At 32.9% G+C, this 59,887-nt stretch overlaps 4 protein-coding genes across 9 annotated transcripts; 2 read left to right on the forward strand and 2 right to left on the reverse strand.

Annotated features, from left to right (window-relative positions):
* Window positions 1-583: 583 nt before the first annotated feature.
* LOC139513341 (coiled-coil domain-containing protein 148-like) lies at window positions 584-29,918 on the reverse strand. Of its 4 annotated transcripts, none has more exons than XM_071301739.1 (13): window positions 29,875-29,918; window positions 23,732-23,826; window positions 20,480-20,867; window positions 19,231-19,409; window positions 18,259-18,454; window positions 17,528-17,675; window positions 16,750-16,956; window positions 15,226-15,366; window positions 14,914-15,032; window positions 12,217-12,334; window positions 2,786-2,836; window positions 2,387-2,473; window positions 584-1,419 (listed from the first exon to the last, which is right to left on the reverse strand). In XM_071301739.1, exons 2-13 carry the CDS (start codon window positions 23,784-23,786, stop codon window positions 1,258-1,260), a joined length of 1,851 nt encoding a protein of 616 aa, XP_071157840.1. In that variant the 5' UTR covers window positions 23,787-23,826; window positions 29,875-29,918; the 3' UTR covers window positions 584-1,257. The 4 variants fall into 4 exon arrangements, with proteins under 4 accessions (XP_071157840.1, XP_071157838.1, XP_071157839.1 ...); XM_071301737.1 differs by lacking the exon at window positions 29,875-29,918 and adding an exon at window positions 27,948-28,102; XM_071301738.1 differs by lacking the exon at window positions 29,875-29,918 and adding an exon at window positions 28,056-28,099.
* On the forward strand, window positions 29,816-32,442 carry LOC139513343 (uncharacterized). Its single transcript, XM_071301741.1, has 4 exons — window positions 29,816-29,935; window positions 30,755-30,907; window positions 31,711-31,878; window positions 32,233-32,442. The coding sequence occupies exons 1-4, from the start codon at window positions 29,887-29,889 to the stop codon at window positions 32,418-32,420; spliced, it is 558 nt and encodes a 185-aa protein (XP_071157842.1). The 5' UTR covers window positions 29,816-29,886; the 3' UTR covers window positions 32,421-32,442.
* Window positions 32,443-33,669: 1,227 nt separating this feature from the next.
* LOC139513344 (uncharacterized) lies at window positions 33,670-38,120 on the forward strand. 2 transcript variants are annotated; one of them, XM_071301744.1, is made up of 2 exons: window positions 33,670-33,802; window positions 36,077-38,120. In XM_071301744.1, exon 2 carries the CDS (start codon window positions 36,081-36,083, stop codon window positions 38,028-38,030), a length of 1,950 nt encoding a protein of 649 aa, XP_071157845.1. In that variant the 5' UTR covers window positions 33,670-33,802; window positions 36,077-36,080; the 3' UTR covers window positions 38,031-38,120. The 2 variants fall into 2 exon arrangements, with proteins under 2 accessions (XP_071157845.1, XP_071157843.1); XM_071301742.1 differs by lacking the exon at window positions 33,670-33,802 and adding an exon at window positions 34,029-34,142.
* Window positions 38,121-49,454: 11,334 nt separating this feature from the next.
* LOC139513345 (E3 ubiquitin-protein ligase TRIM45-like) lies at window positions 49,455-56,017 on the reverse strand. 2 transcript variants are annotated; one of them, XM_071301745.1, is made up of 6 exons: window positions 55,894-56,017; window positions 52,829-54,107; window positions 52,328-52,486; window positions 52,100-52,138; window positions 51,683-51,797; window positions 49,455-51,332 (listed from the first exon to the last, which is right to left on the reverse strand). In XM_071301745.1, the coding sequence occupies exons 2-6, from the start codon at window positions 54,096-54,098 to the stop codon at window positions 50,840-50,842; spliced, it is 2,076 nt and encodes a 691-aa protein (XP_071157846.1). In that variant the 5' UTR covers window positions 54,099-54,107; window positions 55,894-56,017; the 3' UTR covers window positions 49,455-50,839. The 2 variants fall into 2 exon arrangements, with proteins under 2 accessions (XP_071157846.1, XP_071157847.1); XM_071301746.1 differs by lacking the exon at window positions 55,894-56,017 and adding an exon at window positions 54,380-54,579.
* Between the last annotated feature and the right edge of the window lie 3,870 nt (window positions 56,018-59,887).

Below are 59,887 nucleotides of genomic sequence, written 5' to 3' on the forward strand. Positions count from 1 at the left end.
CTTTAGAAAAAAAATCCAAATTACAATTATGCACTAACTTGTTGTTGGAAAACGGAGCTATAAATAATAGACTTACAAAACAATGTTTTGAACTATTTATTTATAAAATCTATTTATGATAGAAGTTTTCTTGTCAATATTAGACCTTCTTATTCGGTGACTCATACAATAGTGAGTCATTATTGTGTTTGAAAAGAATGACAAAGATATGAACTAACTGGATCTGCATGGTAAGTATTACTTTTGATGTTACAGCACTCACTTCATACTAACAACATTTCACTTGAGCAATCTGCTAAATTATTTTACCAGTTGATCAGTTAGTTGGAGAAGAAATCTAACTGCAATTTGGTAAACTGTTTGAGCCATTGCTATTGTGAGACCCCAAAGGTCACTGGATAAGCACAGTAATAAAAAACTTCCAAGCTGAGAGTACATAAAATAAAAACTCAATGTAGTGGTCAACAGGAATTAACTGCTGGACAGGTCTTAAAGTAACTAATACTTTACAACACATTACAATACTATTCTTAACCAAATATCAATTCGTTCCTTAATAGAGGCTGAGAAACAAGTGACAAAATATTACTTAAATTTAATGTATAATTTAACAGCAAATACTGTTGAAACAGATCTAAAAATCACTTACACAGCACAATTCATCAAGTATTAAATCATTTCTAGCACAGAGTTATAAGTAACAAATATGGACGGATGAAAATGAAGCATACCACTCATTCTGTTTAAAAGTTACGTAATTTTTATATATAATAATTGTCAATGTAAATTTTCAACACTATCTTTAGATTAAAAACAACATATATAATCAAATTCGAGTTTGCTCACACTCAAATTTTTTTAATAATCATAACCAAATATTGGTAATTCCAGATGAGAGTTCCTTCTAAGGAGTTATACAATGCACCAATTCATTGATTAAGTGTCATTAATGGTTCTAATGGCAAGACATTCACATACAATTCTTCTTAGAACAATTAAAAGGTAGAAATCACAAAATGTCAGTATCATGAAAAAGTATTCTTAAAAGTTGTATTTCAACAAAACTTCAAAGCAATATGTCTGAAAAGCTTTAAAGAATTGCATAGATTTATAAATACATATGTAGTTTGATCCTTTGTAACTTCATTGTTTGTGACTGTTTTGTGACATCACTGTCACCTCAAAAGAAAATTTACAGCTAAAATTTTAATTAAAAATTTGCTGATTTAATTCTAAAGATTGAAGGTAATTTTTCTTTCATGTGTTGTTCAAATTTTTTTTAAACACTGTTGATTCCATATCTCTCCTTGGTGGTTGGGGAGGTGGAACTTTAGACATAATCTGACGAGCATAATCTGTGTTATGCAATCCAGCATCCCTTAATCTGGCTTCTAACTTCATACGTGGATCCGATGTAATCTGTTAAAATACAATAAAAACATTTTAATTAGATCTGATGTAATATATTATCATACATGATCTTAGTCCATTTTCAACATTTTGGACCAGAACATAATTCATGACTAAGACATTCTTTGTTGATCTAGTATGTATTGGTGATATTTTTTTCTGTTTTCAATTTTTCTGTACCTTAATTGTTTTGGTTCTAATACAAAATATTAATAAAATCATCTTTCAACGGCAATAACTTCTATATACCTGAAATAATTTACGCATTTGTACCAAATGCATCTTTACTAGCCAAGAGCTGCAATCCACTCCCCTCCTCCCCAGGTGGAGAGAAGGGGGAGTGGATCATAACCCTTGGCTAGGTAAGACGACCAAAATGATGATTGTATCCAAAGTTATGTCCAATTGACAAGGCAGTTGAAAGTCATACGAAACAAGTGATTGGTGAAAAATAATGTTAATCTAATTCTTGAACCGATGGATGTATTTATATATATAGTCTTCTGTGCATGATTTTATCCTTCTTTATGCATATATATAACGTATTATTGTCAAAAAAATATTTCACTTGGGTGGTTTAATTTGAAAATATGGCAGCTAATTAGTTGTCGTATTTTGAAGCTGAAGTTTATGGATTGTCACCTAGGTAAACAATCAACAAAAAAGCATGGTATAAGCATGGTATAAGCATGTGTAGAGCATGTACAATAAGATATACCGTAGTTTATTTCGATGACAGAATGATGCATATTGCTATCACCGTATTTTTACAAGAAAGGTCATGCTGAGGTTATAGCATACAGGAAACATTTTGGTAGAAGTTAAGAATGACACCAGACAAGATTGGTGACGGTGGATGACAAGTGATACGAAAAGCTCACATGAGCCTTTAATAAAAAATTTTGTAAATAACCATTTTTGAAATAAGCCTAATATTTATACAAGTTATATGTAATCATTTAATATAATTATTTACCTGTTTTGATGTAAACCCTATGACATTAAATAATGGCTTCTGTATGTCGATGTCGTCTTCATTTTCTGCATACCTATTTTGCCATGCCTGCAATAGTTTTTATATATATGTTAAAATAAAAGAGACAGATAAAATAGAAAGGTCTGAGATTAATTCATCAAAGAGATATGTTTGTTGCAAATACTGTTATCAAATAATTTGTTGAGAATGATATTCACCAACACTCATGCAATGACTAGTTTTTATGTACAGCAATGTTTTGAAAACACATGAACACCAGTTAATGTCATCTTTGGAAACAAAACTACTATTTACAGTAATATTTGAGAGTATTGTAAGCTAGCTTTGGTAACATTCTACATAGAAAGTTATCTTGCTACATATGATAACTCAACTTACCTCAGTTTGTTGTAATATCCTGTGTGGATCACTTTCAGCTACAACCCGTACCTGTGAATTAATAAATAAAATAAAAGTTGACTATATGGTAGGGTAGGTATCTTTTATGTTAACTATGTTGTATAAGAAAGATTTACACTAGACCTGTTATTATTTAGGTACACTTATAGGTAACCAATTTCCAATGTCATATGTGATATCTTTACAGTCTTAAAATATAACACTCATTTTGTGCATAGGAATTTTATCCATTTTCACATTTATAGAATAGATCATTTAATTTTTGTTGCAGGAATCCAATCCTCTGGAAATCATCAAATTTATATAATTTATAATATGAATTGTGTCTATAAGAATTATAGGAAGATGTTCTAGATGTCACCGGATATATTTATCCATTTTGGTTCATTATTATGCATTTCATATTAATTGTGTTTTCCGTGTTATATGTTTTCCATTCATATCATATTCATATTTCATATCATCATGTTTCTTGACGATTGACGACAATAGTTTTGCGCTGCATATTTTGAAATAGACTATAGCTTTATACGCTATGCTTTGCTTTACGTACTCAATATTTAAATTAGTACAATAGAAAGTTAAAGCGATTCTTATTATTTAAATGATATATATTTATATTTAAATAGCATGAGTTTTGCATGAGCTCAAAGCGCGGCAATACTAACCATATATATATTAATACAATTTCACTTTTAAAGTTAGTCACTGGTCATTATTACAATCGGGGAGGCGGCAGACTAATGTCTACGCTGCAGGTACTTGTAAATTTATTTATTCTTTTAGCAATGTTTAAATTAAAGTAAAGTTATTTTAGTATTTCATATATAGAATTCAGTATGGCTTGAAAGCCGCATTTTGGTATATAAGTTAAGGTCAGAATAAAGCTCCGTTGCATGCAAATATTTCAGTATAGATATTGTTCATATTTATTGGAACATAATTGTAAACTTGGGTTACAATTTGTATACTTGCAGATTATATAATAAAGTATTTATATATTGGACGACTCATTAAATGCAGAAATGGCCCACACGCATTACAACGACAAGTTTATGGGTTTATGGTGATTTATCCCTCATCCCAAGTCGATTTTATATGGTGTTCCATTCTTCCTGCGACATTTTGGAGGTTCCACCGAGATCGTCCAACGTTTATTGTTATACAGTCAAATTCGAGAAAATGGTTCCGGAACAATTAGTACCGCTACTTCATGGTGAGACAACAACCACTTGTCAACTTTGATGTCAGCAACTGCTTTATATATTGTGAATTTACGACTGTGAAACCCTGTTGTTTGAAAGGTATATTTGAAATTCATATTTCTTATAGTGCGCATATCTACCGGGAAGCTCATACTACATCATGTAAATATGTTTGATGTTATTTATTATTAGTGAAAGTCAATTTACAAATTTCAACTGAAACATGCACGGTCAGCATACCTGTGAAGGTGAATGTGTATTGCTTTATCACGTGACAACCTAGACATAGAAGGAATTTAATCGATCAACGTTCCGCACGGATGGAGATTTTTACAACTGTTGCCGGTGAACTGTAGTAGTATTTATTTGACATTCATTTATGAAAACAAACTGTTATAAATATTTATTGATTTAAAAATTCATTGTGTTTTATTGTTTGAATATATTTTATCATCTTTACTGTATTTTACAGATTTGATTATTGTTTGTGCATGAATAGAAGCACGCACCTGATTTAACAAGTTACGCACTAATAGTTACAGCAGCGACGTAAGAAAGCGACTTGCATTGACACAGACATATGAGTAAGTTCATCATCATTACATCATTTTCATTTCATTCATGTGTATTGTCCTTGTTTTGTTTTGTTTATTTTGTGTTGTTTTTGTCGTTGGTTAAAGTTCAAGTGATGGCTGAAGCGGAGTCAAAACAAGGTTTAAAAACTGAACCTAAGATTTCAGAAGAACACGTTCAGAAAATGATTGAGTTTTTGAATCATAATACAAGCTTTAGAGTTGTAACATCAGATGAGTTTGATAAATTAAGTAGTGAGAAGCATGTATCTTTTGGACATAGTACTCCTATAAGGGGAACTACTGCTCATACTAAGCCTCCTTTGGCACCTGTTAGGTCTTCGTCTATAGCAAGAGTGGCAACTTATGCTGCAGGTTTTGGTAATAATACTACCGTTTCTTGTTCAAACTCTTCATATGCAAAACCCAAGATACCTGTATTTTCTGGGGAAGAAAAAAGTGAAGTGTCTTTTGACGTATGGAAGTTCGAAGTTAAATGTATAATACGGGAAGGTAATTATACAGATACTATATTATTGCAGTGTATAAGAGGGTCCCTAAAAGGTAAAGCTAGGGGTTTATTGTTATCACTCCCAGATGGGGCTACACCCACACAGATTATTGAAAAATTAGATGGGATATATGGAAATGTGTTCAGTAGTGAAGCATTGCTTCAAAAGTTTTACATGGAAACTCAGAAACAAGGTCAGTCTGTTGCTGATTATGGTATGAGACTTGAAGATATTGCCCAAAAAGCTGTTGAAAAAGGTCAAATTAGCTCACAGGCTAAAAACGACATGCTTAGATCAAAGCTGTGGTCAGGTCTCAGAGATCCCCTTTTGAAAAATGCTAGTCGTTATAAATACGATACTGTTGAAAAATTTGATCAGTTATTAAAAGAGATCCGATCTATTGAATTGGACTTATCAAATTATGCCTCAGGTTCTGACAATAAGATTCAACATCAACCTGCGGTTGTTGAACAGTCAGGTATGCAAGAGATGATTAAGTCCATGAAGCTCTTGAATACTAGAATGGAATCATTTGAGGGAGAGTTAAAGAAATTAAAAGAAAGTAAACCTGATGATCATACAAGTTCGTCAAATAGTCAGTTTCGTGGCCAAGGTCGCGGGAACTATCGAGGGTCTGATAGAAGGGGTAGATTTAATAATAACCGTGGCTGGCGTGGCCGTGGTTATACAGGAAACCAACAAAACCAGAATTATAATTCTCAGACGAGGGGTTTAAACGGGTAAAGGTCTCGGTTGAGGGACAAACCAGAGACTTATATAGGCCTGAGAATGTGCCTAGTCCCAAACTTGTTGATACTTGTACGCAGAGCATTCTTGCTCAACGTATGATTGGTTTAGCAAATGAATCTTTTATTTACATTAATAATACAAAGTGTAAGGCTTTGATTGATACAGGGTCCATGATATCAACAATATCTGAAGGTATGTTGAATGAGTTAACACCTCCACCTGAATTGAAAAGTTTAGATGACTTTAGCTTATCAATTAGTGTGGCAGGAGGTACCACTTTACCGTATTTAGGTTACATAGAAGCTAGTATAAAGGTTGATTTTGTAGAGCAAGATTTTATGATACCATTGTTGGTTGTCTCTCTTACTGATTATAACAAAAATGTACCTGTTATTATTGGTACAAATGTTATCAGATTGTTAGATTCATGTTCTATGGTTGGTAGACAGCAAACTAACATAGACAAGATCCCAAGAGAGTGGGATATTGCTTTTAATTCTATCAAAGATGAAGCAATAGGTCAAGTTTACTCTACGAATAAAAATCCCATCAAGATCAAACCTTTATCTGTCTTAAATGTATCTGGTTTAGCAAGGTCTAAGACACCAGAAGCATGTACAGTAGTGACTGAGAGTCTGTCAGATGACTTGTCAGATGTGTCAGTATGTCCACGGGTAGTAAACGTTAAGGGGTCAACTTGTCGGGTCCCAGTTAGAATATTTAACATGACGGCCAAAGCTATGGTCATAAAACCTAAAACACACTTGTGTTCTCTGAACGAGGTTAAGGTTGTCCGTCATGTAGATGTACACAGTGCTGAAAGCGCTGTTGATGAAGAGAAAGGGAGTTTGTCTGATCAGGAGTTATCATCCCTAGGAATTAACTTAGAGAGTTTCGATGTTCCTGAGGATACTAAACTCAGATTGAAAGGTTTAATTAGCAGGTATAGGTCTATTTTCTCCCAAGGACCCACTGACATTGGGCTCACAGATCTGATGGAGCACGAGATCCAGTTATCTGATGACAAACCCTTTAGACAACCCTACAGGCGTATTCCTCCAGCATTGTTCGATGAGGTAAGAGAACATGTACGTGAAATGCTGGAGGCGGGCTGTATAAGGGAGTCTAACAGTCCTTACGCCAGTAACGCGGTTCTCGTGCGTAAGAAGGACAGTTCTTTGCGCTTCTGTTTAGATTTTAGATCTTTAAACAAGAAGACAATTCGGGACAGTTATTCTTTGCCTCGCATTGACGAGACAATTGATTGTCTAGCTGGGGCTAAATACTTTACGCGACTGGACCTTCGATCGGCATATTGGCAAATGGGCATTAAAGAGTCAGACAAGCATAAGACCGCGTTTTCGTTAGGTCCATTGGGGTTCTATGAATTTAATAGGCTCCCCTTTGGTCTGACAAACGCAGGGGCATCGTTTCAAAGATTGATGGAAAGATGCATGGGAGAAGCTCATTTACGTGAATGCTTAGTATTTTTAGACGATATTGTGGTATTTTCACGTAACATAGATGACCATTTTGCTAGGCTTGAGTCTGTTTTTAGTCGTCTTAAACACCACGGCTTAAAACTCAAAGGTAGCAAGTGTGAATTTTTTAAGAAGGAGATTAAATATCTTGGTGTTATAGTGTCCGCCGACGGTATCAAAACCGACCCAGAGAAAGTTATAGCAGTCCAAAATTGGCCAGCTATAAAGAGCATTAAGGACCTTCGTAGGTTTATAGGTTTCACTTCCTATTACAGGAAATTCATTAGAGACTACGCTAAGATTGCAAAGCCTCTTAATGACCTATTTCTTGGACACCCTACGAACAAGAAGAACCTTGGGTCTAAACGAAAGAAGTCTAGTAAGCCTAGTCCTTGGAAATGGGGTCCCGAGGAACAGAATGCTGTTGATCTTATTATTGAAAAGTTGACAAACCCACCAGTTCTTGCATATGCAGATTTTTCATTACCTTTCATTGTAAACGTTGATGCAAGTGGTACCGGTTTAGGTGCCGTCTTGTATCAAGAACAGGAGGGTAAAGAACGGGTGATAGCTTACGCTAGTCGTAGCTTACGTGGCCCAGAGAAGTTATATCCAGCCCATAAAAGAGAATTTTTGGCGCTTAAATGGGCTGTAACTGACAAGTTTCATGATTATCTCTTTGGTAGCAAATTTACCGTTAGAACGGATAATAATCCACTTACGTACGTTCTCGGTAAAGCTAAATTAGATGCTACCGGCCATAGATGGGTTGCTTCATTGTCAAACTATGATTTCAGCATTGTGTATAGAACAGGCAAGTCAAATATTGACGCTGACGCTCTTTCTAGACTTCCGTCCGATTGTAAAGAAGTTTTTAGTGACGTAGTTCAGGCTATTTGTAAATCTATAGTATTAACTCCAGATACAAACCCTGCTATTGAAACTGTATGTTTGTCACATGATATTCAGTTTATAGACAGCGATAGCGAGATTTTAGCCGATACATCCAAATTCGCTGATATAGATTGGACGTATGAGCAGAGACAAGATTCATGCTTAAGTAGAGTTATTGATTTAGTTACAACCGGTCATAGACTCACTAAGCGTCAGATGTCTCATGAGACGGATCTTGTCCGAAGATTATTGAGAGAATGGGATAAACTTTGTCTGAAAGATAAGGTTTTATATAGGAAAAGCTACATTAATCATGAAGCTGTGTTTCAACTAGTATTACCTTCTATTTACCATGAACTAGTACTGACTGCTCTGCACGACGATGTAGGTCACCAGGGGCGCGATCGTACTTTATCACTTGTGAAATCAAGATATTTTTGGCCGGGTATTGATAGAGACGTAGAGAGAAAAGTTTCGAACTGTCAGAACTGCATACTCAGAAAGTCGAAGTGCAGGAATTCTGCATCATTGGTAAATATATGTTCTTCCTACCCTTTGGAGCTCATTTGTATAGATTTTCTAACTCTTGAGCAGTCAAAGGGAGGATATGAGAATATTTTGGTCATTACGGATCATTTTACGAGGTACGCTCAAGCTATACCTACGAAAAATCAGTCCGCTAAAACTACAGCTAAAGCATTATGGGAAAATTTTATTCAGCACTATTCTTTTCCATCTCGATTTCACAGTGATCAGGGACGAAATTTTGAGGGTAAGGTTATCCAGGAACTGTGTAGATTAGCAGGCATAAAAAAATCTCGCACTACTCCGTATCACCCGCAAGGGAATGGTCAGTGCGAGCGTTTTAACCAGACTTTATTAAACATGTTGGGTACTCTTGATGATGAAAAGAAATCCAATTGGAAAGTGTATGTTGCGCCGTTAGTACATGCCTATAATGCAACAAAACACGATACAACTGGATACAGCCCACATTATCTGATGTTTGGTTGGCACCCGCGGCTTGCCATTGATGCTTTTATAGGTAATCCAAACCAGTCTGTTACAAAAGATCACTCTGCATACGTGAGTGATTTGAAAAAACGACTGCAGTTTGCCTATAGAACAGCTGAAAAATCAGCCGAAAGGACTGGGAGACGTCATAAAACGCGATATGATTTGAAAGTCAGACAGTCAGTACTGGAGCCTGGTGATAGAGTTCTACTTAAAAATGTGGCGTTTAGAGGGAAACATAAATTAGAAAATAAGTGGGGTAAACAACCTTATGTTATAGTTTCAAAACCTGACTCTGATATTCCGGTTTATATCATCAGACAGGAACACGGTCGGGGCCGTAAAACAGTACATAGGAATATGTTACTTCCCATTACTTCCATTCCCATTTTAAACCCTCAGTGTAGTGAGAACTCCCAAGATAAGAGAAATGTAGTTTCAAAGAAAGATTGTCCGTCTGTATTAGTAGACAAAGTTTTAGACTCTGATAAAACAGTGGACGAAATCACTACGGACGACCAAGTTGTTTCAATTACTTCATCTGATATTTCTGAATCTGAGTCAGAAGAAGAGTTTTTAGTGCACGATTGCCCGAGGCGTCGAGTAGATATAGTACTGCCTCTGAACCCTTTAGCGGATGAATTTCATCCGGGCATTTTGAATCTAGATGAAGTAAGTCAGCGATCTAGTAGTCCTGACAGTAGTATTGAACAATCTGATGGTCAGAGGTCAAGTATTTTAGATGTATCTGAGTTTAGCAACCCAGTTCCCGTCAGTAGTGAATCAGAAACCAGTCCTGATAATCAAACGTCAAGCGCCTCTGATAATCATGCGCCGAGCGCTTTAGATTATGTCCAACCAGAGTCTGAAATTCAAGTGCGGCGGTCGAGTAGACAAGTGAAACCGCCAGTCCGTTTTCAAGATTATGTTAGATACTAGTATTTTAATGTTTTAACCTTTGAATATTTTTTTATTGATATTTGGAATTTAGTTTTATTTCTATTTAGTTTCATTTTTGTTTGTTTCACAGAAATGAATCAGCATACATATATTTATACGTCTAGTAGAGGAAAAGTTCTAGAAGGCAAAGTTCGTTGTAAAACGTTAGTACGTGTAGTGCCTGGAGGAAAATTGGAAACTTTGTGCAAATATGCATATGAGGATCTTAAAGATATAGACGGTCTGAAAATCGTGTATTTCATAGCTGGAATACCGGATATTTGTTCTTTAGAAAGGAATCGTAGATCAAATTATGAGGAATCATTTCTTAAAAGAACTGACAATAGTTGTTTTGAACATGCATTGAGACTAAAGAATACTATAGTAAATACAGAAACTAAATTGAAAAGTATAAATTGTAAGGTAGTTTTTGCTACTATTACAACTATGAGTTTCTGTCTTTGGAATTTACATAGATTGTCTATTGGAAAAACAAGTCATTTAAAGTATGAGAATGCATACGATAGGATGCAGCTAGAACTTAACTCCATTATACAGGATGTAAATAATTTTATTACAGAATTTAATCATACAAATCATGTTATCACTCCATTTTTTCATTCTCCTGTACATAAATGTAAGAGTGGAAAATTTAGATATTTGTATAACAGATTAGTGGATGGGGTACATCCTACATTTGATTTGGCAAGAATTTGGATTGATCGTTTGTCAACGGCAATTCAAAGCAATGAGGAAAGATTTTTTTAATTTTATTTAACTTTTTGATATTTTTTTGTTCTGTTATTTGTTTGTGAATCCTATTGGTTGTCTTGAATTTTGGTCATTGCTATATGGTATAGAGGCGTTTGCCGCATACCTATCTAGAATGCCCAAATTTCAAAAGTGTCATATTGTTGTATAAGGTTTGATATATTGGTTTCGATATAGTTTCGAGACGAAACTTTTTGTAGGAGGGGGTGTATGTCACCGGATATATTTATCCATTTTGGTTCATTATTATGCATTTCATATTAATTGTGTTTTCCGTGTTATATGTTTTCCATTCATATCATATTCATATTTCATATCATCATGTTTCTTGACGATTGACGACAATAGTTTTGCGCTGCATATTTTGAAATAGACTATAGCTTTATACGCTATGCTTTGCTTTACGTACTCAATATTTAAATTAGTACAATAGAAAGTTAAAGCGATTCTTATTATTTAAATGATATATATTTATATTTAAATAGCATGAGTTTTGCATGAGCTCAAAGCGCGGCAATACTAACCATATATATATTAATACAATTTCACTTTTAAAGTTAGTCACTGGTCATTATTACAATCGGGGAGGCGGCAGACTAATGTCTACGCTGCAGGTACTTGTAAATTTATTTATTCTTTTAGCAATGTTTAAAATGTTTCAATTAAAGTAAAGTTATTTTAGTATTTCATATATAGAATTCAGTATGGCTTGAAAGCCGCATTTTGGTATATAAGTTAAGGTCAGAATAAAGCTCCGTTGCATGCAAATATTTCAGTATAGATATTGTTCATATTTATTGGAACATAATTGTAAACTTGGGTTACAATTTGTATACTTGCAGATTATATAATAAAGTATTTATATATTGGACGACTCATTAAATGCAGAAATGGCCCACACGCATTACAACGACAAGTTTATGGGTTTATGGTGATTTATCCCTCATCCCAAGTCGATTTTATATGGTGTTCCATTCTTCCTGCGACATAGACATCACTTTGAATTAGTATTTCTATGCAGTAAAATGAAGACACTTTCAAAACAAAAGAAAATTATTTATCAAAATACAAAATAAATTATTTTTGCCTCTTCTAAGAATCAGAAAACAGTTATAACTAGTACTAGATTCTCCTTTGATGGTGTGCAATGTTGAATCTGACTATAGTAGATTTCTGTTCATTATTTGACTTATTGGTTAAGATTATAGTGATCAGTGTAGTTGTTTTGTTATCTTGTTTGTCTTTGATATATACTAATTGAGTAAAACAAACCTGCTCTCTTAAGGCCTCAAGTCTTTCTTCTTTTTCTATTTCTGCTTGCTTTTTTTCTTCTTCTAAGTATTTTCTCTCCTCAATTTTTGCATCTAATTGTTCTGCTCTATATTTAATCCTAGAAGGAATACATAGTTTACATAGTTTTGTATTAAACTATTGATGCAACTAGATGCATTTAAAACATATTTTTTTATTATAGTAATTTTTGTATAAACATAATTTTAGATTTGGAAATAATTTTGATGATAATACATTTACTGCATAAATTTTGCTATTCAATTTTAATGTACTGAGTACAAAACTATGTACAATGTATGATTATTCTAGGTAAACATGCAGTGTTGGTAAGATTATTCCAGGTAAACATGCTGTGTTGGTAAGATTATTCCAGGTAAACATGCAGTGTTGGTAAGATTATTCCAGGTAAACATGCTGTGTTGGTAAGATTATTCCAGGTAAACATGCAGTGTTGGTAAGATTATTCCAGGTAAACATGCTGTGTTGGTAAGATTATTCCAGGTAAACATGCAGTGTTGGTAAGATTATTCCAGGTAAACATGCTGTGTTGGTAAGATTATTCCAGGTAAACATGCAGTGTTGGTAAGATTATTCCAGGTAAACATGCTGTGTTGGTAAGATTATTCCAGGTAAACATGCTGTGTTGGTAAGATTATTCCAGGTAAACATGCTGTGTTGGTAAGATTATTCCAGGTAAACATGCAGTGTTGGTATGATTATTCCAGGTAAACATGCAGTGTTGGTATGATTATTCCAGGTAAACATGCTGTGTTGGTATGATTATTCCAGGTAAACATGCAGTGTTGGTAAGATTATTCCAGGTAAACATGCTGTGTTGGTAAGATTATTCCAGGTAAACATGCAGTGTTGGTAAGATTATTCCAGGTAAACATGCTGTGTTGGTAAGATTATTCCAGGTAAACATGCAGTGTTGGTAAGATTATTCCAGGTAAACATGCTGTGTTGGTAAGATTATTCCAGGTAAACATGCTGTGTTGGTAAGATTATTCCAGGTAAACATGCAGTGTTGGTAAGATTATTCCAGGTAAACATGCAGTGTTGGTAAGATTATTCCAGGTAAACATGCAGTGTTGGTAAGATTATTCCAGGTAAACATGCAGTGTTGGTAAGATTATTCCAGGTAAACATGCTGTGTTGGTAAGATTATTCCAGGTAAACATGCAGTGTTGGTAAGATTATTCCAGGTAAACATGCAGTGTTGGTAAGATTATTCCAGGTAAACATGCAGTGTTGGTATGATTATTCCAGGTAAACATGCAGTGTTGGTAAGATTATTCCAGGTAAACATGCAGTGTTGGTAAGATGGTATGATTATTCCAGGTAAACATGCTGTGTTGGTAAGATTATTCCAGGTAAACATGCAGTGTTGGTAAGATTATTCCAGGTAAACATGCAGTGTTGGTAAGATTATTCCAGGTAAACATGCTGTGTTGGTAAGATTATTCCAGGTAAACATGCAGTGTTGGTATGATTATTCCAGGTAAACATGCAGTGTTGGTAAGATTATTCCAGGTAAACATGCAGTGTTGGTAAGATTATTCCAGGTAAACATGCAGTGTTGGTATGATTATTCCAGGTAAACATGCTGTGTTGGTAAGATTATTCCAGGTAAACATGCAGTGTTGGTAAGATTATTCCAGGTAAACATGCAGTGTTGGTAAGATTATTCCAGGTAAACATGCAGTGTTGGTAAGATTATTCCAGGTAAACATGCTGTGTTGGTAAGATTATTCCAGGTAAACATGCAGTGTTGGTAAGATTATTCCATTATTCCAGGTAAACATGCAGTGTTGGTAAGATTATTCCAGGTAAACATGCAGTGTTGGTATGATTATTCCAGGTAAACATGCAGTGTTGGTAAGATTATTCCAGGTAAACATGCAGTGTTGGTAAGATTATTCCAGGTAAACATGCAGTGTTGGTAAGATTATTCCAGGTAAACATGCAGTGTTGGTAAGATTATTCCAGGTAAACATGCAGTGTTGGTAAGTGTTGTTCTCACACCCATCATCTATGCAAAGCAAAGGGTGTCATACACATGGTACAGGTCTATTATTCTGCCTTATTTTTCACTGAAATCTTCATTCAAGATTTCCATTTTTTCTTTCCACAAATAAGGTAACACAAATAAAAAAACAGGTAATGCCAGGTACGTTTGTTTACAATCCATGAGGTGAACATAAATGTTTTTCTAATGTCATGGAAAAAGTCCTTCCACACTAAAAATTGGGTTGAAAAAGTTATTTAAGGAATTTGTCTGACAAATAGGCTATTATGTTATAATCGAAATCCCTGCATTTAATTAATGTAATTGAAATCTAATAAGTCTTTCCAAATGCATTACAGTACACTTCTTTTCTTTACATTTTGTAACCAGGTATATAAATCATGTGCACAATTACATAATCAATGGTAAGGGAGACAACTTTCACAATGAAACTCTTGGATACCAAATAAGCATCTGAAGTGCAGACATAAGGTTGAAAAAATTATCTGTGGAATTACCAGAACAATCTTAATGCTGCCTTGCCACAATGTAAAGTGGAAACTGATACATTTATTTAATCAATATATTCTATGAGAAAGGATTATTAAAAAGATTACTTTTACAATAAAATAATTACTTTGATCCAGCCAAAATACACAAATCATTACCTTTCTTGATCAAATATGGCTTGTTCAGCAAGTTGTGCCTGTAACTCGTCATATCTCTTTTGATCTTTCTCTGCTTGTTTTTGTTGTTTCTTTTCAATTTCTTCATGGAACTTGGCTACCTATAAAAATATAAACATTGTTTAACATTTTTTACAGAATAGATTGTAGCTTTAATTAAAAAAATAAATAAATACATACATAATACTATAAATGAATCATTACCTAATGAAGTTCATATAAATATAATTTTATACTGCTTTTAAGAAGAAAAACTTGATTGCATTGAACAAATGAAATAATAGATTTTTATACTTGTTCTTTTTCATGAGCTCTTTTCTTTGTCTCTAATTCTGCTTCCATTTTAAGTCTTTCTCTAACGGCTTGAAGTTTTTCAGATTCCATTTTATGTTGAATTATCAAAGCTTCCATTTGCTGTTCTCTGAAATTGCGAATCTGAAAAGATAAAAATTAAAATGTATAACCTTTATACTTTTGATATTTTTGAGTAGCTGAAACTTTTAAGCTTTGCAATTTTCCAAGTTAAAATGGAAAATATCGGAGTTTTAAGATTATAAAATGATAAAATACTTCCAAAAGCCTTGTAACTTACACTTTTTCAATACATTATGATTATAGACTCCTTATGGTTATAAGAAAAGAACTGAGTTCCAATATCCCTAACATGGCATTTATTTTATCTATCCTATAAAATGAGTTAAAGTATGATCTGTTGGTTCTTTAAAAAATTTCTTCCAAGGGGCATAACTCTGATAAAAATAGTTGATCAGCACTAATTTGTAAGTAACACTGCTTATATATACCTCAGATATAAGTTTTATAAATTTCTGTCACAAATTGTACAAGTGAGAGGGATTGCAATGCATTTTTCCATACAACAAACATCTCCAAGGGGCATAACTTTAAAAAAAAAAAAAGTTAATTAGCACTGATTTTCAAAATTGTTGATAAAAATTGTGAGAGTGCATACAAGACCAGAACTGAAGGACCCACAGTATCCCCCCTCCCCCTTAAAAAAATAATTATGGTTTGATAGACCAAAAATAATCTGTTTAACACTATTTCCAAGGCAATGTCAATTACCTTAGATTATGATGTCATCCTACTCTCATTTTCCTGACAGAGAATATTAGTTACATAGTGTGCTAGTGACCTAATACGGTATACCGGTATATGGGGTCAGTAAATTCCATATGGGGTGAGAGGGAAGCCCATTTATACCGTATTAGGTCACTAGCACACTATGTAACGAATTTATCTTATCGACTATCTTTAAATAACGTGTGAAATTTAGACCTATCAAAATGAGCAAGTCCTCAATACTGTTAGCATTAAGAAACTACTTCCATTGATCCTACAAAAACAGATACCAACAATAACAACTTGTGGGGGTTAAATTTGTTATATGAATTTATTTCAATCTTAATCATCAATTTCTTCGTGTGTTGAAACCTTTACGATTTTTTTTCTCAGTACCGTTTTGTTTTTATAAAGGGACGTAACACCACTACTAACCGTGTATGAAATAAGCCCTGCCTCCCTACTACCTTATATGGAATATAAAAGAACGTAGCTCCACTACTAACCGTGTATGAGATAAGCCCCACCTCCCTACTAACCTAATATCAAATATACACGGTCTCCACGAGGGCGCTTTTAACCAATCACATTCCTAGAAATGTATAGGAAGTAAGATAATAAATTATCTCAGTTTAGTAGCTTGAGATGGAAATTATTGAGTAAAAAAATCAATGGATTTTCTATGTTATGAGCAATGTTGAACTTTAAACTTTGTACCTTTGTGTGAATTAAATTTACCTTTTCATGCAGGACTTCTCTCACTTGTCTCTGTTTACGGTTGTACTCAGCTTTAACTTCATCTAATTGAGCAGCCATCTCTGCCTCAGTGAATATTGACTCGGCTTTGTGATACAATGCTGATCTTCCTTTCTGCCAAGCCACCATTAAAGCTTTCTTTCTTTCACGAAAATATTTGTTAGAATCACACCATTCTTCATGTGACACCTGCATATAAATATTGCATCAATAAATGTTTTTCCATAGTTTTTGAGCACCATATAACAATACTTGAACATTACCTATAAGCTAGGTTTCAAAGGAATAATTCAAGTGAACAATTATGTCTATTTTAATACAAAAACTATTTCTTGCTTCCATCATTCTTAGTTTACATATACTTAATGTTGTACATTGTATTTAATAATGAATTCTGCAATACTTATTTGTGAACTCTGAAAATAACTGGACATTCCTCTAAATTCCTGTTAGTGATGAAATCTTCAAACTGTTTAAACAGTTATTTTAGTTTTATTAATCCCCATGCCTGCTCATGTAAAATGTCTTAACTTACCATTCCATTTGTCTTTCTATGGTCTTTAATAACTCACTTTTAGGTATTGATTTTGTTCATTGATGAAGGACTTACAGTGACCTATAGTTGTTAACTTCTGCATCATTTGGTCTCTGGTGGAGAGTTGTGTCATTGGCAATCATAACAAATCTTATTTATTTATATTAACTGCTAGGTGTTATCAATATTTTTATAAACAACATTAAGTATAATGTATATCATTACCAAATCAGCTCTAAGTTTCTTTGGTAGATGTCGCTGTAATCTGTCGATTATCATTTTCCGTCTATTTTTCATCTCATGTGGATACTGCTCATATATCACAGTGAATACATAGTGGTCATCATCTGACCAGCCCCCATTCCTTCCTAATCTAAAACATAATTATCATATATCTATAGTCTCTCATAATTCTTTTTAGAGTGGCTCTTGTTTAATATGTGAAGTTGTAATATTATGTATAAATGTTTAAGTGGTGAGACTCTTAATAAAATATTGTCTTGTCTTGTCTATTTCAATGAATACATAGTGGTCATCATTTGAACAGCCACCATTCCTTCCTAACCTGAAATATAATCATCACCTATCCCAGTAAATATATAGTGGTCATCATCTGACCATGCTGTCCCAATTTCTACCTAATCTAAAACATAAATTCCTCTTTAAAGGTTCCTATGACGAAAATTTAATACATGGTCTGAAATTATAAGAAAGAATACATGCATATTCTGTAGACCAGAAATTGATGAGTGATTAAAATATACTATCCAGAATAGCTGTGACAAAATAATTTTTAAAATTACCTCATTTTTAACGTAACTAGCAGATAATATTTTGGTGAACTGCCTTAGAAATATTAAACACATCTGGGTCCTCTAGTATGATTAGGTGAAATTTTGTTGTAGCTGATAATTTGAAATTCAATCAGCAGAAGTGTTTTCAATTGAAGTACTTACTTTAGAATTTTAGAATGTTCCTCTTCCAGATATTTTAACCTTTCTCTGAACTTTTCATCCATAAGAATAAACTCCTGTAAGACTGAGACTTTGAGATCAAAGTCAGAACATTCGAGATCATAAGCTTCCTCTGGAATACCACCTTCTACATGAACCTTCTGACTGTCTTCATTTGGAGTTATTGTAGCAAGAAATCCTGTAAATATAATTTTATTATACATAATTGGCAAGCAAGAACAAAAAAAAAACATCTGTTACCGTTCAAATTGAAATTATATACAAGTTTGTGATTTGCATTGCAAAAAATTGTGTATTCCTGTGCATGTATGTAATCAGTCTATATTGAAGTACAGCCACCAGTATTAGAGTTAATGACAGCATGATTTTATATCAAAAGGTTATGAAGTGTTAGCTTGCAATCTGTGTAAGTACCTTTTACCATAAAGTTTTGCTCATAACTGTTTTGTTTGTTTGATTAACATACAAATTGTATAGGTACTCATTTTTTTGCAATCTATTGTACAACTATTGAGTTACGTGCTTATCTTCTACTGATTTTTATCACATGTTCTAATTTCCTGGTATTGTAATTTTACAGTAATTTTTTTGTTAAACATTTAAAATTGTGGTTTCACTACATGTGTTACTACACAATCCAAGAAATTTGGCACCCCTGAAAGATAATGAACTTGTAATAACTATGGGACGTTCACAACAGACTTCATAGTAAACATAATTATGGTTAAATTATTTTATTTTATTTGATATCCTCATTAGGCCAAAAAACATAATATGTGTGGTTCCTTTTACATCTTTGAAATAAATAGGGTAGGTAGACAGGAATTTTATTTTATTTTACATTTTTTTTTACATAGAGTCTATGGGAGGGATACTCTGACTAAAAAAAAAGGTGGGTACCGTAATAGGAAACACACATCTTTTTTTATTTGGCCATACCATACTGAGCCTTACCCATTCCTAATTCCTGTTCAAGACAAATCTGTTGATGGTGTAACTTTTCCAGAACCATTTTTTGTTGTCCCTTTACATTATCAATGGTACACTGAATTTCATTATGTTTTTGTACTGTGTCAGGCGAGCCCATTCGTAGATCTTCCATATTTTCCTGTAACCAATACTGCAGATCTTCTCTGTAATTATATTTATTATAATAAGTAGTAAATAAGGAGTTTTACATTTACAAGTATGATTATTTATCATAAGAATATCAATCAAAAATAAGTTTCTGTAACACATACAGTTTAATATCACAAATCAGTAAAGGCTGACTAAAGTTCTTTTTCTAAGTACATAAACAATTTGTTTTTCTATTTTTTTTGTATTCCTAATTCTCAACCATTGAAGAATATCAGACCCTGAAGCTATTCACTCAGGGTGATACACGTAAGGATGTTTGGGTTGAAATAGCCTGTGAGTAATTATACTGCCACTGAGTGAGGATTGGTAAAAATATATTTAAAACATTTGAATTTTTGTTCGATTCTTTTTCAAACAGCTTCATACACAATGAGAAGATGTCTGATTACCTTAGATTCCATACTGGTTGTGTGGTGCTTGCTTTAAACTTAGCAAACTCTATATCTATTACCTTAGATTCCATACTGGTTGTGTGGTGCTTGATTATGAGAAGATGTCTGATTACCTTAGATTCCATACTGGTTGTGTGGTGCTTGCTTTAAACTTAGCAAACTCTATATCTATTACCTTAGATTCCATATACTGGTTGTGTGGTGCTTGCTTTAAACTTAGCAAACTCTATATCTATTACCTTAGATTCCATACTGGTTGTGTGGTGCTTGCTTTAAACTTAGCAAACTCTATATCTATTACCTTAGATTCCATATACTGGTTGTGTGGTGCTTGCTTTAAACTTAGCAAACTCTATATCTGTTACCTTAGATTCCATATACTGGTTGTGTGGTGCTTGCTTTAAACTTAGCAAACTCTATATCTATTTCCTTAGATTCCATACTGGTTGTGTGGTGCTTGATTATGAGAAGATGTCTGATTACCTTAGATTCCATACTGGTTGTGTGGTGCTTGCTTTAAACTTAGCAAACTCTATATCTATTACCTTAGATTCCATACTGGTTGTGTGGTGCTTGATTATGAGAAGATGTCTGATTACCTTAGATTCCATACTGGTTGTGTGGTGCTTGCTTTAAACTTAGCAAACTCTATAGAGAAGATGTCTGATTACCTTAGATTCCATACTGGTTGTGTGGTGCTTGCTTTAAACTTAGCGAACTCTATATCTAAAGATGCTTCAAAGTCTTCAAAATCTTCAAATAATGAACAACATGGGTTTCCTTGAGTCAGGTTAACTCCTCTATGAACATCAATGTCTGATTGTAGCCTTTTACGTAAATTGTTAAGTCGTATCAGTTCTTTATTCCACACAAGTTTATGTTGTTTAAGCAGAGTATTTTCCTTGGTTTGTTTAGACAATTGTTCTATTTTCTTCACCTTGAGGAGAGACTTATGAGCACTAAACTTTTTCTCTGCAGCGAGTAGTCGTAACTTGTCATAATCTACAGCTTTATATTTATTACTTCGAACTCCATTTGTAGCTTTGTTTACAAGTGTGTCTAAAAAATAACAATGTACCATCATTTAAGCATTTGAGATCAAATATTTTCTAAAAGAATTATTAAACAATAACTTTGACAATGATTTAAGTCAGAAACATTCTAATAGCAAGGCCAGTTCTGTGTCTGACATGTAGTTTTTTAAACATCCTTGTCCTTTGGTTTGTGGTGGATACTTGTCTCATCAGCCATCATATCACACATGTTCTTATACAGTCATCAAATGATTCTGAAAGAACAGTCATGTAACAGGAAAACACTATAGTATGTAACCATGAAGCCCATAAATTATATTTGTTCTATATTATTTTTACAGTTAAGATGAAGATGTTTATTATAAGGGACATTCAATATTAATAAGGAAAAACCAGTAGATCAACACTATTTTTCACTCAAAAAAGCTTTACTGCACTTAACCTAATACTGTCTTTGAAATAATAAAAACCAGATGCTCCGCAGGGTGCAGCTTTATACGACCGCAGAGGTTGAATCCTGAACGGTTGGGGCAAGTATGGACACAACATTCAAGCTGGATTCAGCTCTAAATTTGGATTGTGATTAAATAGTTGACACAGCATAGGTTTCGGACACAGAATGAATGTGGTCTAATGAACTTAAAATATTTTTTTTTGCCTTTGAGCAATTCACTATGCTGTTGAATATTAATCCTCTCAAAAAAATGTTTGAAGAAATTTTCTTTTTATTTATGAAATCTGAAATGAGAAAAATTTAACCCCCCCCCCCCACCATTTTTTTTTCACATCCCCCTTTCCCTTCTTCCAAAACTGATCTCAATTCAAATTTCTAATGGAGTTTGCAACAATAACTACTCATTTAAATACATCATAAAATATTAAAATGTAACAAAAGGTGCTTGTTATCACTGAATGGTTAAGATTGTTTTAATTTATCAGTTGGTAGAAAAGTGAATATACATTGTATATTGTATAAAACAATGATTTAAGTTGATTCAACTACTATTCTGGATAAAGAAAGATAACTCCAATCAATTGAAAATTTCTTGCTATTGCACAATATTGTGCAATTAGATATTTCTTGCTATTGCGCAATACTGTGCAATTGAAAATATTTGCTATTGCACAATACTGTGCAATTGAAGATTTCTTGCTATTGCGCAAAACTGTGCAATTGAAAATTTCTTGCTATTGCACAATACTGTGCAATTGAAGATTTCTTGCTATTGCTGAATACTGTGCAATTGAAAATTTCTTGCTATTGCACAAAACTTAATATAATAATTTTGGATCCTGATTTGAACCAACTTGAAAACTGGGTCCATAATCAAAAATCTAAGTACATGTTTAGATTCAGCATATCAAAAAAGCCCAAGAATTCAATTTTTGTTAAAATCAAACTTAGTTTAATTTTGGACCCTTTGGACTTTAATGTAGACCAATTTGAAAACGGGACTAAACATTAAGAATCTACATACACAGTTAGATTTGGCATATCAAAGAACCCCAATTATTCAATTTTTGATGAAATCAAACAAAGTTTAATTTTGGACCCCGATTTGGACCAACTTGAAAACTGGGCCAATAATAAAAAATCTAAGTACATTTTTAGATTCAGCATATCAAAGAACCCCAAGGATTCAATTTTTGTTAAAATCAAACTTAGTTTAATTTTGGACCCTTTGGACCTTAATGTAGACCAATTTGAAAACGAGACCAAAAATTAAGAATCTACATACACAGTTAGATTCGGCATATCATAGAACCCCAATTATTCAATTTTTGATGAAATCAAACAAAGTTCAATTTTGGAGCCTTTGGGCCCCTTATTCCTAATCTGTTAGGACCAAAATTCCCAAAATTCCCAAAATCAAACCCAACCTTCCTTTAGTGGTCATAAACCATGTGTTTAAATTTCATAGATTTCTATTTACTTATACTAAAGTTATGGTGCGAAAACCAAGAATAATGCTTACTTGGGCCCCTTTTTGGCCCCTAATTCCTAAACTGTTCAGACTTCAACTCCAAAAATCAATCCCAATCTTCCTTTTGTGGTCATAAACCTTGTGTTTAAATTTCATTGATTTCTATATATATATACTTATACTAAAGTTATTGTGTGAAAACCAAGAATAATGCTTATTTGGGCCCTTTTTTGGCCCCTAATGCCTAAACTGTTTGAACTAAAACTCCCAAAATCAATCCCAACCTTCCTTTTGTGGTCATAAACCTTGTGTTTAAATTTTCCTAGATTTCTATTCACTTTTACTAAAGTTAGAGTGCGAAAACCAAGAATAATGCTTACTTGGGCCCCTTTTTGGCCCCTAATTCCTAAACTGTTCAGACTTCAACTCCAAAAATCAATCCCAACCTTCCTTTTGTGGTCATAAACCTTGTGTTTAAATTTAAAAGTATTCGGACGACGACGATGATGCAGACAACGACGCCAACATGATACCAATATAAGACCAAATTTTTTAAAATTTTTGCGGTCGTATAAAAATTGAAAAAAAAATCATCCCCATTTAGCCCCAATTACAAAATTGCATGCAAAATTGGAAAAATGCTGAGAGATTTTAGGATTACAGATGACACCAAGTACATTTTGTAGGTAATGATAAACATGTTCCATATCTAATACATTCAGGAACAGAGGGTTTACTAAATTCCTAGAACAATAAATGTGGAATCAAGAATTTCCATAAAAAAGTAAGCATCCTTTACTGGATCCTGAAAAATCAATCTTTAAGTTATATGATATATATACATGTACAAAATGTATATCATATGTAATTAAAACTATACATATAATTTGTTACATGATGAGAATTGGAAAAATGATTGGTATTGTTTATTGTTGAGTGGTCTAAGAATATGATCTTGATTTACCTGTGTCATGAGAGGTATACTGCATGACAAAAGGATCTACTTGCTTGGATGTCATTTTGTATGATCAGATCTGTACTCAATTATATATTAACCATCTGAAAAAACAAAACATTGTAATATCAACTAAATATACATTTTTTACAATAATGTTATATATATATATATATATATTATATTATCAATATGTGAATGTTTCCACTACAAAAAAACCTCTAATATAAGATACATGTGCAAGTTGAGTGTAGTACAGCTATTTCTAGAATGCAGTTAGTAAGATTATGGGCATGGAACTGAGATAGCCAAATTAAAGATGTACACGTAGTTAAACAAGCCCCCATCCCTAAATGATCATTTTTTTATCAAATCAAAATATCGTAAGTTCAGTCCAAATGTCAATTGAAGTGAAATGACAAAGTAGATGGACTAAAAGCAGAGATTTGTCACATGTATAGTACTGTCAATTCTGCATGAACTTTCATTGTTACGTGTGAAAGTTGTGCAAATGGACTTACAAAACCCTGAGATAGGAAGAGTTTTATTAGAGCTTTGAACAAACTTCAAGAGATTGAACTATTCCCAAAATCAAATAAGATAATCTCTCTGCCATATTGTGAATTGTGTGAAAAAGAGTCTACCGACAAATACTAACTTAATTGTCCAAAAAACCAATATAAAAGAGAAAAAAAAAAAGAATGTGTCCAGAGTACACAGATGCCCCACTCCCACTTTCATTTTCCATGTTCAGTGATTCTTCAGTGGACTGTGAAAGTGGGGTCAAAACTTTAATTTGGCATTACAATTAGATAGATAATATCATAGGGAACATGTGTACTAAGTTTCAATTTGATTGGACTTCAACTTCATCAAAAACTACCTACCGATAGACCAAAAACTAAGTGGACCGTGAAATTGGGGTTAAAACTTTAATCTGGCATTAAAATTAGAAAGATCATATCATGGGGAGCATTTGTACTAAGTTTCAAGTTGATTGGATTTTAACTTCATCAATCAAAGAGCTGAATAGCTCTGAGGGGAAAGACGGCCCTTGTTTCTATTCAATATTTTTTTTGGGGGGGGGGGGGGGAATTTTTTGATGTCTTCATATAAAGATTGAAAACAAGAACAGCTAGAACATGTAGAAAGGTTGACAATATTGAAATCAATTGTTGTTTAATGTAATTTCCTTTCTTTAGTTTAGGATTCAATTTGGACCAAAGGAAGAGATCTGCATCTTCTAAATCTAAACATTCGATTAAAGTTGATAGTTAATTATCTAAAATTCAACTGAAATCTGTCATTTAACAACAACTACAATATATTTGGAAATCTTAATTGCGTACCACTGAACTGCAGGCTAGGGCCATTTTCCATTTTTTGTGACAGTACTCTAAGATTATAAAGTTTTTTCTTAAGAAAGTTTGGACTGAAAAATCTATTCAGTTTTAGATTTCCATTGATAAAGTTCCCAGTTACAACTCTCATCACAGGGATATAGGTACCTATAAAAAAAATATGATTGATGTAAACTGTGTGAAGCTTGTTTCCAAATCCTACATTTTGAAATATTTCTAAATTTCATGAATAAATAGGTACACACAACAAAATGTAACATTTTTAATTTATCTCAATTTATTTTTACCATTACAATGATTATGTTGGTACACAAAGATTTAGGTTAAATGGAAGACTACTAATCATAAATCAAATGAAATGTCACATTTTAATTGTTCAAATACATTAACTTTTATTTTATAGATTTTCAAAACAGACTTTTACAGAAAAAAATGAAAAAAACCGTTTCTCTCCCCTATTTCGTGTATCACCCACGATCTTGGTTTACTTTGAAAGTTGTTGACCTACAAATTAAAGTACTGCATGTTGATGTTTGAATCATCTACAGCAAACATTACTATGTTTAAATTTAACAAGTACCAATTTTTAATTAGTGCACGATCTCTGAGAATGTTTTAAATAACCAGTGAAGGATATCTTTGCTTCTGTGTAGTGTGGCATTCCAACAATGACGTCACTATTAAATACAATGTAGGTTGGATATATTTAGAATATCTCGTCATACTGATTTTTCCGGATTGTAAAAGAAACGTAAATAGTGTAAAGGAGAGCTCGAAATACGATAATTTCGCGAGAAACAGAAGGGAAATGTGTAAAAAAGTGTTTAAAGTAAACTATTCATTTGTGTGTCTCCCTCTCATAAATTTCAGTAAGATTTGTTGGGGGATTTTCCACACTATAAAAATAAAATGAATGATGTGAGGGAATGTCACTCTGGTCAACCCCATAGGGGATTGACAGCTTGAAGCCGTCTTTCCCCAAAAACTACATTTGTACCTTGACCAAAAACTTTAAACTCAAGCGGGACAGTCAGACGGACGGACAGAACAGAAAACATAATTTCCCTCTACTATTGTACATGTAGGTGGGGCATAAAAATGATTGCTGAGACAAATGGACTGGACTTGCATGCTGAAGTCAGAAAAAAATCGTTTTTACTTGCTCTTGAATTTTAAAAATTAAACTAACTAGTGTTAATCCCGAATAACCGTAAACATTCATGTCTAATCCTCAATTCCTGGTTAGTGGTATGATTATAGAACCTATCTACAGTATAAAAAAGAAGATGTGGTGTGATTGCCAATGAGACAACTCTCCACAAGAGACCAAATGACACAGAAATTAACAACTATAGCTATAGGTCACTGTACGGCCTTCAACAATGAGTATAAAGCCCATACCACATAAACAGCTGTAAAAGGCCCTGGAGGACAAATGTATTTTTGAACTTTGCCATATTTATAAACGGAGGAATGTATTTTTGCTAACACAATATCGTTCAAATAATGCATGAAATATTTGACACTGGACGTTACATTGTATGTCTATTGTTCGTGTGTCTGTAGTGATGCTCAAAACCTAAAATTTATTAAAAAAAAAACGACAACCAGTTTATAGTTTGAAGAGCTTTTACAATACCAGACTGAGAGTTGAAAAAAGGAAGTCAATTCTGCTGAAAGCCTCATCATGCAATATTCAGATTAATATAAAAGCATCATTGGAGTTTGTTAGTACAAAATAATTTACATAGTAAACAATTAATTCAACTGTACAAGAATAATTTGTATGTTTTCTCAAAATGAGCATGAAATACTTGCAACTGGCCAATAAGCAAATACAGTCAAAAGTTAATTCATAGTTTACAGATTGAATTTAAAATTATGATAATCATTATTATTCCATATTGGTATTATTTTAGTAGGTTTCTCTATATGAATTGGAATTTGAATAAAAAAGCATATTCACCTGAGGAAGTGTTATTCACCGCGCTAAACGTCACACGCTTTTTCATGCAACGTTATGGTAAAATGTTGCATGTACAATTTGTTTTGATACATATATGTTTGACATTAAATACATTATTTTCTTCCCTCGGAATATGGAATAAAACAATTACTGTCTTTTGTTTCGGTAAAGATGTGGTTTTATTGACTTTTGAAAAACTGATATTCACTTCGGCCGTCGGCCTCAGTGAATATCATTTTTTCAAAAATCAATAAAACCGCATATTTACCTCATCAAAAGACAGTAATTGTATAATATTTTATACATGCAATAACCGGCATTGAACAAATTAATGTTAACTTTTTATATATGACCACTTCATCAACTGTGTCCCCCATCTTAGAATAGCTGTGAACATTATTTCATTCGGGAAATGAGTGTATTATTAAAGCTAGAAGACGTGAGGCATTCTGGCGTGTAATAGTGGACACGTTTTGGCGAATAACAATTATTTGATACTTTTGGGGATATTGAATATTATGGAAATGTTTGGGGAAAATAGACACGTTTGGGGGAATCGGACACATAATTTGGGAGTGTTACATATATACAACAAGTAGACTAGCAGCCACCATATTTCAGTATATATTATATTGAAATTATATTCTAACATATATGTCTTTCTAAATAAACATCTTGTTTATATTTACATGTTTTACATAGTTTGTCAGATGTCCCAGAACTAATGGATCGAAAACGAGAAAACGAAGCCAGTAGAAACTCCAATCCCGTTACATATAAAAAAAATGTGGTATCAAAATAAATAATTCAATATTCACAGCAAACAACAACAAATCTAACATGTCTAATATCGAAATCCTGTACCAAAACGCTTATGGAACTTTCAAGAAAAACTCACTGTAGGTGAAACTCGATGAGTGCATTCCACCAAGGACGTGTATTAGATTAGTTGTACGTCTTTGATTCCACGAAGAAGTTTATACACCTGAAAATTTACATTGTTTACCTTCCCAACAAAATGACGCCATTTTTGTGAGGTAAATATATGACTCTGTTCGGAAAGGACATGTTATAAATCCGACTATCATCAACACGAATACCATTGTTAAAATGCCAACTCGTACCAGGAACATATATATATACTGTTCCCAGCTCGTACCAATTATTGTTTTAAATATGCTTTTCTATCATATTACTATATACAAATCCTTGCACGTACCGTTACGCATGATTTCCAACGAAACAAAAATTCATGACTTTGAATTTCCATATATGATTCATATATACCATGATATAAATACTGGCTGGGACTAAATAAACTCATCATAGCTGGGACTAAGTTATACCTATATATATATAATACTATAATAGTCCCAGATACTGGTGGGGCCTTTTAATAGCAGATTAAGGCAAGTCGTTTTTATATCTATCCAATGTTTCATCACTGAAATGAATATTAAAATATCTCACAATGTTTATATTAGATGTTGTATTCTATTTGAGATATCTGATTTATGATTTGAAGCCATTAATGAGATTTTTTTTACATATGTTGTGTACAAGTTATCATTTTGTACAAATCAAAATTTAAAATTACAATTTGTATTTTGTACAATATGTGCCTCTACAAATTACAATTTGTACATCATAGTATTTCGACTAAAACTCACTTATAATCACTTGTACAATAATTTCAGTATTGACTTTAGTGATAAAACTGAAGCATTGCTACTGAGACTATAGAATTTTTATTCAATGACCGCATAAATCTATTTAAAAAAATACAAACATACCCAGATAGAGACAGGAAAAGTAATTGATACATGCATGCCAGTTAATTCCGATAGTCATTGTACAACAGAAATTGGCCTCACTGATAAATCTGATGTAATGATAAAAAATGACAACAGTGACATTTCTAATAGTATAATAGAAATTGGCCCAAGCGACAAGTAGGATTACACTGACGTTGAAACGCCAATCATATCTTACCATGAAAACGAAACAGGAATTATCAGAATTTGCTGTGGGGGATAATGTCAACATACCAATTCCAAAGTATGATAAATGCCCAAAACTGATCCTCGAAATATTCTATGTGTAATTATTGAATCTTTGGGATTTGGGTACCGCATTGAAATTGCTATAGGAATTTTAACAGGATGTTTGTCAAGGAACCAAATTGTATACATGTTAAAGTCACATCTGTATTCGCAGCAACGATTTCTGGGCTTCAACTTTCGCTACGTGAAGCAGTTAAAAGACGGTTTTCAAACACTGGTGGCCAAAGATTTATTTCATGTAAATGCCAAGGGCAGCATGTTTTACAATTTCCGATGCCATAATTCAACAACATGCTCAAACAAATGATACAGAACTATTCTTGTATTTTGTAAATAAGGATTATTGTGTGGTAATTGAATAAAATTTATGAAACTGTATCAATGCTTTTTTTACAAGATTCATAATGTGAATTATTGTACAAATTAGAAATGAATTTTAGTCAAATTTTGTACAAATTAGAAATGAATTTTAGTCAAATTTTGTACAAATTGTTATTTTGTACAAGCACGTCAAGTTTTGCACAAATTACAATTTGTACAAAGTCAAAGTACAAATTATAAAGTGTACAATTTTTTCGTTCACATTATAATTTGTACAAAATGATAACTTGTATACAACATATACATTAAAAAATACATTATATTTCATTACTCATTTGTAAATTTGAAAAAAAAATGAAATTTATAATGAACAACCATAATGAACTTTCTTCAATCCAGTTTACAGAAACACATAAGATAAGGGATCGTGTGTGAACAAACCTGACATAAACAATGGAGTTTACAATGGCGCCTTCGAAGTCATGTTTCCATATTCTAATAGGTAAGACAAATTGTATTAATACTTTTTAGTTTTCTTTTCAGCTGATCGGTATTTACAATATCGACACATATATACATGCGTTTGTTTTGGATAGGATTATTTAGGAACTGGCGTACAGTTTGTGGCAGTATAGACTCAGTATAACTTGAGCTGCATGACGAAAGTTGCACACTTAATAGTGTAGGTACTTAAAATGTATATATAATTTGAAAAAAAACTCAGTTTGCAAAGCCTCGTGCAAAATATGGTAAACTATGATAGGTAATGAGACAACTTTCCAACAGAAAACAATGAGTAGAAGTTATAAATTATAGGTCACCGTATACGTACAATGAGCAAAACCCATACCGCATAGAAAACTATAAAGGACAATGACATGCACCGGGAGAGGATTGGATCTCAACCTAAAAAGAATGAGTATAGACGTCAGGCTAAATTAAATGTTTAAAAATACCCCCGTTCATATACTGATTTATGCGAAAATCCATACCTATTCATATTTCACGAACAAATCACAAGGTAACAGTGATGTCATCTCCTCGAACTTTTTAAGACTTGCAGTTGACTGTTACAGAATGTTTGTATCAGCTATAATAAATGAATTGTAACCGAGATGACGTCACGTTATTCTTCTCGTTGTTTATGGCTTTTCACAACAAACATTTTTTCTGTGTTCCGATGGAATTTATGTCCTAGCTTATTTTCTTTTCTTTCGGCCAAGCTGTTGTTTGTCATATCTAAAAGATATAACTTCTGATATCAGTCCCCAACCTTCTTTTGGTTTGTACTTATTTTTATTTTACCACTTACTGCTTCTAGTTTTGGTACTTACGTATAATGGAAATGCCTACACCCAGTCAGCACCAAGCGTAGGACAAGTTTGTACCGATGGATGTCATGTCTGTTTTGTGAATGAATACCACGAAATTGTTAAGTTACCCATCAAAAAGACCGGAATATGCGACACCACAGGTAAATAATTCGCAGTTGTAATATCAAATTATGATTCAGACGATTTTTTATTATTCATAACTAGTACTGTTCAGTTTGACCCCCAACTAGAAATAAAAAAAAAAAAAAAACTAAAAAAAAAAAAATCCTCAAATTTGAATGCTGTATGCACTCAATATGGAGATGGTCTATTTTTAAATGAAAATGTTTTGCTCCTGCTATACATGATATCATATATCGTTATTTTTTTCAATAAAACATACGAAAACAGTGCAATTAACCATTTTGGAGTGTAAACGTTTTTTGGATGTTTTAGATAAATAACGTGCATTTGATGGTCCTTTTGATTCGGTTGACACTTTTTTACTTTTTCACTCTTTATATACTACACTTTGACACAATTTTATCGAATAAATAATTTCCTATCTAATAAAATGATCGCTTGATAAATCTGGTTGAAGTTTCTTTTTCTACAATTCATAAGCCTCTTTCTCTAAAGAAAAAAAGTTTATATGCTATATACTTACTGGAGGTGTGATGAGATGATTAAAGCACTTGTTTTCTCCTGTTCATTTCGGCAATAAATTTTATCGACATATCGCAAGTATTCCTATGGGCACCAATTGTGCCCCTTTGATAGCAGACTAGTTCCTTAACTGTTATGAATCACAGTTTATCTACAGACTCAGTAGAGATTCGTCTAATGGATAGTTGTCTGAATGGAAATCATACCAAATATCTTAAATTTTATTTATTTGAACATATCATTTCAAACTATTTTCGATGCCATAAATAAATAATACATAAAATTCCTCTTTTTAAAGGAAAAACACTCAACAACGACGACTTTGTTTGTATGTATGGTTACAATTTCAGACCCAAGACTTATTTAGTAAACGAAACCATAACAACAGCAGATGGATGTAACTCTTGTCTTTGTACAACACGTGGTGCTCTTTGTACAAAGGTTGCATGCAATAATGATGGTTTTGGTAAGTTTCTGGGAACTTATATATACACTTATGGTATAGTAATGGGGAAAAAAATGAAGCATCTTACTAGTATTTAAAATCTATGTTTTGTTGGGTAAATTGCTTTTTCTTTTTACTGAAAACGTAAGATTTTCTGTGCAATTGTCTACAAGCAACCAATTTCAATAGTCTGTGACCACCTTGTTGGTTTCGTTGTTGAATCCATGAATAGACACTTAAAATAAAGGTAATGAGAATTCACAGTAAACCACGGATCAATTTAACATCTGAAATAATATATTTTGACAACTTAATAAAGATAAAATATAATCTGTGAACAAGTGAATATTTCAATACCCTTTTTATCTTCCCCAGCTAAACCAAGTGATGTCCCACTATACGGAGACTGTAATGACAATGGAAGATGGTACAAGTTCAAAGCATTGTGGGAGGCTGATGACGGATGTAACACTTGCACATGTGTTGGTATTGGCAATTATCAAGGGCCTTTTATTTGTACACAAGGACTATGTACCAACAAAGAATCTGCAGTTGTTGGTTAGAAATAGAATAATAAAATAAAAACCCAGCCGAATACGTATTGTAAGCAGAAATAAAACATGGAAAATGGTGTAATTAATTCGGGAAAGTTTTTAATCTTCAAACAAAAAGTGCTGCCACTGTTGGGATAAACCAACTGCGTCCGTTAAACTGATTCTTTTTTCCGATGGTTTGACGATTTTAACTCTTACTTGTCTCTAAAAATACCTACCTACTTCAAATGTATGTTTTGATGACACTTCCTGAAACCTGTTGTCTTTTATAATCAGTTTATATTTTTTTGAGTTGTCGTATTCAACCAACAGCTATGTCTACCTATCTTAGCTAGCTTCCTGTAGTAGTGAACACTTTTGACTTTTATCTTTTTCTTCAGGTAAGGGGACTGCATTCCGTTCTACTTGTTCTTTATATGGTGTTTTGTTACGTCCTTTACTTTTACAACATATGGCTTAGATAAGCAATGCAAGCAGAGAGGTTTTCGCTTATACGTAAGACGAATTCCCACCAATGTGTACTTGTACCAAGTTCGGCTAACTGGACAATGTGGTGTTTGTTGTTTGTGTTTGTACGCTATTTTGTCGGATGAGTTTGTACTTTTTTGGTTTGGTAAGTATAGTTATACTGTCCAATATTTGTGGTTATGCTGTTGTTCGTTTCATGTACATATATACAGTCAGTTATCATAACCCCTTTAAACTATATCAAAACTCTATATGAGATATGTTTTTTTGTTTTTTTTTTGAGGTTGGTTATATAATGACTCTCATTTTAAAATCAAATGTTTACAAATTTCTGAGAGGCAGCAAAACACAATTTTGAGGATTATTACCAAAATATCAACGACAGCAAAATTATTAGAAATATGTTTTTCTCTCTCTCAGTTCATCTTTGTTCAGTTTTCCAAACATATTTCAGAAAATTGAGAGGAGCTTCAGCCTTGGAACAACATCACAAGGAACACGTTGTCCCATAGCTGAGGTCCGCCAACTTTCCTCTAAGATATTAGTTAGGTTTTATGTCTAGTTATCAAAGTATAATACGCCATCAAATTGCAGAAAATAGACCAGGGTTTTCCCTCAAAACAATTTTAATCAACTTGTGTGTATTTGGTTAGACTTTATGATTGTACAAAAGATTAAGTTCGACTTTTTATTAAACGTTTATATTTTAACAGAAAACATAAGTGTGCTCCAATTTATTTGAAGATAAAACAGACAAGATTTATAGCATGATTTTTGGGGTTATCTAAATATTTTTGGCTAGCTATCTACGTTCCGAAGCCCGTGACTAACTTTTGAAGTGGCCTTACATAGACGGAATACTACATTGAACGCACCATGTGAACTGGAAGAAATCCACACTATCTGTTCATCTTACAAGTGAGGTAAGTACATAAGATTTAAGATATTTACTCCTCCACTTTTTTTAATTTCAATTGTAGCATATTTTTAATTTGGTCTTTTGAATTATTTATAAAGAATGTATTAAAAGATCTTTCGGACACATTCAATTTTGTAATGCACACCATATTTGATACTCATAATACAATAATCAATATTAAATTCTTTTTATTCTATCTATAATACAATCACCATATTATATAACTTCCGCGCACATGACAGCATTCTAAGAAGTAGTGACATAAACTTAAACAGGAAATAAAAATGTATAAGTAGTGCATCCAGTCATGAACATCTAAATTGAGGTATTTTGGAATTTGAACGGTAAGTATTATTTCATATTCGGACTGTCAGTTCCAATATATAATTGTGTACGTCGTATTTTTATTATCATGATTATGTCTGTGCAAGTTTCTCAAGCGTCATCCGCCGACTCTTTTTCATGGTTTGTTACATAGTAACACGATATATGATAAAAATGGTAAATAATATTGCTACAAAAATTTGAAAAAATCTTTTGCGTACCGGAAATCTGATTGGTTAGCGAATAATAAAGATGAAAAAGTGTAATCAGAATTATGCATATTCATTAAAAAATATGAAAAGTTGTGATAGGATTGATCTCAATATTACAATGTTCTCTTGGTGAGTTCTAGAGCACCGTCCATTGGTTGATCTTGCATGGTTGCAATGGGGATAATTCTCATTAATATCTGTTGCTAGTTCTGAGTGACCGCCCTTGATGACCTCTGCATTGTGGTGATGCAAAGTTCCTCACGGATGTGCATTTTTCATGAGGAGAACTACTAGTACAACAAAATAATAAGAAACTATATTTTTGTTCTATAATTTCCGGTTAATCCATTTTTATATTTATTTATATTTCAATCGACCTCATTACACTATATACACTTTATATTGTAATAATATCCTATTTCGCTAACATTTGAGTTAATATTTTTGTGTATTGTCAATTTTCACTAAAAACTCGCATGTTTTATAAAAACAGGACAGTCTTTGTCCCTTTTAGTACGCAACTGAATAATGTATTATTTTATTGCCAAAGAATGAGACAATCATCCACAGAAAAGTAAATGACAAGGATGTAAAAAGCTACAGTTTTAAACAACTACGACTTAAGTTTCGTTCATTCATTTTGCTCTAAATGTATCTTTCAGTGGCGGATCCAGCAATTGAAAAAAAGGGGGGGGGGGTTCCAATTTTATGCTCCCATTCAAATGCATTGATCGGCAAAAAAAAGGGGGGTTCCAACCCCCGGAACCACCCCTTTGGATCCGCCACTGTCTTTTGTTGAATATTATTAAGCCTATTAAGGTGGTATGGGTGTCTTCCTCCATCTTGGATTGTAAAAAAACAGAGAACCAAAGGTCCAGATTTTTTATCAAGTTAGCAAAATTTGATGCAGGAATGCAAATATTTAATGTGAATTTTTATTTAAAAGAACTAATTCATAAGAATATAACTTATAAATATTGATATTTTTGCAAATGATGATTATTTTTGGTTGTTTTTAAAAATAAATTAAATTGGCATTTTAAGGGGAGGTAACTCTAAAACAGTGCATTTTCTGAAGGATTCTACATAGAATTTTCCTATTTTGTATTTTAGCCGGAAAAAACGTACGGTGACCCTATCTTTTCTTTTGATATTCTCAAAGCATTGTCTACAAGCTATCTTTTCCTTAAGTATTTAACAATTCTATCATTTTGTTTAGTTTCTAATCACAAAATTGTGTTTTTTCCTGTATAATCCATACAAAATTTGTCATTTTGTCACGCCCTGTAGCTTGAGAAAATGCGCGGTGACCTATCATTTTTATAACATTTTTCAACATATATCAATAGATACTACATTTTGGCAAAGTATGAACAAATTCTATCATTTTTAATTTAGACTCCCATACCACCTTAAGGATATATTATACCCATTTATCGTCTGTTTGGTTGTTACGAATTAAAGCTCAAATTGATATCCGAATATGTTAAAAACAAGTTACCATTTGCTTCGATCCGATTAAAAACTTATGTACTAAGTATTACAATATACCTTCTTATTTTCAATTTAATCATGTATTTTGGTTTTCCAAACTTTCTGCCCCGGGCGTAATTTACAGCATTTTTCCCTCATGCTCAGCATTTTTTGGTGTTGATCAGACATAAGATTATTTCATTTTTAAACTGCAATACTTAATTCTCAAGTAGCAATTTTAATGGTTATAATGTGTTTTTTTTCTTCAGGAATATGTTACGATCCATATCCACACACAACTTCATACACTTTATTAAGCCACAAAGATTAGAGTTCAAAGATGGCACCAATTATATAGTTGGTGGAAACTCGACTGGTAAATCGGCCATTTTTGAACTGATACGTAGAAGTTTGTCAAATGATATCAATACAACGTCATCCTCGTTCACTATTGATTCTAACATTGCATATTCAATCTGTCATTTCAAAATCCCAGATGGGATCAAGCAACAGTTTCCTTGCAATCCAACCGATATCATCTCTGGTCTCTTTGTGGAGAAAGCAAACAAAGGCGACGAAGGCCAACTTTCTTATTACTATTACAAAGTTTTAGTAATGACAAAGGAGTTCAATAGCTTAGAAATATTAATAACTAGATTTGAAGGGTTACGTTCATGTAATTCAGATCAATTTCATTCCCAATTATATTTGTATTATAATTTTAACAATGATAAAGTATCAGAGTCTATAAAAGATGTAATGAGAGAAGGCAACCATGATACCTATCATAAAAGTATCCAGTCTCTTTTTGATGAAATAAAGCAAAATGCTATCTTTGATGAAAACATTTGCAACCAAGATAAAGTTGACAATCTATTCAAGAGCCTTGAAGATAGTTATGTGAGCGTCCTACCAATGCGTTCAATTGGGCCTTTACAGTGGACTAGAAGTGAAAAGAATTGTCACAGCGAGAGAGAGAACAACTATGCAATTACATGTCAAAGAGCAGAGATTATAAATAATCTCCTAGACAGCGATAAAACTGACACATATCTTCACAATAAGTATCACACGTTGCTAGTTGCTCCATATAGATTTCAAAAAGAGGGAAGCGACGTTTTTATGTATAACGACGACGGAGCTACAATAATTAAAAAGCCCCTCTTAAAAACTCCCGAGGGCATAATAGAGGCTGAACAGCTAATACTACTGTTATCACAAAGCAACTTGTTAACAATTACACTAGAAGAGCCAGACAGAGGAATGCACCCACAAATGATAACAAAAATGCGAGACTGGGTTTTAAAGAAAGTGAAGAATAAGACCGTTCTTGTTATATCCCACAATCCGTCCATTTTGGATCATGCAGTTCTTGACAGAACATATATATGCTCAAAAAGTATCCAAAGTGGATATATTTCTCACTCTGTCATGAAATTCCCTGATGGATATAGAAAATATGGAAGAATTGAGGAAACGAAAAATCTGTTATTTTGTGAACGCATTTTATTTGTAGAAGGATTTACCGATAAAATCTTCATTGAGGCAATTTTTGATGTCCTGATAAATGATAGTAAAAGGAACAACAAAATCATTGGTCAGAAACAGATAATCAATACTGAATTGTTTAGGAAATACCTATCAACCATTCATGTCGCAGAATTGGTAGAGGGATGCGGAAGTGGACCAAAAAAGATGGAATTTTGTGACAAATTACGACGGGAATGTTGCATTGTCTATGATGCTGACGTATTAAAAACATCACCAAAGAAAGAGACACTGTCCGAGCCTAGAATATTTATTTGGAAGGAAGGGGCACTGGAAAATGTAATCAATAAAGCTGCTATTCACATGCCCCAAGAAATCAAGGATAAGCTAGACATACCTATTTCGAGACGAAATTTTAAGAATTGGAAAACTAGTTTAGTTGATAAGAGTGACAAGGACATTGCTTTATTAGCCAATGCCCTTCTTGATTCATCTGACGAGATCAATAGGTTTTTAGAATTTTTACGTAAGATGATGGAAAATCCGAATATTGCTCTTAATATAACTAGATCGGAAAAAAGAAAACTGTCATTTCCTGACTGTAGTTCTAAAAGAATGACTGGAGAACAACATCCAGTTGAGGATCTAGAAACAATTGACGATCCGGAAATGGAACCAAGAACAGGAATTTCTCAAGATTTCGATGATGTTGTTTTAGATGACGTCGAAAAATGATTGAAAATGAAACTGTTGGAAGTATTTCCTATCACATGTGAAGTAAATTTATAGACAACAAATAAAATAAAATAAAAATGAAACAAGAAATATGAGAGAAATTTTTAATTATTAATTCGGATTAAGTAAAATATAATAAACAGTTTAGGTCACCGTGCTATTTTTCAAGCAACGAGTCGTTCAAAATTGCTGACATTTGCTTATATTGTTCCTGAAAATAAATCTATGAGATAGAATTTTGAAATAAAAAAGAAGATAGTTTTTTTTATACGAAAATGAAAAGAAAAAAAATAGTGTTACCGATAAACTCATCATAGATACCAGGATTACAATTTTATATTTACGACAGACGTGCGTTTCGTCTACAAAAGATTCATCAGTGACGCTACTTGTTTTCTTGCTACAAGTAAAAAATAAAAATTTCCCTATCGGTCCAGCATAAATTTTGTACCAAAAGAGTTACCTACCCTTATATGGCTAAGTTGAAAGTTTTCATTCTGAAAAACACAAATGTTTTGTATTTGATTAAACATTTTGGATAATACAATTATATACTCAGTTTTCCTTATATAAATAAACAGTCTAACCAATAGAGTGCAAATCTGTCTCCAATTTGCAGATTTGGACAAAGAGTTAGACCGATCTTGTACTGCAATTGTACATTCCAAGATGACCGTATACCCTGAATTATCTTATCCAAAAATTTATTTGAAATTATGTTTAAGAATGAAAACGAATATTCTATAAATAGATAATTTTTACAATCAATGATTTTAGTGACAAATTACCAATAGCAAAAAGATGTAAAGAATAGTGAGTTCGTGCACAATGCAAAAAATAGCACGGCAGCTTTGTGAACAATATGCACATCCTGCTACAAGATGAAATTTGGCATAGACCTTCCTCAACTATTACTCTTTAATTTCAGATAGGGAGGCATTTGTAAAAAAATGTCTCACTTCCGGTAAAATCCAAAATGCCGGACATCATACTTAAATCAGCCCAGAATCAGAGGCTATAGTGTGTGAATATGTGTTTTTATCATGCTGCTATAATAATATTTGGTACAAACCTTTGTAATGTACTACTTTTGGATATATTATATAGATTAGATGTCTTTAAAAACCCTTCTTCCGGAAAAATCCAACATGGCGGACATTGTACTAAAACAAGATTATTTTTTAGGGAGGGCGATTGAAATGTGTTTTGACGTATTGCTACTATCATTAAATTGTGCGGGAACCTTTCTTTGAAGCTGCTAACGGATACAATGTACAAGACATATGTCTTTAAAACCTTACTTCCGGTAATATTCAAAATGACGGACATAGAAATATCATTATTTTATTTTGATATTCAACTTTTTTTCAAAATGTAAAGAAAATGTTGTTTTTTTTGTGCTGGTTATTAAACTTTTGGCTTTAAGTTATCCTCTAAACCACTTATTCTATTCTATAGTTAATGTTTAAATACAAAGTTAAAACTTCCAGTAAATAAAACCAATATGGCGTAAATTTCAAAGATGAGTCCGCAGTCCATATCTTCGATGTAGAGTTTTGGATAGATTGATTAAAAATAAAATTAAATAACTTAGGTACTAAAACATCTTTAAAATTACTGATTTATGTCCGCAAATACATGTTTATTCACAATCGGAGAGCTGATTTTCCTCATTTACAAAGACCGTGGTATTGTTTCTTACATAAATAATGTACAAGCTCTTGATAAGAGAAGCACAAATATGGCAGTGATAGGTGAGCTAGGGAGATATCCTTTATTTATTGAAGTTATAGTTAATATGTTTTCATACTTATCACGTTTAACAAGTACAGAGGACCAATTATTGTCTGAAGCTCTCCTTGTATCAAAATCCTTATCAAACCATAGTAAGAAAAGTTGGTTTAATTCTATAAGTTCACTAGCAAAATACTTAGACATAGATTTATCGCAAGTTTTTAATATGAAATCAAACTTGAAAAGATTTATTTTAAACAAACTTAAATTAAAGTATAATAAGTTGTGGTATTCATCTTTAAACAATGACAGAAAAAATATGTCATTTGTGAATAAATTTAGAACATACAGACTTTTAAAGAGAAATATATATTTTGAACCTTATTTGGCTATAGGTAATAGGAATCTGAGAATTCAGATGACAAAATTCAGAATTAGTAATCATGATTTAGAAATAGAGAGAGGTAGATACAGGGGACTTCATGCAATGGATAGAACTTGTAATCTTTGTAAAAAAGAAGTGGAAGATGAACTCCATTTTTTACTTAAATGTTCATATTTGGAAAGTGAGAGAGTTTCCATTATTTCCAACATAGTTAAAAGTTACAAAAACTTTCACAATTTATATTATCAATCACAATTTATTTGGCTAATGTCCAATGAAGATAGTCACATTTTTAATCAAGTAAGCAATTTAATTAATAATTTAAATGTTGTTCGAAAACAACTATTAGAAACTTAGTGAGTTTATATATTTTACTATAAAAAGACAGAGGCATAATTTAGATATTTGTACAGTTTCTTATTGTAGGATCATAAAAGCACCAGGGGAAAAACCAGGATATTTAAATTCAGTTTCCTATTTTTTAGGATCACTGTATTTGTCAAAGTTGAAACATGATACATTTTATAAATATACATTAGTGTGTCTTTCTTTTCTCTTCGTTGTAATCATTGATTTAATTGTACTCAAATAATTGTAATCATTTTGTAATCATTGTACATAATTTAACTTGTGATTATTCTGCTTGTAATGGGCGTCTCTAATTGACAATAAAATATATTTGATTTGATTTGATTTGATAAGATGAAGAGGACTCACAAAGAGTTGTCCAAAAGGGTTCCAATGAATCGTATTATCCCCTTTGCCGTTCATAAGCGTCTAGACTGGTAAGCATAGGAACTAATTCCAAGCTTGTTACTCATCCACACCTTCCATGGTATATTTCACGTTTTACATGCTGAAAAAACTAGACAGAGTCGTTCAAATAGCATCATAAGCGTCTGGACTAGTTAGCATAGGAAAAAAATCCAAGCTTGTTTCTCATCCACACCCGCCATGGTATATTGCACGTTTTACATGCTAAAAACACTAGACCAAGTCGTTCAAATAGCATCAATAAGTCTTTTCTCTTCCAAAAACATGTTTTCTTGCTTCGTAAATAAAATTGAGAATGGAAAAGAGGAATGTGTCAAAGAGACAACAACCCGACCATAGAATAGACAACAGCAGTAGGTCACCAACAGGAAACCCCATCTGATAAGTTTGTTCGATCTTACTACAAAACCATGTATCGCTTTATCAATGACATTATCAAATCCATATCTGGTGATGTTGGCTGATCAATCATCATTCTAAATCAATAAAGTCACATCTTCAAACACCATCCATGTCAACAACGAAGTTCCCTTTCAAGTAAACGTACATATGAAAGGTCAGGGATAGATATATATCTAAAGCTTTTCCCACTTCCAAATGCAAGCCAAAGTTCGTCTGCCCTATGTCACGGAATAACGAAACAGCAATGACAGCAACATCAGTATCGACTGTTCGAGTCATGACTCAGTTAAGTCTATGTATCACTGTATCATACAGCAAGCTCATGTGAATAACAACTAAAACGTTCTTTCTTAATGTCGTCACCTCTCAGAAAACGTTGCCAATTTTGAGAATTTTTTTTTGACCATGGATTCGTCTATGTATTCCCTTTCCCCTAAATGTAGCTCTTGTTTCTTATAGCAGCCTTCAAACTACCGGTATTGTCGATGTACGCATCCGAAACTACATCCACTGTTGTTACAGTTTCAAGGTGTTTCATAACGAGTATGCTGATAGGGTATTATGCCCTTACCTTAAAATAAAACGTGAACCTGTTACAAGAGTGGATGAAGTCTTGGATGCATATGGTATATATGCAACACATGTTAGGATATTCTATCTTAACCACCACGTCATGTATTTCAAGTTAAGCACCATATTCACATTAAAATCATGGTGCATGTGTCTGATGCAGTGAAACACAAACTTAAACGAGTCATTTTTATCAAGCAGTCGTTACTGATGATGATGTCATTACTGTTTTGCTATTCCGTGACATATGGGTAGACGAACTATGGATTGCGTTTAGGAGGGGGAAAAGCTTTGGATAAATATCTATCAACGACCTTTCAAATGCACTACCGATGAGTGATCACACACACATATTGTGATCCATGTATTTACTGGTTGTGATACGTTTTTCTGTTTGCCTGAAAAGGTAAAAAAAGACTGCGTGGGGGACATTGATGGCATTTGAAGATGTGACTTTAACATTAAGAATGATAATTGAACCGCCTAAATAACCGGTGTTTACTGTAAGACCACTTATCAGATGGGGTTAGCATGGTTAACAAAGCAAGAAATAACTATTTATTTACGCAAAAGGGAAGACTAATTGAGGCTATTCCCTCAACTTAGTCTAGTTTTTTCCAGCATGCAAAACGTACAATATACTAAGACACGTGTTTAGGGGACGAGCTTGAAATTGGCTCTTATGCTACCCAGTCCAGACACGATGACGAAGGGACAAAGAGGATCACTTTTAAAACTCTTTCTGAAGCCTCATCTTTTTGTCAGAAGCTTGCACATTGTGGATGTAATAAAGGTTGCCGCGGTTGTTGTTAATGTGGAAATCAAGTCTCCCGTGCCATGTGTCGTGTACATGAGGTGTTGACTGGAAATTAACATGTTTTTGGCCAAATAGTGGTAATTTTTAAAATGTTTTAGTACTTAAGTGATTTTATTTTGTTTTAATAAATCTATCAAAAACTCTACATGGGAGATATGGATTGAGGACTCATATCTTACATCTACGCCATATTATTTATTTTTTTACAGGAAGTGTTAATTTTGGCTTTAAATATCAACTACAGAATATGATCAATGGTTAGGAGGATAACTTAAATCCAAAAAGTTAATGACCAACACAAAAAAAACCACTTTCTTCACATTTTGAAAAGAAGTTGAATATCAAAATAAAAAAATGATATTTCTATGTCCGCCATTTTGAATATTACCGGAAGTAGTTGTTTAAGACACATGTCTTATACATTGTATCCCTTAGAAGCAACAAAGAAGGGTTCCTGTACGATTTAATGATAGTAGCAATACGTTGAAACACATTTCAATCATCCTTCCTAAAAAAATATTTTAGTACAATGTCCGCCACGTTGGATTTTACCAGAAGTAGGGTTTTTAAAGACAACTTCTCTATATAATATATCTAAAAGTAGTACATAACAAAGGTTTGTACCAAATATTATTATAGCAGCATGATAATAATACGTTTTACATACTAGCCTTTGATATTGGGCTGATTTAAGTATGATGCCCGCCATTTTGGATTTTACCGGAAGTGAGACATTTTTTCAAATGCTTCCTTATCTGAAATAAAAGAGTAGTAGTTGAGGAAGGTCTATGCCAAATTTCATGCTTGAAGCAGGATGTGCACAATTCGTCTGGAATATGCTTGTAGCCGCTGGACTAATACCGCATATAGAATCATATTTTAAATTTCAAAATCGAAAAACAAATGTTAGTAAGTATTAATATGAAGACAAGAATTTGTTCCTTACTGACAAAAATGTAAAACACATACAGTGTTGTCTTAAGAGTTGCATGTCAATATAAAAATAAAGGAGATTGATTGCCTATGAGACAACTAATCAACCAACGTTGAAATGTAGTGGATGTAATAAAATTGAGAATGGAAATGGGGAATGTGTCAAAGAGACAACATCCCGACCAAATAAAAAACAACAGCAGAGGGTCACCAACAGGTCTTCAATGTAGCGAGAAATTCCCGCACCCGGAGGCGTCCCTCAGCTGGCCCCTAAACAAATATATACTAGTCCAGTGATAATGAACGCCATACTAATTTCCAAATTGTACACAAGAAACTAAAATAAAAATAATACAAGACTAACAAAGGCCAGAGGCTCCTGACTTGGGACAGGCGCAAAAATGCGGCGGGGTTAAACATGTTTGTGAGATCTCAACCCTCCCTCTATACCTCTAACCAATGTAGAAAAGTAAACGCATAACAATACGCACATTAAAATTCAGTTCAAGAGAAGTCCGAGTCTGATGTCAGAAGATGTAACCAAAGAAAATAAACAAAATGACAATAATACATAAATAACAACAGACTACTAGCAGTTAAATGACATGCCAGCTCCAGACTTCAATTAAACTGACTGAAAGATTATGATTTCATCATATGAACATCAGGCACAATCCTTCCCGTTAGGGGTTTAGTATCATAACATATATGAGAAGAACATAACCTGTGTCATGCCAATAACTGTTTTTAGAATAAATGTGTTTAGTTCCGATGCAAAGACCGTATCAGTGACTCAATATTAACGCCAAAATATGCAATCTTTAATGACTTGACAACAGTATCGTAATTATATCCCTTCTTAATAAGTCTATTCAAAGGTTTTGTAAGTTTCTGAGGTGAATACTGACATCTTTGTGCTTTATAAAGACTATTTCCATAAAAAATTGGATGTGAAATACCTGAACGTATTAGAAGTCTGCATGTTGAGCTATATTTACGAATGATGTCTTTATACCGATGATAAAATTTAGTAAATGTTTTGACTAGTTTGTGATATCGAAAACCCTGGTGTAATAAGATTTCAGTAATACATAAATTTCTCTCGTTAAAATCTAAAACATTGTTATATACATGGGCGAATCGTGCAAGTTGAGATATATAAACACCGTAAGATGGTGACAAGGGAACGTCACCATCTAAAAACGGATAATTATCGATAGGACCGTGAGATTGTTTTTTACGAACAGTTTTAGAAACTATATCCAAAATGTTAACGGAATTGGTTCTAGATATATTACCAATTCCCATGATATTATCATTTAGACCGAGAGGGTAAACTGTCTTGTAATTTTTTAATCCAATTTAATTCAATTCTTTTCCGTGATCGTACAAACTTTGAATGCGATTCACCAGGCTGCTTATTTACTACTTTTAAAGGTTGAACTGCTAAATATTTAAAAGGATGGTTGTGCTTCTTAAGGTGTTGGTAAATGACACTTTTGAATTTATTGGGTCTTTTAAAACGATACAGATGTTCTTGAGTGCGTTTAGATAAATATCGTCCAGTTTCTCCTACGTACTGAATACCACACCCCGGTTTGTTTCATGTGAGTAAATAAATAATACTGTTTGTTTTTAAAGTTATATCAGTTTCAAAATGTAAAGAAAATGTGCGACCATTAAACGTGGATCTTACCGTAATGTTGGTTGAAAGACGGGGACATGTAAGTCATTTTTTGGCATGACACTTATCGATAGAAGGGTAAACACGATTCTTATTGTTAAAAACGTTAGTGATGGTAGTATTTTTAGATAACCGATTTTGAAGATTGAGACGTGTAGATACCCTTTGAACAAGTTTAGTATTTAGTAATTTTCCATTTCTAAGCTTCATAATTGTTTTGTTAGTGAATTATATAATAAAGGAGCAAAGATTGGCGTCCAGAATATGAACCAACATACAATAATTTAAGTTATATAAAATGGATAAATTTGTTCGGCTAAAAATGTCAAACGCTATCAGTATTAATTACCCGAAAAAGATAGGGTATATCAGGGTAGGACTGATGGCTGACTAAAGAGTAGAATGGGGCTGAATATTGAAATACTGCTTTTTGATAATTATTCCTAAAGTAATGAACTAGAGCAGTTCTCGCTCGGACACACCCTCCATAATCTAGTATATTATAAGAGCATAAACCTGAAGCACGGGGAGGCACTCTACTGCCTCCATACGGCACTAAAGACAAACTCTGTAAAAAATCAAATTGAGAATGGAAATGGAGAATGTGTCAATGAGACAACAACCCGACCAAATAAAAAACAACTGCAGAGGGTCACCAACAGGTCTTCAATGTAGCGAGAAATTCACACGTAAGTAATTATAGGAAACTGTACGGCCTTCAACAACGAGGAAAACTAAACCCATATAGTCGGGTATGAAAGAAACCTACATGAAAAATATGAAACAATTCAATCGAGAAAACTAACTGCATAAATAATAAATAAAACAAAATGCGAAAAAATAAATATCACAGACATGAAACAACGACCACAACTGAACTACAGGCTACTGGCTTTGAACAGGTACATAATGCATGTGACGGGTTTAGACATGTTTGGCAACGCTCAACCTGGGACAGTGGAACTAAGCAGGAAAAACAACAACAACAAAAAAAGACACTAAGTACCAATCTGATAATACTCGTAGTTACTGACTGCGAGATCAAAGCCAAAACCAGCAAACAAGAAAAACAAGCTATCGAAGACACATATATCAAACGCGAGGCTAACTTCAAAACCAGGTTCAACCCTTATTTTTTTCTCATAATGTCCTTTTCCAAGTTAGGAATATGACAATTTTTATCTACTAATGGTTCGTTTCTATGTACGTATGTTACATAATTGCATTGGCGTTGGTTTTTATTGCACTTCACTGTTTCTGTAATTCAGTTGTTTTCCTCTTACAGCTGTAGCTTTTTCCTCGGTTTTAGTTTGTTACCCGGATTTATTTTCTCTCAATCGATTTATGACTTTTGAACCACGGTATACTACTGAGTATTGTCTTTATTGAATTGGTAACTTTCTAAAAATCAGTGTGTTTAAAGAATTGATAAGTTTTGGCCTGTTGTAATTTATATTTTTCAATTTGCACTTTAAAATGATAAATGTTGTCACTGTATTATCCATTATAAGAAATGAAGCATATACTACTTTAAAATAGTTAAACTTCTTTTAAACAGGAAGTATTTCCATCTACTTAAGAATTATCATAAAATACTGTAATCTATGCCTAACTCTGATAAAAGATAGTGATGTGAAACGCATAACATATGATGTGAACTCAATGTGTTATCAGATGAATTATATCAGTTTTCCTGTACTAAGTTGGATAGTAAAAAAAATAATAACAAACAACGGATTCTAACAAGCGTTGGAGAAAAGGAAGACTTTAAAACTCTACTCACACCATGACATGACTAACGATATCCTCGAAAAGAGTCCAGTATTTGGTAAAATACATCTTTTTATTTTAATTCTAACTACAATGTTAACGTCGAGAAATACAAACCATTTTACGTGATGCATTAAAACTATGAGCTTTCAGTTTGAAAATAAAGTGCTGGAAATCGTGATAATTATACTGATTGATTGAAATGATGACATACTCATCACAAGTTCTTGACGTTCATACGAAAAATGCATATAACGGTTGCCATAGACATTTTATTTTACTTTAAAATCAATATTATCTATTTTATATGTACCAATTTTATTGTAAAAATATTAGGTGATACAGGTACAAATATTTCATTAGTTAAATTCTTGCTATATCTAGGAATGTTCCTTGACCTTTGACCATGATTAAAAGGAAATTGTACAATTCGAATTTTTGGACGACTTAAAACCCCAGAGAGAATCGATATGTAGCTTTCGAATCACATACTAGTATACAACAGCAATAAGTTCAAGTTAAGTCCATATGTTACTGAGATATAAGCCAGTCCACGCGAAAAGGTACAAAAATAAAATTGAGAATGGACATGGGGAATGTGTCAAAGAGACAACAACCCGACCAAATAAAAAACAACAGCAGAGGGTCACCAAAAAGTCTTTTTGATAAACTTTACAGGACACGCTATTAAAGTTTGTTATAATACTTTTGAAAAACGATTTCATCCGAAAAAAAATACATTAATGTAAACATTCATAAAATTGTCAATTCAATCCCGAAATTGTCAATTAAAACAAAAAAAGACGTAGAAATATCTGAATTTTTTGGTATTTCAGCCAGAGTAAAATCATTTATTCCCCGGATTAATGCTACACTGACCAGAAACTTAATAATTTAAGACACTATAGAGACAAAAAGACAATAATTTTCATCAGTTCTACAGTTTTAAAGAAAGTAAGACAACATTTAAACATGAGGGAAAATAGAAAAATTATGTCATCTTGTGTTTTAGAAATTGAAATTTTTAATTAAGTTAAGTTAAGTTAAGTTATTTAATATTATATAAATCAACGGTCCATGCACGGGATTATAACCGTTGCCCGGTTTGATTGCATTGATAGCAGCTTCGGAAAAATAAAGGCAACAGTAGTATACCGCTGTTAAAACTGATAAATCCATGGAAAAAATCGGGGTAACAAACTAGAACTGAGGGAAACGCACCAAACATAAGAGGAGAACAACGATACAACACTACAATGTAACACACACAGAAACGGACCAAGCATCAGATAAAATCCCACGAGAATAACAAATATAACATCAAAACCAAATACATGAATTTGGGATAGACAAGTACCGTGCCACGTCTTATCGCAATGTGAACTTACACTCAAAAATAAGAGAAAACAAACGACGCAACGTTAAAATGTAACACACACAGAAACGAACTATAATATAACAATGGCCATATTCCTGACTTGGTACAGGACATTTTTGGAAACGAGAGCCTTATCCCCACTGCTACAGGAGCTAACATTGTCAATTTTCAAATCAAGACATTTAAACTGTACTTTGAAAATGATTGAAATATATGAAATAATTCATTAAAAATCTGAATAAAACTAAGGGGGAGGGGGCATAGCACTTGAAGGTGAGTATAGCTCACAGCTTTGGGATATACTTTTGTATGTAGTAGTTGCGATCATCATCCGATTTTATATTTTCTTTATTTGCTGAGACAATTTGGCACCATTTAGATTAAATATGATTTATTAACCAGAATACAGAATAGACAATTATCATGCTATTACCTCCGGTACAAATAATCCCTCAGCTGTATTTGGCACAACCTTTCAGAATTTGGGTACCTTATGCTCTTCATCTTCGTTCCTACTTTGACCTTTTACATTACTATGATGAGTCTTTTGTGGACGAGCCACACGTTTGGTGTACAAAATTATAAACCTGGTATCCATCACAATCTTATTCATAAGTCAATTAAAATCTCATTTTAAGACTGATTCTAAACAGGAACACATGAAATGATTAACTGGCAGTCTACATTATTATTTAATGAATAGATGCTTTACATTGTTCCGAAAGAAAAACAGTTCCAACGAATGTATACATATAACAAAAATGATTATACATTTTAAATAAAGGCAACCGCTGTTCGAAACTCATAAATCGATAGAAGATAAACAAATCCGGGTTACAAACTAACCTTTTTTAACAGTGATATACAATTTAAAAAATTAACACAGTGTACTAACGGCACAATAACAGCTAAATACTTTTCAAGTTATTATTTATAGGACTTTTTTTATATACTATTGTAAATAATAATATAAGAAATCAGCTATAAGTTTATTGAGTTGATGATGATACATTTATTTCAAATACAACCAATATTTTAACATATTAAAAAAAAAAAAAAAGCAATGATTCAAACTAAAATTTAAACAAAAACTGCATTACAAAAACAATTTCACAAGTATTTAGATATGATTTCAGATTGAACTATGTTTCTTCAAAAAAAGAAATATTATGGAGTTGATTTTGTTTGCAATCTACATTTTCTGATGTATTGAATAATTTTCACATCTGCAGCAGGACAAAAAACCCGCTGAATTAAGTATAAATTATTATTGTTGATTTTCTAGTGCGTTAAAATAGAACCGTTAATGATGTATGATGATAAAGTAGACAAAACACTATCGAGTCTTTAATCACAAGTTTTTTTGTGTTTTTTTTTTTATATGGAACCATAAATGCCTCCAAAATATTATTTTTCAAAGGGATATGAGATACATATCCTTGTAGATAATAAATCTCTATGACACAACCTTGTTTACTGAATATATCACGATATCTACACTTTAATGGTAAAAATATAAGTAAAATGTTCAATGACAAAATTGTATTCCTTTTTGCTAACATCAGGATAATTATCAACTAAAGTTAAAGTTACTCGAATGAGTGACGAACAAGTTAACTAAGCTAACGGGGGTGTGAGTTTAAGTCAAATTTATAAAGCAAATAACATGCCACATTAGAACCCGTTATGAAACAATGTGCCTTTATTGATACACTAGCTTCTATTTGCCTTTAGTTAAAAAAAATACATCTTATGAACCAATATGTATTTCATTGTGTCTGTGTTTTATTCATTAAAAGAAACCTCATTTATATCGTTGATTTTGGCGAACACATTTACCAGAATTATTTTGTATCTATGTTCATATGAATTTCACTATTTTCACTATTTCAAGCATAATGCAAAATGTTACAGAAATTGAAACTTTATCTTTTGAAATTTTTTAACTCTACTTTGTGCATGTCATTTTATTTTGCTGCTGATTTTGGACTGTCGTTATGAGAAAACTGATAACATTTTCAAATTCAATTTCCAATTCTTACTATAGTATAGTGCTTATATATTTTCTTTTGATTCCTTATTTATAAAATTTGAACCAGAAAGTATCAATATTCAGTACAATGTATATTGCAACGTCTCTTTTCTGTGAAAGACATCCTTTAAATAAAACTACATACACAACATTAAAATCATTTCAACAAAAATCACAAATAGTATTATGCATATAAAAGGTTATATAATTTTATAATCTATAACTATGAACAAACAAAGAATTCCTTGAATATTATTGAAAATATTTCAAAACATGGAAACTTGACATCTATAAAATGTACGGAATAGTTTTAGTACAACCATGTAATGTTTATTCCTCATCTTCTGTGCACAATGTCATGGTGACCTCGACTTGGTTGGGGTTATATCCGGATACAACAGGAACCAGAGGTTCAGAACAATCAACATCGTCCATCTGGCAAATCGATTTATTTTTGCTTGCGTCAAAGATCCTCCACACTCCGCTGGTAGCATCAAGAAGAAACCCAAAGGTTTTATCCATGGTACAACCAATAGCATTTTTCGATAATGTCTCGTGATATAGACACTTTCCGCCACGTGCAATGTGGAGACAGATGGCATCACAATCAACATGTTGGGAACAAATCATCGACCAGGCATGGGGTTGTCCATCCACAACATGCTTTTTATCCATTTCACTCCTTCGGGCCAACCCCAGTTCGAAAACGAGGTTGCTTTTCTCCAGTTGACTTCGAATTTTATATCTTATGTTGACTTCGTAATAGAATTTACCGGGACTGGTAAATACTGTATTTCCGTAAGTACCCTTAAACTTGTGGAGTCTAAAATAAAGGAAATATTGCATATTTACCTATGATACTCTGTGATACAAATACATTCACTGTCATTTTATTGTCATCGAGAAACAAAAATGATAATTATTTGAAATTTCAACCACTAGGACTTTATTAATGTTTCTATTTCCTAAAGTTGAAAAAATAGGTTAAACGATGCTATTATTGGCAAACAGAAAAGTCGACGTGTGGCATACAACTGTCTACACAAGCAATCCATATCTTAAACAATGAACTGGTCGGGATATGAATGAATATGTGAACAAATGTTTACATCAATTAAGAAGTGTTTCGACATGTTAAACATGTATTTCTTGAAGTGGAAGTATATATTCTACCTGTCTTTTGTTGACTCCATCAAAGTTCCAGAGGGACTGTTAACAAACGTTTTACCATCTGGGGTAACTGTTACATCTCTATGGGCTTTCTTTCGTTCCAGTGTAAAGTCTGGTCCTTGAAAAAACGTATCATTCAAATAACAATTGCAAATTCAGAATAATATGGAGAATTACAAAAATGAAAGTATTAAAGGGAGAAGATACCTTGGGGAATCAAACACAATTCATTCAAAGAACAATGATGACAAGACAAATAACCCTTCTCAAACCTTAAGATTGAGCAACAGTTACACACACTCACGTAAACCGGGAGTGTCCAGGCAAATCTTATTATTTACACCGTTCTTTCTTTTTCATCTTCAAAATCAGTTTGACATATGTTTATTTACATTCATTATGCATATTAAATATACGTACTTGTCGCTCCGTCTAACTGACTTTCATCTATGTTGGACCCTAAAATAAAAATAATACCTGTATAGTAATTCTAGAATTGGTAAAAGTTATACCTGAACTCATTTTAATAATTGTGAATTCTTTCGCAAAGCAAGGTACATAACCTATATTCCACATGATCTATAATCTTAACCGGATGAATAAGTTTTCAGTCATTAGCAAAAATATGTACATTGATGGTAAGTATACCTTGTGGTTTGTCACGTGGTTGAACTTGGAACTCATGCTCTCCCAGTGGCTTATCCAAGATTGACACATCTAGCTTGTAAGAACCGGCGTAGAATGGTACAAATGTCACTCGGGATTCTTCAGAGCCATTCTGGATTACACGGACATCAACTGTTGCACCTGTATATTAATTGTATTACGTTTAAAAAGAGAAATGTTGCGTACTATTCAAAGAGAGAGTTTATCACAAAATGTATCTGCAAGTGTATAAGGAGATGTTTAAATGAATGCCTTGATAAATAAATCTAAAAGGGATATACACAACAAGCTTTAAATTAGCTAGATATTAGATACGAGTTAAAACAAGCAAAATACCTTTCTTAAATATATTCTCATTTATATTCATATCTGAATTAAATATGATGTTTTGTCATTTCAAATGTTACACTTTAATTTCTATTGTATTTCAATGATTAAAAAAGAATAAATATAAATGGTATCATACCAAGAATAAAATCTTACCATTTGGGTCTGTTAAGGTTGCTTTCAAATGTCCTATATCTTCTGTCAATGGTTTACCAACATAATTACACAACACAACAAGGAACGTTACAGTCTCGTCTTGTACAGCATCATTCTGTTTTGGGGTGATTTTAGTGTTTGGTTGGTAGGCATAAGATGACCATACCTTGGCCATGGATGACACTTTGTTCTGAAATTCTTGTGAAAGTCCTTTACAGCTGAATCCGATGGTTGCTACTTCGTGGGGTTCTCTGTCAAACCACTCATTGTGAAGCTTGTCGAGTCTGTCAACAACTGTACCTTGAATTTGTAGGAATGCTGGAGGATTGTTATACAACAGTGTCTGATCTGCAAATTCAGCCGCCTCGTTGGTGCGCTTTTGTTGTTGTTTCAAATTACGAAGTTGGTTCTCCAATGTTCCAGTTTTGATTTGTACATATTTGTCAACGTCTCTCTTCAACTCATCTCGACGTTTCTCCAGGGTTTGTATGTAGTGGTCGAAATTATTGTTAATTTCTGTCGCGACCTCTTTTCCAAGAGTTCTTACACTCTGAACTTCACGACCAATGTTTTCTATTATCTGCTTGATTTCTCTACCCGTCATGTTAACATCATCAATTCGTTTCCGCATGGCTTCTGTTTTCTCTTTGGATATTTTCTTGATATCTTGAATGTCATGCCCAACATCTGGTTTATGAGTTACCATGACACACAGGAAGCAAATTGGTTTCTGGCAGTCATCTTTGTTGCAATAAAGCTCTAGCTCCCGGTTGTGATTTGGACACATTTGTTGGTGACAAAAAGCATCCAAATTCTCCTTTTTCTGCAAAGATTGAAGTTCCAAAATTTCATGCCCTCTTGTAATATTGGTCCTTCTATGGGCAGTATGACACTCTTCGCATAAGAACTCAGAACAATTCTTGCACCGGAAGGTTGCTTGTTTTGTGTCTCGACATGATTGACAAATTATCGCTCCAGGTGCCAATTTGACCCTGACAAAATCCATAAGATCCTGTCTTGTATTATCCCGTGGGAATGAGGAAACGTCTCCTTTGAATTCGTGCTTCTGCTCGCATTCTGGACATGGTAACCCTCCATCTTTTGCCAAATTCTTCACGCATTGGTTACACAAAGAATGCAGGCATGGTAATAACCGGGCAAAGTTCTCTACGTCATCATATTCATTGCTACATCCAGAACAACAAAGGAATTTCTGTTTCAGTTGTGATGTGGTCAATGTTAACGTGCCTTTGAATGCTGGCTCCGCCATAATGTGAACCTAAAATACAACCAATTACTAGTAAGTTGACTGAAACATATCATTTAATTTTACACATGTCAATGATCATACATTTTAAAAGTTTTTACGTTTAAACTTATTTACAGTTTCAATTAGAAAGATGGAAAATGTGTAACATTGTGCGTATCAAAATTGTAAAACGAAAGTAAAATAACTTAAAATAAATATATCAAACTTTTGTTATGATCAATAGAAAACTTAAAACATGAAATCAGATAACATAGTTTAATGTCCTGCTAGATCAATCTTACTTTTCAGTCAGCAAAATACTTGTTCAATTTCCATAGCGAAAATGATATAATTATTGGAACTGGGTTTTCCACCTTTGTAATTTCTATAATTAACTTCCTATGTAAGTTGTCATATGACAAGCCTTAAAATAGATTTGAAAAACTGATAAACACAATTTTTGGAAAACGATTAATTTTCTTACATGGCTTATTGTAAAATGGAAAGTACAATTTGAATATTTCTCAGAATATTTGTATTTCACTTCATCAGTGCGAGCATCAATGATGTGAAGAATCATATTTTAATAGCGATTTCAAAGTTTCAATTGTCAATATGTGATAACTAGGAGATAACCGTATTTAAAGCTTGGCCTTCGTAAAACTGAGATTTGACTGTCGCAAATTGAGTTTTCCTAGCGACACGAAGCGGAGCTATGTAAACAGAAATTGGCGACAGTTAAATAAACGTTTTACGAAGGCAACAAGCTTAAAATAAAATTCTGTTATCATCATTATAATGGCATATCTCAAAATAAATTCTATTTAATGAACATGCCATACATGCGAAGTCCGCTAAACTGTTCAGTTGCATCGTCTGAGATCTCTAAACAGTGTGACGTCATATGTATACTCTCGGTGTCAACCATCAGCACTATATATATATCAAGCTTCTGAATTGCTCCAATATTGACAATAACATTTATAGGTACAAAATGTGTCTTTTCGATTTTATTTTTTTGAGAAATAATATACAAAAAAAAACCCGGTGGCTTTCTTAGTTGAACTGTAAGAACGCACAGTTTACTATCCAAATCACGGTACATATGAAAAATCCTATATAATTTTCAGTATACGGATATGTATAGCAAACTGCACATTGCTAGAAAACAAAGAAATATTTCTTCTTAAGTAGACAGGGAATGCGAAAAAAGAAACGTTGATAAACAAAATTAAAATCTGCTAATCGTGCCCCTGTGTAATGACGTGGAATATAACATTGAAAATTATCGTTACAAACGAATTGCATTAGAATAAAGAATTTGCAAAAAATTGAATCGAGATTGAGGCTAAAAATGACGAATTGCTTATAACTTTAAAAACTACATGCTTACTGAGTTTTCAAATGAATAGTGCACTTTGAAACAAATATATTAAAAGTTGCTTAATACCGTGCTTAGTATCACAAAGAAACCCTACACAACAAATCACAATTCTTACAAGGCTACCAGCTGATTGGGACAAAAAAAAATATACAAAAACTAGCATCAAAAGAATTTCACCACTTTTCAGGCATTTTGATTTTTTAAAACTCTTTTTGTGGGGATGATAAGGCATTTTATATATAGAAATACGGGGTAGCATTTAAGTGGTTATATTTATTTTCCATCGTTTATAGATCTCCTATATTTACCTTTCGTTTACGAAAAATGACTGATCTATATGAAACCGAAAGTAGAAATAAATAACTAAATTAACTAGTACTTATATATTGTCAACATCAGTCAAATCTAGTCGAGTATATCGTAAAATGTTACCTTATCACTTTCAAAAACAACAGGACTGATTCTGATTCAATTATATACTCCAATAGCAGCCGTCTGAAAGTCAAGTAATCTATAACACAACTCGGCTTTTCAGTGTATTTTTCCTATACGTCAGTTTAGTATCGTGTGCAACCTGGTCTCGATATTAAAACGGCGCGAGGCTTGAAATAATGATATCTGGTAAAGTTTGATGACGATTTTAAAGCATAACTATACTAATTTGCATACAAAATTGACTTTTGTCGCCCAATTTTCAAATTAGGTAACAAAAGTAAAGTCTGTGATACAAAAATTAATGTTATCGTGACAAAAGTAACTTTTGTTCACAGAAAGATGATTCGGTATGACAAAATTTTAATTTGTGTTGTGCTACCAATTTCAAAAAACTAAACTCATTTATGTGGAACAAAATTTACTTTCGGCCGTACAAAATTGAAATTCGAGTACAAAACAACACGAGTACCGTTTGGCGCACCGTATTACGCATTGTAATTTGTAAGAACTCTTTTTCGGAAAAAAGTAACCTCAATTATCAAAAATCAAAGTTAGGTGAGATATTACTTCGAGAACTATTACCAGGCTTTGCCTTCCATAGGCGGATCGAGGGGGGGGGGGGGGGGGGGGCTGGGGGACCTGGCCCCCCATTTCGTGGGAAAAAATTAAGTTGATTATATAGGGAATCATTGAAGCATGACTGGAGCGGGTGCCCCCTTAGGTCAGTCAGCGGCCCCCACCCCTTAGGAAAAGTTCTTGATCCGCCACTGCCGGGCTTCATTAACAGGGATTATTGATATAAAATCGACCTGTAAAAATCACAGATACCTAAAAATGCATTTTACTTCAATTTTGTATAATGGAGTTGAAAACCTGGTTTCTGTATAATTTCTTTATTGATAAACGGACAATTTAAGAATATTTTTTTATATATTTCATGTCAATTCAAAAGTATTGACTACTGAACTGACGTTACCCACGGAGCCTGATAGTCCACTAGCAGTGGAAACGTGCCAGTGCTGTGAACACTTATTAAAGTTACCAGGCTTATATTTTGATACGCCAGACTTGTTGAAAAACAATCCATTATATATTTATAAGAAATGAAACAGTTGAAGAGCTATGAGACTAAAGAGAACCTGCGATTTTGGAACAATCTATCTATTTAAGTTTTTTAAAGAAAAATTTCTCGATGTTCCAGATTTAATGATGTAAGCTTAAAATACCTCAAGAAGCACACTGTTGCTTGCTTTAAGAACCAATAGAACGTTTAGATTTTGGATGAAGTTAGTGTTGCGCAGTTCTGAGTTTTCTATGTTGTGTTTTGTGTACAGTTGTTTGTCCCTTAGTCGTTTTTTGTTTTTTTGTCATGGCGTTGTCATTTTGTCATCCACTTTTGAATTTGAATTCCCCTAGGTATCTTGCGTTTTTTTCAGAAAAAAGTTTGGTGTCAACATACATTTGTATTTCAAAATTTAATCATAATGAATATGAGTTATTGCATAATTTAGTCTTAGGAATAGATTACCTTAGCCGTATTTGGCACAACTTTTTGGAATTTTGGGTCCTCAATGCTCCGCAACTTTTTATTTGTTTGGCGTTTTGAAACTTTTCGATTTGAGCGTCAATGATGAGTCTTATGTTGACGAAACGCGCGTCTGACGTATTAAATCATAATCCTGGTACCTTTGATAACTGTTAGCAGGTATACCATGTTCCAAATATGTGATCCGCAATGACATCTGCAGGCTTATGGAGGTAGAACGTCATTGTTAGAAAAATTATAAACATGATAAATATCGAGATTCAATGAAATACGTATTTGTGAAGAAGAGATAAACACTTTCATTGGCTTCTATTTTGCTGACGCCGAACTATACATCATATATAAGTTTTGAAGAAGTTTTACTTTATCGTTTGAAGTGAAAAATATTTGAATCTAAATTTTAAATTGATACAAAAAAAAATCAAATTTCTGCTCTATAGATTTCCTTTCATAAATGAAATCTGAAATATATCCCTAACAAATGGACCGTATAAAATGTATATAAGAGAACACCTACTTACAAACTGTTACGCGTCGCATAATAAGTATAGAGACATGCATAATAAATCTAAATTAAAAAAAGGAATTCTTAAAGCTTACTTTGACAAATTTTTAACTAACTTCATTTCAACATATTTAAATTACATGTTCTAAAAAAGAGCTAAGAATTATTTATGTATTACTGAAAAATTATTACACCAAGGTTTTCGATATCACAAACTGGTCAAAACATTTACTAAATTTTATCACCGATATAAGGAAATAATTCGTAAATATAACTCAGCATGCAGACATCTTATACGTTCAGGTATTTCACATCCAAAATTTTATGGAAATATTCTTTATAAAGCACAAAAATGTCAGTATTCTCCTCAGAAACTAACAAAACCTTTAAATAGACTTATTAAAAGGGGATATAGTTACGATACTGTTGTCAGGTCATTAAAGATTGCATATTTTGGCTTTAACATTGATTCACTGATAGGGTCTTTGCATCGGAACTAAACACATTTATGTTCTTCTCATATATTTTATGATAGTATGATACTAAACCCCTAACGGGAGGGATTGTACCTGATATTCATATGATGAAGACATAATCTTTCAATCAGTTTAATTGAGGTCTGGAGCTGGCATGTCAGTTAATTGCTAGTAGTCTGTTGTTATTTATGTATTATTGTCATTTTATTTATTTTCTTTTGTTACATCTTTTGACATCAGACTCGGACTTCTCTTGAACTGAATTTTAATGTGCGTATTGTTATTCTTTTACTTTTCTACATTGGCTAGAGGTATAGGGGGAGGGTTGAGATCTCATAAACATGTTTAACCCCGCCGCAATTTTGCGCCTGTCCCAAGTCAGGAGCCTCTGGCCTTTGTTAGTCTTGTATGATTTTAATTTTAGTTTCTTGTGTATAATTCGGAGTTTAGTATGACGTCCATTATCACTGTACTATTATGCATATTTTAGGGGCCAGCTGAAGGACACCTACGGGTGCGGGAATTCTCGCTACATTGAAGACCCATTGGTTGCCTTCGGCTGTTGTTTGCTCTATGGTCGGGTGGTTGTCGCTTTAACATATTCACCATTTCCTTTCTCAATTTTATTTGTATTGTAGTAAATTTAAGTCTTTGAAATTTATTCAAATACGCTATTGGACATTACTAAGAGCCAATAAATACAATAATTTTGTATTTTATAAATTAGTGCCTTAAATAAATAAAAGCCGTCATAGAACAGTCTCATTTTCATACCGATATTCAAAATGACATAATAACATGACAGAGAGTTTCATTTCGGAATATTCTAGATAAATATACAAAAAGCAAATTTTAGACAATGTACCGGCGGTCCTAAGCCTGGAAGTGGCTAGTCACATATAGTTAACGGCGTTTTTCTCACAATGACGTTCTACCTCCATAAGCCTGGATATGTCGTGGCTGATCACATATGTGCTCATAGAAAGACGTAAATATTACACCTGTTGATTGTCATCACATGCTTGGCTATTGAATTATCACACATTAGAGTAACTAAACACTCGTTTTGTAAAGTATGAAATTGATCCATCCTTGAAGAGGTTGTTTAATTTACAAAGATTTGCAAGAATTTGAAACAAAAATACGCATTTCGTCATGTTACGCAATATTCAATCATTCATTGTGACGTCATGAAAATGAAATTTATTTGACAAAATTCGATTTTTATAGGAAGAAGCAATGGTACATCGTATTTTGTTGAAATATGGCACCTGTAAACATGTGTGTAAAAAAAAATCACCATTTTAGGGCTGAAATTGGTCCTTATCGTCCCTTGTCCTTTATTTCAAAACAAGGTTTTAGATGTGTTAATCTAAATTTATCTTAATATTAAAGCCTTTGGTAATTAAGTGTCCAAAATGCTTTTAACTTCGTACTTTATTCGGTCTACAACTTGTTGATTCG

The sequence above is a fragment of the Mytilus edulis genome, chromosome 2 (assembly GCF_963676685.1).
Source record: "Mytilus edulis chromosome 2, xbMytEdul2.2, whole genome shotgun sequence".
NCBI lineage: Eukaryota > Metazoa > Mollusca > Bivalvia > Mytilida > Mytilidae > Mytilus > Mytilus edulis.

Bases quoted from the DNA above. Each gene is read 5' to 3' on its own strand.
- LOC139513341 (XM_071301739.1), bottom strand. From the start codon at position 23,786: ATGACATCCAAGCAAGTAGATCCTTTTGTCATGCAGTATACCTCTCAT. The intron at 16,957-17,527 runs GTAATGATATAC...ATTTATATGCAG, and splicing joins AGAAACTTAGAGCTGATTTG to GTGTCACATGAAGAATGGTG. The intron at 15,033-15,225 runs GTATAAAAATCT...ATATTTTTATAG, and splicing joins GAGCTCATGAAAAAGAACAA to GTAGCCAAGTTCCATGAAGA.
- LOC139513343 (XM_071301741.1), top strand. From the start codon at position 29,887: ATGGAGTTTACAATGGCGCCTTCGAAGTCATGTTTCCATATTCTAATA. The intron at 30,908-31,710 runs GTAAATAATTCG...CTCTTTTTAAAG, and splicing joins CGGAATATGCGACACCACAG to GAAAAACACTCAACAACGAC. The intron at 31,879-32,232 runs GTAAGTTTCTGG...TATCTTCCCCAG, and splicing joins ATGCAATAATGATGGTTTTG to CTAAACCAAGTGATGTCCCA.
- LOC139513344 (XM_071301744.1), top strand. From the start codon at position 36,081: ATGTTACGATCCATATCCACACACAACTTCATACACTTTATTAAGCCA.
- LOC139513345 (XM_071301745.1), bottom strand. From the start codon at position 54,098: ATGGCGGAGCCAGCATTCAAAGGCACGTTAACATTGACCACATCACAA. The intron at 52,139-52,327 runs GTATACTTACCA...TTTTTATTTTAG, and splicing joins ACCACGTGACAAACCACAAG to GGTCCAACATAGATGAAAGT. The intron at 51,798-52,099 runs GTACGTATATTT...CGTTTTTTCAAG, and splicing joins TCAGTTAGACGGAGCGACAA to GACCAGACTTTACACTGGAA.